At 28.7% G+C, this 72089-nt stretch overlaps 1 protein-coding gene and 1 long non-coding RNA gene across 4 annotated transcripts; both read right to left on the bottom strand.

The window, feature by feature from the left end:
- Positions 1-22467: 22467 nt before the first annotated feature.
- On the bottom strand, positions 22468-23994 carry LOC132926858 (uncharacterized). Of its 2 annotated transcripts, none has more exons than XR_009661544.1 (3): positions 23798-23994; positions 23604-23733; positions 22468-22566 (listed from the first exon to the last, which is right to left on the bottom strand). It is a non-coding gene; the product is annotated as an uncharacterized LOC132926858 (long non-coding RNA). The 2 variants fall into 2 exon arrangements; XR_009661543.1 differs by having other exon boundaries at positions 22535-22566; positions 23513-23733.
- A 12012-nt stretch (positions 23995-36006) lies between these two features.
- Positions 36007-67579, bottom strand: LOC132924361 (la-related protein Larp4B-like). 2 transcript variants are annotated; one of them, XM_060988618.1, is made up of 9 exons: positions 67097-67579; positions 48945-49704; positions 46531-47725; positions 44906-45420; positions 43395-43484; positions 42461-42986; positions 39672-39786; positions 38161-38464; positions 36007-36533 (listed from the first exon to the last, which is right to left on the bottom strand). In XM_060988618.1, exons 2-9 carry the CDS (start codon positions 49650-49652, stop codon positions 36453-36455), a joined length of 3534 nt encoding a protein of 1177 aa, XP_060844601.1. In that variant the 5' UTR covers positions 49653-49704; positions 67097-67579; the 3' UTR covers positions 36007-36452. The 2 variants fall into 2 exon arrangements, with proteins under 2 accessions (XP_060844601.1, XP_060844602.1); XM_060988619.1 differs by having other exon boundaries at positions 46531-47722.
- Positions 67580-72089: the final 4510 nt, after the last annotated feature.

Below are 72089 nucleotides of genomic sequence, written 5' to 3'. Positions count from 1 at the left end.
CTCATCTGCTGTATTGCCATCTAAAAAAATTTAATAAGTTAATATATATAATAATTGGAAAATTTGTCGATAACTCAGTGCTTTAAAAGCAGTTAAAAACATGAAAATTTAATATTTGTCAAAATTATCATATAAAATCATGTTTTATAGAGTATATGAAGTATCTGCTTAAATGAAATGTATGCAAGTTAATAATGGTAAATTAGAATCATTTTCCTAATATAGTGGTACAGGTTTCAAGAGATGAACTTGAGAATTGTGTGTTTTATAAGCAGATAAAAACATAAATATTTAATATTCGTCAAAATTATCATATAAAATCATGTTTTATAGAGTATATGAAGTACCTGGTGAAATGACATGTATGCAATGTAATAATGGTAAATTAGAATCGTTTTCCTAATATAGTGGTCCATATTTCAAGAGATTAACTTGAGAATTGTGGGTTTTATAAGCAGTTAAAAACATAAATATTTAATATTTGTCAAAATTATCATATAAAATCATGTTTTATAGTGTTTACGAATTATCTGTTTAAATGAAATGTATGCAAGTTAATTATAGTAAATTAGAATCATTTTCTTAATCTAATAGTCTGGGTTTCATTAAACTTACCTTAAGAATTCAGTGTTTATAAGCAGTTAAAAACATAAATATTTAATATTTGTCAAATTTATCATATATAATCATGTTTTATAGAGTCTATAAAGTATCTGGTGAAATGACATGTATGCAATGTAATAATGGTAATTTAGAATCGTTTTCCTAATATAGTGGTCCATATTTCAAGAGATTAACTTGAGAATTGTGGGTTTTATAAGCAGTTAAAACATAAATATTTAATATTTGTCAAAATTTTTATAAAATATCATAAAATATCATGTTTTATAGTGTTTATGAAGTATCTGTTTAAATGAAATGTATGCTAGTTAATAATTGTAAATTTAAATAATTTACCTAATTTTATGGTCAATGATTCATTTGAATAACTTTTAGATAGAATGCTATTAATTTTTTATCAATTACAGCCAATAACAACACCACGTACATTGCATAAAATCTTTATAATCAGTATCTTTTAGTTCATTTTCAACATTCGATGTTCATACTTTCCCAAAGTTCTATGAATATGAATAAATCTCTCAGCATTCTTTGCTCATCTGCTGTATTGCCATCTAAAAAAATTTAATAAGTTAATATATATAATAATTGGAAAATTTGTCGATAACTCAGTGCTTTTTAAGCAGCTAAAAACTTGAAAATTTAATATTTGTCAAAATTATCATATAAAATCATGATTTATAGAGTATATGAAGTATCTGCTTTAATGAAATGTATGCAAGTTAATAATGGTAAATTAGAATCATTTTCCTAATATAGTGGTACAGGTTTTCAAGAGATGAACTTGAGAATTGTGTGTTTTATAAGCAGATAAAAACATAAATATTTAATAATCGTCAAAATTATCATATAAAATCATGTTTTATAGAGTATATGAAGTACCTGGTGAAATGACATGTATGCAATGTAATAATGGTAAATTAGAATCATTTTCCTAATATAGTGGTACAGGTTTCAAGAGATGAACTTGAGAATTGTGTGTTTTATAAGCAGATAAAAACATAAATATTTAATAATCGTCAAAATTATCATATAAAATCATGTTTTATAGAGTATATGAAGTACCTGGTGAAATGACATGTATGCAATGTAATAATGGTAAATTAGAATCGTTTTCCTAATATAGTGGTCCATATTTCAAGAGATTAACTTGAGAATTGTGGGTTTTATAAGCAGTTAAAAACATAAATATTTAATATTTGTCAAAATTATCATATAAAATCATGTTTTATAGTGTTTATGAATTATCTGTTTAAATGAAATGTATGCAAGTTAATTATAGTAAATTAGAATCATTTTCTTAATCTAATAGTCTGGGTTTCATTAAACTACCTTAAGAATTCAGTGTTTATAAGCAGTTAAAAACATAAATATTTAATATTTGTCAAATTTATCATATAAAATCATGTTTTATAGAGTCTATGAAGTATCTGGTGAAATGACATGTATGCAATGTAATAATGGTAATTTAGAATCGTTTTCCTAATATAGTGGTCCATATTTCAAGAGATTAACTTGAGAATTGTGGGTTTTATAAGCAGTTAAAAACATAAATATTTAATATTTGTCAAAATTTTTATAAAATATCATAAAATATCATATTTTATAGTGTTTATGAAGTATCTGTTTAAATGAAATGTATGCTAGTTAATAATTGTAAATTTAAATAATTTACCTAATTTTATGGTCAAGGATTCATTTGAATAACGTTTAGATAGAATGCTATTAATTTTTTATCAATTACAGCCAATAACAACACCACGTACATTGCATAAAATCTTTATAATCAGAATCTTTTAGTTCTTTTCAACATTGGATGTTCATACTTTCCCAAAGTTTTATGAATATGAATAAATCTCTCAGCATTCTTTGCTCATCTGCTGTATTGCCATCTAAAAAAATTTAATAAGTTAATATATATAATAATTGGAAAATTTGTCGATAACTCAGTGCTTTTTAAGCAGCTAAAAACTTGAAAATTTAATATTTGTCAAAATTATCATATAAAATCATGTTTTATAGAGTATATGAAGTATCTGCTTTAATGAAATGTATGCAAGTTAATAATGGTAAATTAGAATCATTTTCCTAATATAGTGGTACAGGTTTCAAGAGATGAACTTGAGAATTGTGTGTTTTATAAGCAGATAAAAACATAAATATTTAATAATCGTCAAAATTATCATATAAAATCATGTTTTATAGAGTATATGAAGTACCTGGTGAAATGACATGTATGCAATGTAATAATGGTAAATTAGAATCATTTTCCTAATATAGTGGTACAGGTTTCAAGAGATGAACTTGAGAATTGTGTGTTTTATAAGCAGATAAAAACATAAATATTTAATAATCGTCAAAATTATCATATAAAATCATGTTTTATAGAGTATATGAAGTACCTGGTGAAATGACATGTATGCAATGTAATAATGGTAAATTAGAATCGTTTTCCTAATATAGTGGTCCATATTTCAAGAGATTAACTTGAGAATTGTGGGTTTTATAAGCAGTTAAAAACATAAATATTTAATATTTGTCAAAATTATCATATAAAATCATGTTTTATAGTGTTTATGAATTATCTGTTTAAATGAAATGTATGCAAGTTAATTATAGTAAATTAGAATCATTTTCTGAATCTAATAGTCTGGGTTTCATTAAACTACCTTAAGAATTCAGTGTTTATAAGCAGTTAAAAACATAAATATTTAATATTTGTCAAATTTATCATATAAAATCATGTTTTATAGAGTCTATGAAGTATCTGGTGAAATGACATGTATGCAATGTAATAATGGTAATTTAGAATCGTTTTCCTAATATAGTGGTCCATATTTCAAGAGATTAACTTGAGAATTGTGGGTTTTATAAGCAGTTAAAAACATAAATATTTAATATTTGTCAAAATTTTTATAAAATATCATAAAATATCATATTTTATAGTGTTTATGAAGTATCTGTTTAAATGAAATGTATGCTAGTTAATAATTGTAAATTTAAATAATTTACCTAATTTTATGGTCAAGGATTCATTTGAATAACGTTTAGATAGAATGCTATTAATTTTTTATCAATTACAGCCAATAACAACACCACGTACATTGCATAAAATCTTTATAATCAGTATCTTTTAGTTCTTTTCAACATTGGATGTTCATACTTTCCCAAAGTTTTATGAATATGAATAAATCTCTCAGCATTCTTTGCTCATCTGCTGTATTGCCATCTAAAAAAATTTAATAAGTTAATATATATAATAATTGGAAAATTTGTCGATAACTCAGTGCTTTTTAAGCAGCTAAAAACTTGAAAATTTAATATTTGTCAAAATTATCATATAAAATCATGTTTTATAGAGTATATGAAGTATCTGCTTTAATGAAATGTATGCAAGTTAATAATGGTAAATTAGAATCATTTTCCTAATATAGTGGTACAGGTTTCAAGAGATGAACTTGAGAATTGTGTGTTTTATAAGCAGATAAAAACATAAATATTTAATAATCGTCAAAATTATCATATAAAATCATGTTTTATAGAGTATATGAAGTACCTGGTGAAATGACATGTATGCAATGTAATAATGGTAAATTAGAATCGTTTTCCTAATATAGTGGTCCATATTTCAAGAGATTAACTTGAGAATTGTGGGTTTTATAAGCAGTTAAAAACATAAATATTTAATATTTGTCAAAATTATCATATAAAATCATGTTTTATAGTGTTTATGAATTATCTGTTTAAATGAAATGTATGCAAGTTAATTATAGTAAATTAGAATCATTTTCTTAATCTAATAGTCTGGGTTTCATTAAACTACCTTAAGAATTCAGTGTTTATAAGCAGTTAAAAACATAAATATTTAATATTTGTCAAATTTATCATATAAAATCATGTTTTATAGAGTCTATGAAGTATCTGGTGAAATGACATGTATGCAATGTAATAATGGTAATTTAGAATCGTTTTCCTAATATAGTGGTCCATATTTCAAGAGATTAACTTGAGAATTGTGGGTTTTATAAGCAGTTAAAAACATAAATATTTAATATTTGTCAAAATTTTTATAAAATATCATAAAATATCATATTTTATAGTGTTTATGAAGTATCTGTTTAAATGAAATGTATGCTAGTTAATAATTGTAAATTTAAATAATTTACCTAATTTTATGGTCAAGGATTCATTTGAATAACGTTTAGATAGAATGCTATTAATTTTTTATCAATTACAGCCAATAACAACACCACGTACATTGCATAAAATCTTTATAATCAGAATCTTTTAGTTCTTTTCAACATTGGATGTTCATACTTTCCCAAAGTTTTATGAATATGAATAAATCTCTCAGCATTCTTTGCTCATCTGCTGTATTGCCATCTAAAAAAATTTAATAAGTTAATATATATAATAATTGGAAAATTTGTCGATAACTCAGTGCTTTTTAAGCAGCTAAAAACTTGAAAATTTAATATTTGTCAAAATTATCATATAAAATCATGTTTTATAGAGTATATGAAGTATCTGCTTTAATGAAATGTATGCAAGTTAATAATGGTAAATTAGAATCATTTTCCTAATATAGTGGTACAGGTTTCAAGAGATGAACTTGAGAATTGTGTGTTTTATAAGCAGATAAAAACATAAATATTTAATAATCGTCAAAATTATCATATAAAATCATGTTTTATAGAGTATATGAAGTACCTGGTGAAATGACATGTATGCAATGTAATAATGGTAAATTAGAATCATTTTCCTAATATAGTGGTACAGGTTTCAAGAGATGAACTTGAGAATTGTGTGTTTTATAAGCAGATAAAAACATAAATATTTAATAATCGTCAAAATTATCATATAAAATCATGTTTTATAGAGTATATGAAGTACCTGGTGAAATGACATGTATGCAATGTAATAATGGTAAATTAGAATCGTTTTCCTAATATAGTGGTCCATATTTCAAGAGATTAACTTGAGAATTGTGGGTTTTATAAGCAGTTAAAAACATAAATATTTAATATTTGTCAAAATTATCATATAAAATCATGTTTTATAGTGTTTATGAATTATCTGTTTAAATGAAATGTATGCAAGTTAATTATAGTAAATTAGAATCATTTTCTTAATCTAATAGTCTGGGTTTCATTAAACTACCTTAAGAATTCAGTGTTTATAAGCAGTTAAAAACATAAATATTTAATATTTGTCAAATTTATCATATAAAATCATGTTTTATAGAGTCTATGAAGTATCTGGTGAAATGACATGTATGCAATGTAATAATGGTAATTTAGAATCGTTTTCCTAATATAGTGGTCCATATTTCAAGAGATTAACTTGAGAATTGTGGGTTTTATAAGCAGTTAAAAACATAAATATTTAATATTTGTCAAAATTTTTATAAAATATCATAAAATATCATATTTTATAGTGTTTATGAAGTATCTGTTTAAATGAAATGTATGCTAGTTAATAATTGTAAATTTAAATAATTTACCTAATTTTATGGTCAAGGATTCATTTGAATAACGTTTAGATAGAATGCTATTAATTTTTTATCAATTACAGCCAATAACAACACCACGTACATTGCATAAAATCTTTATAATCAGTATCTTTTAGTTCTTTTCAACATTGGATGTTCATACTTTCCCAAAGTTTTATGAATATGAATAAATCTCTCAGCATTCTTTGCTCATCTGCTGTATTGCCATCTAAAAAAATTTAATAAGTTAATTTATATAATAATTGGAAAATTTGTCGATAACTCAGTGCTTTTTAAGCAGCTAAAAACTTGAAAATTTAATATTTGTCAAAATTATCATATAAAATCATGTTTTATAGAGTATATGAAGTATCTGCTTTAATGAAATGTATGCAAGTTAATAATGGTAAATTAGAATCATTTTCCTAATATAGTGGTACAGGTTTCAAGAGATGAACTTGAGAATTGTGTGTTTTATAAGCAGATAAAAACATAAATATTTAATAATCGTCAAAATTATCATATAAAATCATGTTTTATAGAGTATATGAAGTACCTGGTGAAATGACATGTATGCAATGTAATAATGGTAAATTAGAATCGTTTTCCTAATATAGTGGTCCATATTTCAAGAGATTAACTTGAGAATTGTGGGTTTTATAAGCAGTTAAAAACATAAATATTTAATATTTGTCAAAATTATCATATAAAATCATGTTTTATAGTGTTTATGAATTATCTGTTTAAATGAAATGTATGCAAGTTAATTATAGTAAATTAGAATCATTTTCTTAATCTAATAGTCTGGGTTTCATTAAACTACCTTAAGAATTCAGTGTTTATAAGCAGTTAAAAACATAAATATTTAATATTTGTCAAATTTATCATATAAAATCATGTTTTATAGAGTCTATGAAGTATCTGGTGAAATGACATGTATGCAATGTAATAATGGTAATTTAGAATCGTTTTCCTAATATAGTGGTCCATATTTCAAGAGATTAACTTGAGAATTGTGGGTTTTATAAGCAGTTAAAAACATAAATATTTAATATTTGTCAAAATTTTTATAAAATATCATAAAATATCATGTTTTATAGTGTTTATGAAGTATCTGTTTAAATGAAATGTATGCTAGTTAATAATTGTAAATTTAAATAATTTACCTAATTTTATGGTCAAGGATTCATTTGAATAACGTTTAGATAGAATGCTATTAATTTTTTATCAATTACAGCCAATAACAACACCACGTACATTGCATAAAATCTTTATAATCAGAATCTTTTAGTTCTTTTCAACATTGGATGTTCATACTTTCCCAAAGTTTTATGAATATGAATAAATCTCTCAGCATTCTTTGCTCATCTGCTGTATTGCCATCTAAAAAAATTTAATAAGTTAATATATATAATAATTGGAAAATTTGTCGATAACTCAGTGCTTTTTAAGCAGCTAAAAACTTGAAAATTTAATATTTGTCAAAATTATCATATAAAATCATGTTTTATAGAGTATATGAAGTATCTGCTTTAATGAAATGTATGCAAGTTAATAATGGTAAATTAGAATCATTTTCCTAATATAGTGGTACAGGTTTCAAGAGATGAACTTGAGAATTGTGTGTTTTATAAGCAGATAAAAACATAAATATTTAATAATCGTCAAAATTATCATATAAAATCATGTTTTATAGAGTATATGAAGTACCTGGTGAAATGACATGTATGCAATGTAATAATGGTAAATTAGAATCATTTTCCTAATATAGTGGTACAGGTTTCAAGAGATGAACTTGAGAATTGTGTGTTTTATAAGCAGATAAAAACATAAATATTTAATAATCGTCAAAATTATCATATAAAATCATGTTTTCATAGAGTATATGAAGTACCTGGTGAAATGACATGTATGCAATGTAATAATGGTAAATTAGAATCGTTTTCCTAATATAGTGGTCCATATTTCAAGAGATTAACTTGAGAATTGTGGGTTTTATAAGCAGTTAAAAACATAAATATTTAATATTTGTCAAAATTATCATATAAAAATCATGTTTTATAGTGTTTATGAATTATCTGTTTAAATGAAATGTATGCAAGTTAATTATAGTAAATTAGAATCATTTTCTTAATCTAATAGTCTGGGTTTCATTAAACTACCTTAAGAATTCAGTGTTTATAAGCAGTTTAAAAACATAAATATTTAATATTTGTCAAATTTATCATATAAAATCATGTTTTATAGAGTCTATGAAGTATCTGGTGAAATGACATGTATGCAATGTAATAATGGTAATTTAGAATCGTTTTCCTAATATAGTGGTCCATATTTCAAGAGATTAACTTGAGAATTGTGGGTTTTATAAGCAGTTAAAAACATAAATATTTAATATTTGTCAAAATTTTTATAAAATATCATAAAATATCATATTTTATAGTGTTTATGAAGTATCTGTTTAAATGAAATGTATGCTAGTTAATAATTGTAAATTTAAATAATTTACCTAATTTTATGGTCAAGGATTCATTTGAATAACGTTTAGATAGAATGCTATTAATTTTTTATCAATTACAGCCAATAACAACACCACGTACATTGCATAAAATCTTTATAATCAGTATCTTTTAGTTCTTTTCAACATTGGATGTTCATACTTTCCCAAAGTTTTATGAATATGAATAAATCTCTCAGCATTCTTTGCTCATCTGCTGTATTGCCATCTAAAAAAATTTAATAAGTTAATATATATAATAATTGGAAAATTTGTCGATAACTCAGTGCTTTTTAAGCAGCTAAAAACTTGAAAATTTAATATTTGTCAAAATTATCATATAAAATCATGTTTTATAGAGTATATGAAGTATCTGCTTTAATGAAATGTATGCAAGTTAATAATGGTAAATTAGAATCATTTTCCTAATATAGTGGTACAGGTTTCAAGAGATGAACTTGAGAATTGTGTGTTTTATAAGCAGATAAAAACATAAATATTTAATAATCGTCAAAATTATCATATAAAATCATGTTTTATAGAGTATATGAAGTACCTGGTGAAATGACATGTATGCAATGTAATAATGGTAAATTAGAATCGTTTTCCTAATATAGTGGTCCATATTTCAAGAGATTAACTTGAGAATTGTGGGTTTTATAAGCAGTTAAAAACATAAATATTTAATATTTGTCAAAATTATCATATAAAATCATGTTTTATAGTGTTTATGAATTATCTGTTTAAATGAAATGTATGCAAGTTAATTATAGTAAATTAGAATCATTTTCTTAATCTAATAGTCTGGGTTTCATTAAACTACCTTAAGAATTCAGTGTTTATAAGCAGTTAAAAACATAAATATTTAATATTTGTCAAATTTATCATATAAAATCATGTTTTATAGAGTCTATGAAGTATCTGGTGAAATGACATGTATGCAATGTAATAATGGTAATTTAGAATCGTTTTCCTAATATAGTGGTCCATATTTCAAGAGATTAACTTGAGAATTGTGGGTTTTATAAGCAGTTAAAAACATAAATATTTAATATTTGTCAAAATTTTTATAAAATATCATAAAATATCATGTTTTATAGTGTTTATGAAGTATCTGTTTAAATGAAATGTATGCTAGTTAATAATTGTAAATTTAAATAATTTACCTAATTTTATGGTCAAGGATTCATTTGAATAACGTTTAGATAGAATGCTATTAATTTTTTATCAATTACAGCCAATAACAACACCACGTACATTGCATAAAATCTTTATAATCAGTATCTTTTAGTTCATTTTCAACATTCGATGTTCATACTTTCCCAAAGTTCTATGAATATGAATAAATCTCTCAGCATTCTTTGCTCATCTGCTGTATTGCCATCTAAAAAAATTTAATAAGTTAATATATATAATAATTGGAAAATTTGTCGATAACTCAGTGCTTTTTAAGCAGCTAAAAACTTGAAAATTTAATATTTGTCAAAATTATCATATAAAATCATGTTTTATAGAGTATATGAAGTATCTGCTTAAATGAAATGTATGCAAGTTAATAATGGTAAATTAAAATCATTTTCCTAATATAGTGGTACAGGTTTCAAGAGATGAACTTGAGAATTGTGTGTTTTATAAGCAGTTAAAAACATAAATATTTAATATTCGTCAAAATTATCATATAAAATCATGTTTTATAGAGTATATGAAGTACCTGGTGAAATGACATGTATGCAATGTAATAATGGTAAATTAGAATCGTTTTCCTAATATAGTGGTCCATATTTCAAGAGATTAACTTGAGAATTGTGGGTTTTATAAGCAGTTAAAAACATAAATATTTAATATTTGTCAAAATTATCATATAAAATCATGTTTTATAGTGTTTATGAATTATCTGTTTAAATGAAATGTATGCAAGTTAATTATAGTAAATTAGAATCATTTTCTTAATCTAATAGTCTGGGTTTCATTAAACTACCTTAAGAATTCAGTGTTTATAAGCAGTTAAAAACATAAATATTTAATATTTGTCAAATTTATCATATATAATCATGTTTTATAGAGTCTATAAAGTATCTGGTGAAATGACATGTATGCAATGTAATAATGGTAATTTAGAATCGTTTTCCTAATATAGTGGTCCATATTTCAAGAGATTAACTTGAGAATTGTGGGTTTTATAAGCAGTTAAAAACATAAATATTTAATATTTGTCAAAATTTTTATAAAATATCATAAAATATCATGTTTTATAGTGTTTATGAAGTATCTGTTTAAATGAAATGTATGCTAGTTAATAATTGTAAATTTAAATAATTTACCTAATTTTATGGTCAATGATTCATTTGAATAACTTTTAGATAGAATGCTATTAATTTTTTATCAATTACAGCCAATAACAACACCACGTACATTGCATAAAATCTTTATAATCAGTATCTTTTAGTTCATTTTCAACATTCGATGTTCATACTTTCCCAAAGTTCTATGAATATGAATAAATCTCTCAGCATTCTTTGCTCATCTGCTGTATTGCCATCTAAAAAAATTTAATAAGTTAATATATATAATAATTGGAAAATTTGTCGATAACTCAGTGCTTTTTAAGCAGCTAAAAACTTGAAAATTTAATATTTGTCAAAATTATCATATAAAATCATGATTTATAGAGTATATGAAGTATCTGCTTAAATGAAATGTATGCAAGTTAATAATGGTAAATTAGAATCATTTTCCTAATATAGTGGTACAGGTTTCAAGAGATGAACTTGAGAATTGTGTGTTTTATAAGCAGTTAAAAACATAAATATTTAATATTCATCAAAATTATCATATAAAATCATGTTTTATAGAGTATATGAAGTACCTGGTGAAATGACATGTATGCAATGTAATAATGGTAAATTAGAATCGTTTTCCTAATATAGTGGTCCATATTTCAAGAGATTAACTTGAGAATTGTGGGTTTTATAAGCAGTTAAAAACATAAATATTTAATATTTGTCAAAATTATCATATAAAATCATGTTTTATAGTGTTTATGAATTATCTGTTTAAATGAAATGTATGCAAGTTAATTATAGTAAATTAGAATCATTTTCTTAATCTAATAGTCTGGGTTTCATTAAACTACCTTAAGAATTCAGTGTTTATAAGCAGTTAAAAACATAAATATTTAATATTTGTCAAATTTATCATATAAAATCATGTTTTATAGAGTCTATGAAAATCTGGTGAAATGACATGTATGCAATGTAATAATGGTAATTTAGAATCGTTTTCCTAATATAGTGGTCCATATTTCAAGAGATTAACTTGAGAATTGTGGGTTTTATAAGCAGTTAAAAACATAAATATTTAATATTTGTCAAAATTTTTATAAAATATCATGTTTTATAGTGTTTATGAAGTATCTGTTTAAATGAAATGTATGCTAGTTAATAATTGTAAATTTAAATAATTTACCTAATTTTATGGTCAAGGATTCATTTGAATAACGTTTAGATAGAATGCTATTAATTTTTTATCAATTACAGCCAATAACAACACCACGTACATTGCATAAAATCTTTATAATCAGTATCTTTTAGTTCTTTTCAACATTGGATGTTCATACTTTCCCAAAGTTTTATGAATATGAATAAATCTCTCAGCATTCTTTGCTCATCTGCTGTATTGCCATCTAAAAAAATTTAATAAGTTAATATATATAATAATTGGAAAATTTGTCGATAACTCAGTGCTTTAATAGCAGTTAAAAACATTAATATTTAATATTTGTCAAAATTATCATATAAAATCATGTTTTATAGAGTATATGAAGTATCTGCTTAAATGAAATGTATGCAAGTTAATAATGGTAAATTAAAATCATTTTCCTAATATAGTGGTACAGGTTTCAAGAGATGAACTTGAGAATTGTGTGTTTTATAAGCAGTTAAAAACATAAATATTTAATATTCGTCAAAATTATCATATAAAATCATGTTTTATAGAGTATATGAAGTACCTGGTGAAATGACATGTATGCAATGTAATAATGGTAAATTAGAATCGTTTTCCTAATATAGTGGTCCATATTTCAAGAGATTAACTTGAGAATTGTGGGTTTTATAAGCAGTTAAAAACATAAATATTTAATATTTGTCAAAATTATCATATAAAATCATGTTTTATAGTGTTTATGAATTATCTGTTTAAATGAAATGTATGCAAGTTAATTATAGTAAATTAGAATCATTTTCTTAATCTAATAGTCTGGGTTTCATTAAACTACCTTAAGAATTCACTGTTTATAAGCAGTTAAAAACATAAATATTTAATATTAGTCAAAATTATCATATAAAATCATGTTTTATAGAGTATATGAAGTATCTGGTGAAATGACATGTATGCAATGTAATAATGGTAAATTAGAATCGTTTTCCTAATATAGTGGTCCATATTTCAAGAGATTGACTTGAGAATTGTGGGTTTTATAAGCAGTTAAAATCATAAATATTTAATATTTGTCAAAATTATCATAAAATATCATAAAATATCATGTTTTATAGTGTTTATGAAGTATCTGTTTAAATGAAATGTATGCTAGTTAATAATTGTAAATTTAAATAATTTACCTAATTTTATGGTCAAGGATTCATTTGAGTAACTTTTAGATAGAATGCTATTAATTTTTTATCAATTACAGCCAATAACAACACCACGTACATTGCATAAAATCTTTATAATCAGTATCTTTTAGTTCATTTTCAACATTCGATGTTCATACTTTCCCAAAGTTCTATGAATATGAATAAATCTCTCAGCATTCTTTGCTCATCTGCTGTATTGCCATCTAAAAAAATTTAATAAGTTAATATATATAATAATTGGAAAATTTGTCGATAACTCAGTGCTTTTTAAGCAGCTAAAAACTTGAAAATTTAATATTTGTCAAAATTATCATATAAAATCATGTTTTATAGAGTATATGAAGTATCTGCTTAAAAGAAATGTATGCAAGTTAATTATGGTAAATTAGATTTATTTTCTTAATGTAGTAGTCGAGATTTCAAGAGGTTAACTAGAGATTTGTGGGTTTTATAAGCAGTTAAAAACATAAATATTTAATATTCATCAAAATTATCATATAAAATTATGTTTTATTGTGTTTATGAAGTATCTGTTTAAATCAAATGTATGCTAGTTAATAATTGTAAATTTAAATAATTTACCTAATTTTATGGTCAAGGATTCATTTGAATAACTTTTAGATAGAATGCTATTAATTTTTTATCAATTACAGCCAATAACAACACCACGTACATTGCATAAAATCTTTATAATCAGTATCTTTTAGTTCATTTTCAACATTGGATGTTCATACTTTCCCAAAGTTCTATGAATATGAATAAATCTCTCAGCATTCTTTGCTCATCTGCTGTATTGCCATCGAAAAAAATTTAATAAGTTAATATATATAATAATTGGAAAATTTGTCGATAACTCAGTGCTTTTTAAGCAGCTAAAAACTTTAATATTTAATATTTGTCAAAATTATCATATAAAATCATGTTTTATAGAGTATATGAAGTATCTGCTTAAAAGAAATGTATGCAAGTTAATTATGGTAAATTAGAGTTATTTTCTTAATGTAGTAGTCGAGATTTCAAGAGGTTAACTAGAGATTTGTGGGTTTTATAAGCAGTTAAAAACATAAATATTTAATATTCATCAAAATTATCATATAAAATCATGTTTTATTGTGTTTATGAAGTATCTGTTTAAATCAAATGTATGCTAGTTAATAATTGTAAATTTAAATAATTTACCTAATTTTATGGTCAAGGATTCATTTGAATAACTTTTAGATAGAATGCTATTAATTTTTTATCAATTACAGCCAATAACAACACCACGTACATTGCATAAAATCTTTATAATCAGTATCTTTTAGTTCATTTTCAACATTGGATGTTCATACTTTCCCAAAGTTCTATGAATATGAATAAATCTCTCAGCATTCTTTGCTCATCTGCTGTATTGCCATCTAAAAAAATTTAATAAGTTAATATATATAATAATTGGAAAATTTGTCGATAACTCAGTGCTTTTTAAGCAGCTAAAAACTTGAAAATTTAATATTTGTCAAAATTATCATATAAAATCATGTTTTATAGAGTATATGAAGTATCTGCTTAAATGAAATGTATGCAAGTTAATAATGGTAAATTAGAATCATTTTCCTAATATAGTGGTACAGGTTTCAAGAGATGAACTTGAGAATTGTGTGTTTTATAAGCAGTTAAAAACATAAATATTTAATATTCGTCAAAATTATCATATAAAATCATGTTTTATAGAGTATATGAAGTACCTGGTGAAATGACATGTATGCAATGTAATAATGGTAAATTAGAATCGTTTTCCTAATATAGTGGTCCATATTTCAAGAGATTAACTTGAGAATTGTGGGTTTTATTAGCAGTTTAAAACATAAATATTTAATATTTGTCAAAATTATCATATAAAATCATGTTTTATAGTGTTTATGAATTATCTGTTTAAATGAAATGTATGCAAGTTAATTATGGTAAATTAGAATCATTTTCTTAATCTAATGGTCTGGGTTTCATTAAACTACCTTAAGAATTCAGTGTTTATAAGCAGTTAAAAACATAAATATTTAATATGAGTCAAAATTATCATATAAAATCATGTTTTATAGAGTATATGAAGTATCTGGTGAAATGACATGTATGCAATGTAATAATGGTAAATTAGAATCGTTTTCCTAATATAGTGGTCCATATTTCAAGAGATTGACTTGAGAATTGTGGGTTTTATAAGCAGTTAAAAACATAAATATATAATATTTGTCAAAATTATCATAAAATATCATAAAATATCATGTTTTATAGTGTTTATGAAGTATCTGTTTAAATGAAATGTATGCTAGTTAATAATTGTAAATTTAAATAATTTACCTAATTTTATGGTCAAGGATTCATTTGAGTAACTTTTAGATAGAATGCTATTAATTTTTTATCAATTACAGCCAATAACAACACCACGTACATTGCATAAAATCTTTATAATCAGTATCTTTTAGTTCATTTTCAACATTGGATGTTCATACTTTCCCAAAGTTCTATGAATATGAATAAATCTCTCAGCATTCTTTGCTCATCTGCTGTATTGCCATCTAAAAAAATTTAATAAGTTAATATATATAATAATTGGAAAATTTGTCGATAACTCAGTGCTTTTTAAGCAGCTAAAAACTTTAATATTTAATATTTGTCAAAATTATCATATAAAATCATGTTTTATAGAGTATATGAAGTATCTGCTTAAAAGAAATGTATGCAAGTTAATTATGGTAAATTAGAGTTATTTTCTTAATGTAGTAGTCGAGATTTCAAGAGGTTAACTAGAGATTTGTGGGTTTTATAAGCAGTTAAAAACATAAATATTTAATATTCATCAAAATTATCATATAAAATCATGTTTTATTGTGTTTATGAAGTATCTGTTTAAATCAAATGTATGCTAGTTAATAATTGTAAATTTAAATAATTTACCTAATTTTATGGTCAAGGATTCATTTGAATAACTTTTAGATAGAATGCTATTAATTTTTTATCAATTACAGCCAATAACAACACCACGTACATTGCATAAAATCTTTATAATCAGTATCTTTTAGTTCATTTTCAACATTGGATGTTCATACTTTCCCAAAGTTCTATGAATATGAATAAATCTCTCAGCATTCTTTGCTCATCTGCTGTATTGCCATCTAAAAAAATTTAATAAGTTAATATATATAATAATTGGAAAATTTGTCGATAACTCAGTGCTTTAATAGCAGTTAAAAACATTAATATTTAATATTTGTCAAAATTATCATATAAAATCATGTTTTATAGAGTATATGAAGTATCTGCTTAAATGAAATGTATGCAAGTTAATAATGGTAAATTAGAATCATTTTCCTAATATAGTGGTACAGGTTTCAAGAGATGAACTTGAGAATTGTGTGTTTTATAAGCAGTTAAAAACATAAATATTTAATATTCGTCAAAATTATCATATAAAATCATGTTTTATAGAGTATATGAAGTACCTGGTGAAATGACATGTATGCAATGTAATAATGGTAAATTAGAATCGTTTTCCTAATATAGTGGTCCATATTTCAAGAGATTAACTTGAGAATTGTGGGTTTTATTAGCAGTTAAAAACATAAATATTTAATATTTGTCAAAATTATCATATAAAATCATGTTTTATAGTGTTTATGAATTATCTGTTTAAATGAAATGTATGTAAGTTAATTATGGTAAATTAGAATCATTTTCTTAATCTAATGGTCTGGGTTTCATTAAACTACCTTAAGAATTCAGTGTTTATAAGCAGTTAAAAACATAAATATTTAATATTAGTCAAAATTATCATATAAAATCATGTTTTATAGAGTATATGAAGTATCTGGTGAAATGACATGTATGCAATGTAATAATGGTAAATTAGAATCGTTTTCCTAATATAGTGGTCCATATTTCAAGAGATTGACTTGAGAATTGTGGGTTTTATAAGCAGTTAAAAACATAAATATTTAATATTTGTCAAAATTATCATAAAATATCATAAAATATCATGTTTTATAGTGTTTATGAAGTATCTGTTTAAATCAAATGTATGCTAGTTAATAATTGTAAATTTAAATAATTTACCAAATTTTATGGTCAAGGATTCATTTGAGTAACTTTTAGATAGAATGCTATTAATTTTTTATCAATTACAGCCAATAACAACACCACGTACATTGCATAAAATCTTTATAATCAGTATCTTTTAGTTCATTTTCAACATTCGATGTTCATACTTTCCCAAAGTTCTATGAATATGAATAAATCTCTCAGCATTCTTTGCTCATCTGCTGTATTGCCATCTAAAAAAATTTAATAAGTTAATATATATAATAATTGGAAAATTTGTCGATAACTCAGTGCTTTTTAAGCAGCTAAAAACTTGAAAATTTAATATTTGTCAAAATTATCATATAAAATCATGTTTTATAGAGTATATGAAGTATCTGCTTAAAAGAAATGTATGCAAGTTAATTATGGTAAATTAGAGTTATTTTCTTAATGTAGTAGTCGAGATTTCAAGAGGTTAACTAGAGATTTGTGGGTTTTATAAGCAGTTAAAAACATAAATATTTAATATTCATCAAAATTATCATATAAAATCATGTTTTATTGTGTTTATGAAGTATCTGTTTAAATCAAATGTATGCTAGTTAATAATTGTAAATTTAAATAATTTACCTAATTTTATGGTCAAGGATTCATTTGAATAACTTTTAGATAGAATGCTATTAATTTTTTATCAATTACAGCCAATAACAACACCACGTACATTGCATAAAATCTTTATAATCAGTATCTTTTAGTTCATTTTCAACATTGGATGTTCATACTTTCCCAAAGTTCTATGAATATGAATAAATCTCTCAGCATTCTTTGCTCATCTGCTGTATTGCCATCTAAAAAAATTTAATAAGTTAATATATATAATAATTGGAAAATTTGTCGATAACTCAGTGCTTTTTAAGCAGCTAAAAACTTGAAAATTTAATATTTGTCAAAATTATCATATAAAATCATGTTTTATAGAGTATATGAAGTATCTGCTTAAATGAAATGTATGCAAGTTAATAATGGTAAATTAGAATCATTTTCCTAATATAGTGGTACAGGTTTCAAGAGATGAACTTGAGAATTGTGTGTTTTATAAGCAGTTAAAAACATAAATATTTAATATTCGTCAAAATTATCATATAAAATCATGTTTTATAGAGTATATGAAGTATCTGGTGAAATGACATGTATGCAATGTAATAATGGTAATTTAGAATCGTTTTCCTAATATAGTGGTCCATATTTCAAGAGATTAACTTGAGAATTGTGGGTTTTATAAGCAGTTAAAAACATAAATATTTAATATTTGTCAAAATTATCATAAAATATCATAAAATATCATGTTTTATAGTGTTTATGAAGTATCTGTTTAAATGAAATGTATGCTAGTTAATAATTGTAAATTTAAATAATTTACCTAATTTTATGGTCAAGGATTCATTTGAATAACTTTTAGATAGAATGCTATTAATTTTTTATCAATTACAGCCAATAACAACACCACGTACATTGCATAAAATCTTTATAATCAGTATCTTTTAGTTCTTTTCAACATTGGATGTTCATACTTTCCCAAAGTTCTATGAATATGAATAAATCTCTCAGCATTCTTTGCTCATCTGCTGTATTGCCATCTAAAAAAATTTAATAAGTTAATATATATAATAATTGGAAAATTTGTCGATAACTCAGTGCTTTAAAAGCAGTTAAAAACATTAATATTTAATATTTGTCAAAATTATCATATAAAATCATGTTTTATAGAGTATATGAAGTATCTGGTGAAATGACATGTATGCAATGTAATAATGGTAATTTAGAATCGTTTTCCTAATATAATGGTCCATATTTCAAGAGATTAACTTGAGAATTGTGGGTTTTATAAGCAGTTAAAAACATAAATATTTAATATTTGTCAAAATTATCATAAAATATCATAAAATATCATGTTTTATAGTGTTTATGAAGTATCTGTTTAAATGAAATGTATGCTAGTTAATAATTGTAAATTTAAATAATTTACCTAATTTTATGGTCAAGGATTCATTTGAATAACTTTTAGATAGAATGCTATTAATTTTTTATCAATTACAGCCAATAACAACACCACGTACATTGCATAAAATCTTTATAATCAGTATCTTTTAGTTCTTTTCAACATTGGATGTTCATACTTTCCCAAAGTTCTATGAATATGAATAAATCTCTCAGCATTCTTTGCTCATCTGTTGTATTGCCATCTAAAAAAATTTAATAAGTTAATATATATAATAATTGGAAAATTTGTCTATAACTCAGTGCTTTAAAAGCAGTTAAAAACATTAATATTTAATATTTGTCAAAATTATCATATAAAATCATGTTTTATAGAGTATATGAAGTATCTGCTTAAATGAAATGTATGCAAGTTAATAATGGTAATTTAGAATCGTTTTCCTAATATAGTGGTCCATATTTCAAGAGATTAACTTGAGAATTGTGGGTTTTATAAGTAGTTAAAAACATAAATATTTAATATTTGTCAAAATTTTTATAAAATATCATAAAAAATCATGTTTTATAGTGTTTATGAAGTATCTGTTTAAATGAAATGTATGCTAGTTAATAATTGTAAATTTAAATAATTTACCTAATTTTATGGTCAAGGTTTAATTTGAATAACTTTTAGATAGAATGCTATTAATTTTTTATCAATTACAGCCAATAACAACACCACGTACATTGCATAAAATCTTTATAATCAGTATCTTTTAGTTATTTTCAACATTGGATGTTCATACTTTCCCAAAGTTCTATGAATATGAATAAATCTCTCAGCATTCTTTGCTCATCTGCTGTATTGCCATCTAAAAAAATTTAATAAGTTAATATATATAATAATTGGAAAATTTGTCGATAACTCAGTGCTTTAATAGCAGTTAAAAACATTAATATTTAATATTTGTCAAAATTATCATATAAAATCATGTTTTATAGAGTATATGAAGTATCTGCTTAAATGAAATGTATGCAAGTTAATAATGGTAAATTAGAATCATTTTCCTAATATAGTGGTACAGGTTTCAAGAGATGAACTTGAGAATTGTGTGTTTTATAAGCAGTTAAAAACATAAATATTTAATATTCGTCAAAATTATCATAAAATATCATAAAATATCATGTTTTATAGTGTTTATGAAGTATCTGTTTAAATGAAATGTATGCTAGTTAATAATTGTAAATTTAAATAATTTACCTAATTTTATGGTCAAGGATTCATTTGAATAACTTTTAGATAGAATGCTATTAATTTTTTATCAATTACAGCCAATAACAACACCACGTACATTGCATAAAATCTTTATAATCAGTATCTTTTAGTTCTTTTCAACATTGGATGTTCATACTTTCCCAAAGTTCTATGAATATGAATAAATCTCTCAGCATTCTTTGCTCATCTGCTGTATTGCCATCTAAAAAAATTTAATAAGTTAATATATATAATAATTGGAAAATTTGTCGATAACTCAGTGCTTTAAAAGCAGTTAAAAACATTAATATTTAATATTTGTCAAAATTATCATATAAAATCATGTTTTATAGAGTATATGAAGTATCTGGTGAAATGACATGTATGCAATGTAAAAATGGTAATTTAGAATCGTTTTCCTAATATAATGGTCCATATTTCAAGAGATTAACTTGAGAATTGTGGGTTTTATAAGCAGTTAAAAACATAAATATTTAATATTTGTCAAAATTATCATAAAATATCATAAAATATCATGTTTTATAGTGTTTATGAAGTATCTGTTTAAATGAAATGTATGCTAGTTAATAATTGTAAATTTAAATAATTTACCTAATTTTATGGTCAAGGATTCATTTGAATAACTTTTAGATAGAATGCTATTAATTTTTTATCAATTACAGCCAATAACAACACCACGTACATTGCATAAAATCTTTATAATCAGTATCTTTTAGTTCTTTTCAACATTGGATGTTCATACTTTCCCAAAGTTCTATGAATATGAATAAATCTCTCAGCATTCTTTGCTCATCTGCTGTATTGCCATCTAAAAAAATTTAATAAGTTAATATATATAATAATTGGAAAATTTGTCGATAACTCAGTGCTTTAAAAGCAGTTAAAAACATTAATATTTAATATTTGTCAAAATTATCATATAAAATCATGTTTTATAGAGTATATGAAGTATCTGGTGAAATGACATGTATGCAATGTAATAATGGTAATTTAGAATCGTTTTCCTAATATAATGGTCCATATTTCAAGAGATTAACTTGAGAATTGTGGGTTTTATAAGCAGTTAAAAACATAAATATTTAATATTTGTCAAAATTATCATAAAATATCATAAAATATCATGTTTTATAGTGTTTATGAAGTATCTGTTTAAATGAAATGTATGCTAGTTAATAATTGTAAATTTAAATAATTTACCTAATTTTATGGTCAAGGATTCATTTGAATAACTTTTAGATAGAATGCTATTAATTTTTTATCAATTACAGCCAATAACAACACCACGTACATTGCATAAAATCTTTATAATCAGTATCTTTTAGTTCTTTTCAACATTGGATGTTCATACTTTCCCAAAGTTCTATGAATATGAATAAATCTCTCAGCATTCTTTGCTCATCTGTTGTATTGCCATCTAAAAAAATTTAATAAGTTAATATATATAATAATTGGAAAATTTGTCTATAACTCAGTGCTTTAAAAGCAGTTAAAAACATTAATATTTAATATTTGTCAAAATTATCATATAAAATCATGTTTTATAGAGTATATGAAGTATCTGGTGAAATGACATGTATGCAATGTAATAATGGTAATTTAGAATCGTTTTCCTAATATAATGGTCCATATTTCAAGAGATTAACTTGAGAATTGTGGGTTTTATAAGCAGTTAAAAACATAAATATTTAATATTTGTCAAAATTATCATAAAATATCATAAAATATCATGTTTTATAGTGTTTATGAAGTATCTGTTTAAGTGAAATGTATGCTAGTTAATAATTGTAAATTTAAATAATTTACCTAATTTTATGGTCAAGGATTCATTTGAATAACTTTTAGATAGAATGCTATTAATTTTTTATCAATTACAGCCAATAACAACACCACGTACATTGCATAAAATCTTTATAATCAGTATCTTTTAGTTCTTTTCAACATTGGATGTTCATACTTTCCCAAAGTTCTATGAATATGAATAAATCTCTCAGCATTCTTTGCTCATCTGCTGTATTGCCATCTAAAAAAATTTAATAAGTTAATATATATAATAATTGGAAAATTTGTCTATAACTCAGTGCTTTAAAAGCAGTTAAAAACATTAATATTTAATATTTGTCAAAATTATCATATAAAATCATGTTTTATAGAGTATATGAAGTATCTGCTTAAATGAAATGTATGCAAGTTAATAATGGTAATTTAGAATCGTTTTCCTAATATAGTGGTCCATATTTCAAGAGATTAACTTGAGAATTGTGGGTTTTATAAGCAGTTAAAAACATAAATATTTAATATTTGTCAAAATTATCATATAAAATCATGTTTTATAGTGTTTATGAATTATCTGTTTAAATGAAATGTATGCAAGTTAATTATTGTAAATTAGAATCATTTTCTTAATCTAATGGTCTGGGTTTCATTAAACTACCTTAAGAATTCAGTGTTTATAAGCAGTTAAAAACATAAATATTTAATATTAGTCAAAATTATCATATAAAATCATGTTTTATAGAGTATATGAAGTATCTGGTGAAATGACATGTATGCAATGTAATAATGGTAAATTAGAATCGTTTTCCTAATATAGTGGTCCATATTTCAAGAGATTGACTTGAGAATTGTGGGTTTTATAAGCAGTTAAAAACATAAATATTTAATATTTGTCAAAATTATCATAAAATATCATAAAATATCATGTTTTATAGTGTTTATGAAGTATCTGTTTAAATGAAATGTATGCTAGTTAATAATTGTAAATTTAAATAATTTACCGAATTTTATGGTCAAGGATTCATTTGAGTAACTTTTAGATAGAATGCTATTAATTTTTTATCAATTACAGCCAATAACAACACCACGTACATTGCATAAAATCTTTATAATCAGTATCTTTTAGTTCATTTTCAAGTATCATCTTAATTGAAATATATAAAAGTTGGCAATGGTAAATAAGAATTATTTACTTAATCTTATGGTCTGGATTTCATGACACTAAGTTTTTGTTATACTATAATTATGTTGCTATCAATTATATTCAATATCCAATACTCGTACTTTACATAAAACTTTTATTGTTATCAGTATCGTCTAGTCCATTTTCAACGTAGGATGTTGTCATTTTCCCATGTGTTAGAAATGGTAATTTATATCTCAGCATGTCTTGAATGATCTGCTGTACCGCAATCTTAAAAAATTTAGTCAGTTTAATATGTATAATGGTTGGAGGATAAAATGTCACTTCTACACACCATAAGGAGTACGAAAATCCTTATATGACAACTAGTACGTAGACAACACTGAACAATTTAGAATTGTAAATAATCAAACAAAAACTAACCGACAAACTTCATTCTTGTTATAAAATGTTTGAAAACAATTTAAAGTTGAATTTTAAATACAAATACGAATGTAAAACTACAAAAAGATACGTAATATATACCATACAGTAAATCTAAACGGTTTTATCACTAGAAAAACAATGTTTATATCACTAAATCACTATCATGGAGTATAAACATCATATAAATTCGCCTTGGAGTATACAATATATCACATTTTATCTCAGGCCCCTGAATTCAAAATTGTTTAATATTATAATATTTTTAGATACAAATACAATGTCAAAAAGAAGTATGAATTATAATATAATGAAATAGATTTCCAATAACATTGTGTACATTGTATATTTAGTAGGCAGTGGTATATAGATTATGAATCTTAACCTAGACACATAGTAACTAGTAAGACTGAAGTCAAAAAGTAATAGCACGAAACAATATATTTATGTATGTTTTATGTGTTTAAATAGTTGTAGGTAAGCATAATATTATAAGATTGTTAATTTATTATGCATTATTATTCTCCCAGACTCTACAGTCCACAGGTCAACTTATCGAACTTAAATAAACGATCTTACCTATTATATATCTTATATATAACGATTCATTATTTGAATAATTAACAAAGTAAAAAAATCATCATACTTTATTTTTTATGTTCGATGTCCATAAAATTTAAATATTCATCTCACATAAATATTACTGAAGTTATATTGTGAAATTCAAAAGAAATTACCACCTATCATACTTATATATTGCATATTTAATATACGCAAAAAAATTAACACTAATAAATAATAACTGAAATGTTGTATCCAAGCAGATTTATTTTGTTCTATGTACTTATTATAATAAATATTTATTTGATATATTTGTATAAATAAAATCAGAAATTAAATTTGAAAGTACTAGAAAATTCACAAGGACAAAAGTTTTAATAGAAAATTAGAAAATATACCTAATATTACACTTGTCATTTTGTAATTTACCATAGGTACCTATTGTTTAGCGTTAGGACATTTTGAGACTTGTCATATTAGTATTATACATTCACAATAATATTAATTTTATTATAAGCGTTTTCGAAGCATATAAATCTTTAATTTTGATAATTAAAATTCAAAGTTCATCAGTTATATGAACAATAATTGATATTTAACACTGTTAATGTCCGTTCCAGTCAGATCTTCTGATCTTGTTCGGTTGTTTAATTTTTCGGTAGTTGGTACTTCTTAAGGAATGAAAATCAAATATCAACGCAGCTTTGGTTGATAATTTTAATTGATTGATTGAGCCGAGTACTGAATAGTTCATAAAGCTTTATTTAATTAAGAATCATAAAATATAGTGTTAGAGTAAAACGACTTATTAAAAATTGTATGGCATACGATCAAGCGATCGACTGACTGCGTCTTACATTTTAAAAATGATGGTCATATTTCATATACACAACGAAATAGCTTACATATTTTAATGCTAAACGAAGGGTATAAAAATTAAATAGATATATTATCGATGTGATTTGATGAAAAATTACTTTTAAATAAACTATTTTTTATGTTGATGGTGTAACGTTGAAACGTGGACAAACCTAAGATGAGTAAAAACGAAAAAAAAGTCAAAAAGATAATTTGTTAAATCGTTATACGGGGGTTACCATAAAGAAACGTATACGTATACGAAAAAACAAGCGATTCAATTATAACTATTTTCGCACCCCGATTACGGGGTAAATAATGATCCTACGCATTTTGACCATAGAACCTTTATAACTCGTCATGGAATTTATAAGTCAGCACTCTGAAATTCGAGTGCTGAAAGATTGAACAAAAACTTAATTTCAAAAAATTCGGAAAATACGTAAAATCTAAGTACCAAAAAAGAAAAAGAAAATCATAACTTCCCAACAAATCGTCCTATTCCTTTGGTTTTGATACCGTTCGATTTTTGACAAAAATGTCTAAACGATGCGTAGAAAAAACTGCTCTAATCACCCAAAAACTAAGTGTTCCGTGGCGACTAAGTCCAAAAACTGCAAAATCCTAATTTCCGACGCCAAAAGAAGGGTAAAAAGGCTCCTACAGTGTCGACACAAGACGTCGATTTTGATCACCGACCTACAAAAAATCGAACCTATGAATTTCAGAAACGTGGAACAAAAAATAAACATTTTTCAAAATATCCATGGGGGGGAGGGGGCATAGGACCCTCCGACCACCGAAAGATTTTATGTAAAATAACTTAAAACAAAACTTTTGGTTAAGAAACTTTGTCCCTATATCGAAACCCGGCCGAGTAACACTCGACTAAAAAACCCAAATTACGGAATTCCAAGGCCCCAAAGTGGGGTTAAAATGGCTTTTACGGTCTCGACAAAAGATACCACTTTTGATCAGCATCTTCTAAAATACCAGAATCTTGAGTTTCAGACACATCGAACGACCACTAAGGTTTTTCAAAAATATATTTGAGGGGGGGGGGGGTCGAAGGTACCCAACTACGGGGGAGTTTTTGGAGGGGCCTAACCATTGTCTAGGGACGTAACTTTTATAGCTGTAAAGGCAATAGTTTTTTTTCGTACGAATTTTTCAAAATTATAATATATCATATATTCATATCATTGCCGCATGATGCCAGAATTTTAGACTTGACACGGTTGTTACCATAATCGTTTTCATATCGTAAACCACCTTCAAATTGGGCCTGAAAACGAGGTATTTAGGTTTTTTGTAAATACAATTTTGGAATCTACGTTTCATTTCGTTAATACCACGTTAATATTAAGTGTAGTTAAATTAAATATTTTAACTTCAAATTTTTCTAATTACACAATCTTTATGCAGATTGCAATTTGCAGTATTTGCAGTTAAACTTCCATTTCCATAATGGAAATAATATAATAATGCAGATTATTGGAAGCTTAATTTACTTAATTATTAAATAAGGGACTTTCTCTTAGTTATGTAAAAGTATGGGTTTTATTATGAAAGTATTTTGTATATCTTTTTTATTGCGGATTAGATTAATCACACATAAGTGATTAAAAACTGGTGAATTGTATAGTTTTATCAATAGCGAATTATATGTAGATTACTTTAAAATGGTTGGATTAACGAATACTTAAGTAGTTTGTCCAGATAGTTTCCAAAATCTGAAAATCAATTGAAAATATTATGAGAAATGATATCAATATTATCAATATTCATGCTTTAGTAAATTGTGATAATACATTTTTTGTTACTATTTTTTATGGGTTTGGGTTTTAAAATATTTTAGCTAATATATTATTAAGTATTTTTCATACATCATACATTTTTTTTGTTCAAGTTACTATCAAATGAATAATTAATACACTAAGCAATTATCAAAAACTGAAAGACTAATCAGGATATGTACATACTAATAGTATCAACATGGGCGTAGGTAGGAAAAATTTTCGGAGGGGTTTTTTGTCTAAATCTATATTAATATTATAAAATTAATATGTATTAAAATATTAAATAATACAATTGTTTTATTTAACCCCTTGTTGACCAGACATAGAATTAAAATTATTTTTCATTTTTTTTTTTGCATAAAATCATTATAATTGACTTATTAATAAATAAGTGCACCTTTTAAAAAAATTTTTTAGCCCAAATTTGAGTTAAGTACTTAGTACTTAGAAAAACTGTTGGTCAGTTTAACATTTTGATCCTGGTACATAAATGTACCGTTGGTCATTTAACACATTATTTTTTAAATACAATCTATACAAATCAGAAAACTATTTTTGCTAGAATAATTTTTTAAAATTGTAATATTATGTTTAAGCATCACAAATATTTAAAATCTTATATAAAATAATAATCACATTATAAGTTGCGAAAACAATAATTCATCAACAATATTAGATCACATACATTATTTTGGCTAACATGAAATAGCTAATGGACCGACCGACGGTACTTTTGAATCTATTGCATTTAATCAGACTTAGTCCCTTCTTTTAATATATCGAGATATATAAACAATAACAATATTTATAATCTAGACACAATTAGAAATAATTCCAGCCGATAAGAATGCTAAAAATAGCTTTTCTACGTGATTAAAAACCAGTCTGATGTTGGCATGTTTACTTCTAAGAATGTTCGTGTACATTGTTTACTTTGACATCTATTATACAGTTGTCAGTTATATTTCTAAATTTGGATCAGAATTTTATTTTTTTTTCATGTTACTAAAGAAGTACTTTTTTGTACCGACGGGTCACATTAAAGATAAATGAATCTTATTATTTATTATATATTTATTTGTGCTGAGGAACTCATAAGTACCGTCGGTCGACAAAGGCCCATGATGTATCAGTTTATAACTAACTTATAGTAGGTATTGGATACCCAATTATTGCCGAAGGCGGCCACGTACTAAAGATACTCAGATACTACAAGTTTTCCTTTCCCTGTTTTTGAGTAAAGTATATCTCGACCGAATTTTAACTTAGGGGATCTGTTCGTTCACCAAAAGTTTTGTTTTAGGCCTCTCTAAAAAGTCCCCTAGTAGTCGGGGTACCTTCGACCCACCCCCCACAAAGGGAATTTTGAAAAACCTAAGTGGTCATACGACGTGTCTGAAACTCGAGATCATGGTAGAATGGTAGTCGGTGATCAAATTTGGCGTCTTGTGTCGAGAATCGAGATCGTAGGAGCACTTTTTCCCCCTATATTGTGGCATCCAATGTTCGAAATCGCCCTTTTTTCGTGTTTTTTCGCACTGGGACAACGATTTTACATATTTTGGTTTTTTTGTTATACCAACATATGGAGCTATACATCCCGGTTTAATTGGTACCATTTTGGAACGTATCCGAATTTTGGTTCAGTTGTTATGATTTTTTGCGTCATTTTCACACTTATAAAATTACGTATTTACATGTTTTTCGAACTTTAAGTTTATGTCAGATCTTTTTGAAATTCGAACAACTACTATTTTAATGCTAGACGAATCAAAAAGGGTCTATGAACGAAACGCGTAGAACCATTATTTACACCGTAAACAAGGTGCTAAATAATAGTTTGAAAAACGGATTACATGTTTTAACACATATCCTAACGTTTTCTATGTACGCCACCGTGTTATTTCATTTTACCATACATTTTTTTAAACTTTTTTCGCGTAAAAAACCATATAAAATCAACTTTTTGACTTAAAGCATTGCAAAAGATATGAATATATTGCTCTTGACATTTAATATTTAGAGAGAAAAATATACAATTTTAGTAATTATATATCTAAATTCTAAATTGAATTAATTGGTAGAATAAATACAAACGTGGTCCATATTCTAAACGCTTAACATAATAATATAATATTACGTACTACAAGTTTAATAATTACACCATTTTTATGAAATATAGTACACAGATCATATGTAATTGTAACAATACAAAAAGTAGGAAATATTAAATATTTACAACTTAAGTTTACATGTTACGGCTATCATGTGTGGTTCAAGGATAAAGTATAATTATAAATATGTACAGCTCATAAAATTTAAATAGAAAATATAACTATTATAGGTGTTAAAATTAAAAACCATATATTAATATAATCCATACATTAGCTGTCGAATTTTTCAAATTTTCAAACACCGATTACCATTTAAGAAATGGTCCCAACTTTACCACTTAAAAAGTGGCGACGGAGTTGTAAGTATTTTTAAAAAATTACCAAACTCGGCCGCCGTCGTACCTCGTATTTCAATACGAGTGGCCGGGCTTTCGTAAGCTCCTGACATTTTTCCGGGCCGACTCGCCGCGTTCTGATTGCATATTATTATTCTCCTCGTCAATACCGAAATTTTCATACCACTTAAAAAGTGGCGACGGACTTGTAAGTATTTTTAAAAAATTACCAAACAGGTGTCGGATATTGTTTAAGTTGATTTGTGTTACTAGTGTTTTGCGCTATCTATTGGTTAAATATGATTTTGGTGTATTTCGTAGTTTTTTCATGTGTTTGGGACCCTTGCACTACCTTATCAAATATTGCTAGCGGAACATACGTTTTTTGTATTAAAATTTCAACTAAATTGTTTTCAAGTATTTTGTAATAAAAATGAAGCTTTTTGAAATTTTGAATCATCATTAGAGAGGCTGGAAATTATTCTTACACGGCTAGATGAGGCCGGATTAATATTAAAAACAAATAAATGTGTATTTTTTAGCTCAAAAATAGAATTTTTAGGTCATGAGGTTTCTAATAGTGGAATTATTCCATTAGGGAAAAATGTAGAGGCAATAAAAAAATTTCCAATACCCAATAAGGTAAAAGATGTCAAATCATTTATTGGGCTAAAGTTATTATAGAAAATATATATTACATTTTTCAAAAATCGCAAGTCCTTTAAAATTCTAACAAAAAAAAAAAAAATAAGTTTTGTTCGGACCACAATAACAGTTTTAATATTTAAAAAAAATCAATAATTACTGCGCCCGTTTTAACTCAATTTGAGTACACATACCCTGTTTTTGTTACAACTGACGCATCCTTAGAAGGACTTTTAGGTATTTTAGAACAGGAAAATCCTAATGAAGATAAACATCTAGAAAATTAAAAGTGGGAGAAAAAAATGTTTCTACTACAGAACTGGAAATGTCAGTAGTAGTATTTGCACTTAATTATTTTAAAGAATATCTTATAGGTAGGAAAATAACCGTATTTAGTGACCATTCAAGTTTACAATACTATAAAACAATGAAAAATCCGTCATCTCGCATAACGAAATTTATCTTTAAGTAATTAGAAATTGACTTAGAAATTAAACATAAACCAAGTGCAGAAAATTTAGCTGCAGACTGTTTATCCCGATACCCTGTAGAAAATATTAATACATTAACCACTAGATTAAACAAAATTAAAAGACGATATCCCCACATCTATAATCGAAGTTTACATCGATATATTAAAAGAAAAAGAAAAACTAGATGAATTTTGTAACGGCATAATATTAACGCAATAAAAACTACAATTAATTCCAAATACAAAAAGGAATCTCGGCAATATTGTATTAAAAATGAATTACTATATTTTAAAAATTGGTCACCCCATGAAGCAAATAACCTATTAGTGATGATACCCAAAGATTTAGCCAACACGGTACTTAAATCTTACCACGAATCGGTTTTTAATGGACACTTTGGAATAACTAAAACATTGGCAAAATTAAAACAAAAATACTATTGGCCAACAATAATTCAAAATACTATAAAATTTATAAAAACTTGTGTTTCATGTCAGATGATAAAAGATCCAACAGGTAAAGGCCACGGACTACTACAACCCATACCTCTAATATCTGGAAAACCATTACAAAGATTGACATTTGATTACTTAGGCCCACTACTCATTTCTAGAGGGAAAAAATATCTTATCGTAGCGACTTGTAACGCGACAAAAATGGCATTTGCAAAGGCAGTGGCAAACGCAAACGGAGCAGCCACATTAAAGTTTTTGATGGATTTAACATCGTATGGAGTACATAAATATTTTTGTAGTGATAGAGATATTCATTTTAAAAACAAAGACGTAGAATATGCATGCAAAAGATTAGGTATTACGCAAGTATTCTCAAGTGCATATCACCCACAAACAACCTGTCGTTATGGCAGAACTCACGAATAAAATAATTTGCAATAGTTTATCACATTATATAAATGAAAACCAAAAAGATTGGTCACTATATTGTAAAATGGTAATTTTGCGTACAACACATGTCTCACTTAATTTTTATGAATTATTATTGTAATAATGTTTGCGGTATAAAATGTAAAAATCGACGAATATTTCTTTGTCATTTGGTAAGTCATCATTGCAGACCATTTTTAAATGACACAAAAAATGTTGATGTACAAGTCTATAAAAGTAATTTGATGATATCGTACTTACCAATAAATTATTTATGTTTTTTATTTTTCCGTTACGTTTTAGAGCCCACCGCATCACATAAATTTAGGTAATAATTAGAAATAATCACTATACAGAGTGATTCTTTTATCATAAAACACTCACTATTTCAAAAAGTATTTGTGTTTTTGAAAACATTTTTTACATAGTTTCGAGTTGTTAAAAAAACAACGTTATTATTAAAAAATTAAACTTATAAATATTTTTTATCTTTATATTTTTTTAAGTTTTTACTTTTTTGAATGACAACATAGTTTTAATTTCATATTCTAAAGCAGAATATTTTTCTGAGTATTTTGATACATAAAAATCGAATTGAAGGCGAGTAGTTTATGAGATAACTTATATTTCAAGTTTTGTTGCACGAAGTGGAGTGGTACGGGGTTACCCCGAAAAATGTTTGTCCACTACTCCATTTGTCTAAACTTTAAATACGTATGAATACTTTTTGAAAATAATGAGTGTTTCATGATAAAAAAATCATTTGGTATATATATATTTTTTACTCTAGATATTATGGTGAAATTATGATTTGAAATAAAGGATTCTAACTACAATCAGCAAAGCAGACAACATAAATATTATTTATTTACATTTTTATTAATTGTTTAAATATTAGGCGTCTTACATATTGTTTTTATCCAGAAATTAATAATACTGTTAGAGTTTCTTCTAAAATAAAAAAAAAATTTTCTATTAACATTTTATTGAATACAATTTTAAGTACTTCCAATTTATTTTTATTTTCACTGAGTATAAGTGTTCCAAATATTTAATATTTACCTAGAGATGAAATTTCAATAAATATGTTATGTTCATTCAAAAATAATGATATCTCATCATTCTCATCCCAAAGTTCAGAAAAGCCCTCAGAATTCAGATGTTCTTAAACTTTCAAAAGAAGCAATGATACCTTCGATAAGATTGCTTGCTTTTCCAAAAGCTGCTGCTTTCTATTGTAGTTTATTTGTTAAGATGTTAATTATAATATTCGTAAAATAAATTTCATGTGAAAAGAACCACTTGATCCACAATCTTATTTAAGTAATCAAATAAATACTTAACTTTAAAGACAATAGAATATGCCGTGTTATAGCTTTTTAATTTGGTCTAATAATAGTATAAAATTATTACTTATTTTAGTAGATAAAAAAGTTTATAGTATTCAGGTAATTATTATGTTATGTGTAAAAAGAATTTAGAAATTTGATCTTTTTCCATTACTTATTATATTTTTTTCTATACTCGATAACATTTTTAAAATAATTTTAATCTAAATTTTAACTATTTCTATCAAGTACAATGTACATGTACATTGGTAACATACTAAATGGTAATTTTAATATTAAAGCAGCAGATATTAAGTAATATTTTAAATTTAATTTAAGTTACTTTGCTTGCAGAAGTATTTATTTCCTATAATATACATAATACAATAATTAATACATATTATAGTTATAAAAAGGTGTATAACCTACACCAAGTGTAGTTATTTGATATACTATAATGACATCTGAAAAAATGTATTATATTATTATTATATCTTCAATTTGATAATTTATTTTACAAACCAGTTAAATGCATGACATCAACTTATTAAATAAGTATTTGAAGTATTTTATAAGGTTTCATGGTAATGTTTTTTTTACTACTTTTAACTAGGTACTCCACGCATGCAAAATTTGTTTACACTCTTTACTTGAATTAAAACTTAAATGGGAATCGGAATTTTGGTTGTCATTTACCTAAGTTCTTTATAATAATAGTCAATAGATATTGTCTGTAAGTAACGTGTACTTAATATTGTTGACTATATTATTTTAGTTTTTTAATGCATTTTAAATTACAAGAAGTGTAACATATTTTCTAATTTTCCATTAAACTGAATGAAATATTTCTCTTTCAAATTATCAAATTACAAAATGATATTTCTATACGCCTAGGTACTATATAATATATGTTTTCTGTAGTTTTAGATTTTATGTTGATCAAATTTACAATTTAAAAGATTTTTGAGCAGACACAAATCGTACTTAAATATGATAATTTTTCAAACTCACGTTTTTTTTAAGTACTGTTATGTAATAAATAACATTTACTCATACTTGATCTTACTAATTTAATGAAACACGCCTTGAAAAGTAATTGTTTAAAACCATGGATTCAACTTCATTGTTATAATAATACACATACATACTTGTTTTAATGTAATATAATATTATACTTATACATTTTTTTAGTTATATCAACATTGTCTCGCGTTCAGCAATTATAATGTTGTGTTGTATTTGTTTGCAATAGGTATAAATATATTTTAACGCCGACATAGGTCGGATCTTGGATTAAAGCTATGATTATTAATAAAACATAATATTACATAATAATTATAAGTAATAATTAGTATTTGTTTAGTAATTATAATAATTATTTTACAATATAAATAAAATATAACGGACATTTGTTTTACCTAACATGATTGTAGTTGCTGAGTTTATATAACATTAAAATTATCGACTGATAAAAATAAAAATAATAATTATTGATTATTTTTTTTGCGATCGATCCATATGCTATTCCTCACTATTTTTTTGATTTAGGGTATGCTGTCTACTTATTGTCTACCATACATTTTTTTAATAATTTATCCTCAATAGAATAAAAATGTATAAAACAAAATAACAATTAATTACCTATGCCAGCTTTTATTAACAATATAACAATAATATATATTGTATTTATAACGTCTCTCCAAAAGTTTTAAAAAGTAACAATTTTTTTTTAATACTTCTGAAAGTAACTAGTAAAGTATTTTAAATTCTCCATACCGATATTGTGACTTTTTCGTTTATTAAATAATAGTTATATTGGTCGCACTAATGGTAGGGCTGATTATGAATACAATACATTTTTTAAATAATCAAAACTGATAATTTCAATTTCAAGTTTATCTTACTATAGTGAGTACCAGCTACTGTAATAGTATACACTCATAGCATAGTAATACAAAAATATGAAGCATATGAGGTTATAGTTACCTACAATAAAATGCATTTTATATTCTCAGTAGAATAATATAAAGTTGAATAACAATATTTTTTTAAACAATATTTAATAATAGAATTTTACTTGGTAAAAATTAAGCACGACTTATACTAATCAAAAAATTAAAGCAATTCGCTCAGCTTTTACATCCATCAAATAATGACGCTCAGTATTGTGGTTACGTTACGTTCAAATAATAAGTATAGGTACACTGCAACCAGTAAAAAATAAAATACAGTGGTGTGATAATTTTTTCACTAAATATTTTTCGACGCGATTACATTGGATTGAATAGTAACTTTTTGCTTGACAAACTATAAGGGGTATTTAGGTACACAATACGATCGTATTATATAGATAAGTGCATACCCAGTACAAACTTTTTTTTTTTTAACAGAAAAGCCTCTTTTGATATTATATTTGGGTAAGTTATTTTTTTTTAGTCATTTTAACATTATTGTTCTAATATCAACATTTCTTGAATGAGAACAATTTCCAATTTAATCACGAATACGTTTTTTCGATATATTAAAATATATAAATCGATTTATTTACATTTTTAAGGTAAAACTTTTTTTTTTGTGAATTCTTGTAGTATATAATATTTAACATGTATAGTATAAAATATATTATTTAAGTATATTACACAATTTTAATTATTAAATTAAAAAAATATAAGTTTTACTAGGCATGCACATCCAAGAGAGTGAAATATTTGAAATGTTCCCATATAAAAGTATATTTACCTAGTTTGTCGAAAAAGTTCCAATTCAGTACAACGTAATCCGGTTAAGAAATTTAGTGTTACCTGAAAAACTAATGAAACTATCTGTACCTAAATCATTATCGTCTATCACAATATTATGATACAATATACTACAGTGCTATATTTAACAAGTACCTAAATAATGGCTAGTACAATATATTATATACAACATATAGTATAAACTATGGGAATAAAATATGAAAAAAATACATAATATATATTATATACATATACGAGACAACGAATATAAGTCCTGCTTACACAAATTATATAAATAATTGTCTGCTTAGGCCGCTTAGGGGAAAGAGAGTGGGATGATTTCACGAGAAAAAAACTAGTAGGCAATACAATAAATTCCAAGCGGTACAGAGTAATAATGATATATTATAATATAATATTACACGTGAGAACAAAAATACGAACTCACAGTCACTCCAAAAACATTGTAGACACATAAAAATAAAACGTAATAATATACAAACATTTTAAAACACATAATTTACGACGGCGTTTCTAATTGATTATTATATACACTACACCGCCGTTGTCGCGATACTCGTGTGGTTTATATTATATATTTATAATATAATAATATTACATTATTATTTACACGCAACAATTCAATACTACTAAATAATAAAATAAAAAATACTATATAATATTATTATAACGTCGTCACTGGGTCGAATCTCACACATATTATTATTATATATACACGACGATATCACTGACACTGATGATGCTGCTGCTGACACTGCCGATGTTATCACTGATGATGCTGCTGTTTCCGTTTAGTAGTATCTAGTCAGTTTAGAGAAATCCCATGTCGAGGGCGTTGTACAGAGCCTGAAGGTCACTGTGACCGGACACCCGCCAGAACGGAAAATTCATCTGCAAAGGCAAGCCAGTTAGAAATTGAAATAATATTACTCAAAATCAGAACTTCGAGTAATTATAACATTAATGGCTTGCACTTAACAAGCAATAAATATTCCATTTTTGATTAAAACTTAATTTGTAATATATGTGTATGGATTCTAGTATTATAATACGATTTTGATTTTCTCCTTAGGTATCTATTTTTCGAATGTTTTTCTATACTTCCAAAATGATGTGTTCCAAATGAATAAATGATGCGACCTGGCTGTATGTCGACATTGATACTATAGTTGCAGTTTGCTATCAAAACTAATTTGGATTTAGCCATAAATCTATAATTACTTAAGATAAATTATCCACATTTTCACGTGAAAGTGAATTTTGTAAAATTTAAAATTATAAATTTGCTATATTTAATTTGTTTAAGAAGTTTGATAAGTACGAGTAAAATAACTAAAACAATCGCCCACAGAAGTTTTTTAGAAATAAAACACATCTAAATGTATATATGAAGCGCGTTTTATAACCTGCAAAGACAGCAGTTTAAAATATTCCTTAAATGGTTAACATACTGCAGATTTAAATGACACGTCAAATATAATCATATAGGAATATATATTATTTTACCTAAGGTTTAATACTCGATCCACCAATCAAATGGTAGACAAGAATATGAAATAGGACGAAGAAATAAACGAGGAAAAAACATATCTATCTGATCACGGCCCACAATACCATACGTCCATACCTAAAACGTCAACATGGTGTAGATTACTAGGATATGAGAGGTTCATGAGTTTGGAGGCTAGGAGTATTGACGTTAAACTATAATAAATATAATTTCTTTAAAATTCATATATTTAGGAAAGAAGATCTTAGAAAAAAGGTCAGCAAGGACCACGGAAGGCAGAAAACTGGACCGTCAAAATATCTCAATTAGTTTGCATAATTAATTAATCATAGAGATTTGACATAAACATTTTTTTTTGTCTGGGGCTCATTTATTTATTATTTTAATCTTCCGGGCTCCAATAGAAATTATTTATCATAGTTTGCCTTAGAATAATCTTGTTTAGGAATAATGAATGATAAATGAATTATAAGTAATAAAATATATAGATATTTGATGGTATACTCTATGCAACTATACGATTAGCATTAAGCCACTGTTTATTGTGCTGTAGGTATTTTATTTTTTATACCTAGTTACTAAATTTAAATGTATATTTATGTGTCGTTGACTCCACAAATGATGTCATTACCAATAAAATAATGTCTGAAAACTGATAAGTATATTATATAACTATTATAGGCAACCTGTTAGGCAATTGCTTTAATTGTTTTTAAATAAAAATTGCCCCATCTCTATAATATAGAAATTAATGTATGATAGGACTTATAGACTTTTATTTAAGTTATTGAACAAATTAGCATCAAGTTTTACATACAGTCTTTGAAACTCGGAGAGTGTTAATAGCTTTATTTTTGAAATTACATCGGTTGCTATTAAGGGGTTTTCGCAGAAATTTAGTTTTGGCTCGTGAAAATAGCGCCGTATTTCTATATTTGTTAATTTTTTCCTTGGCGAAGTCGGATTTTACAGCTAGATAAATAATAATTATTTTATGATGGTAAATACCTGTCTGGCGGCCCTTTCCTCTTCAGCTCCATCACCGATAACCACATACGTGCATTTACGGCCGTACCTCTGTACCACCCGGTCAAAACACGACTCTTTTGACGATCCAGTCGATGTTGCAGACCCCGGAGTGCCACCGCCGCCACCACCGGACTTACCACCGCCCGTCGATGGACCTCCACCGCCACCGGAGGCCGAGTACACGTTTTCCACGGCAAAATGTTGTCCGAGACCGTATAGGAGCAGCTTGGCCAGCGCTGGTATCAGGTGCGTGGTGGTAACCAACACGTTGACACAGTTAGGCCTACGGTGATCATAAGTAGAGATTAATATAATATCCATGTATAGCATTATTATTTATCTAAAAACAGATGTGAATCCAAAGCATAGTGTAGTTACAGAATAGCAATAATATGATAATATGATAAAAATTCAAGATTAGGTTAGGATCCTTAAGGGTTGGGAAAAATATTATCTAGATAATTATTCAAATAATTTTCAAATATGATTATTCAAATGATTTTTTTTATAATTATTCGAATAAAAATATAATTGAATAATTTTCAAACATAATAATACTAGTACAAAATATAAATATATTCGAATTCTTTACTCTCTAGTTTCTTCTTTAGATAGTTCTATATTTGTTTCATTTATAGTATTTTTCTATTTATTTCAAATAAAAGAAGATTTACAACCGTGAACTTAAAATACAATGCTAGCTATAGTTTTTTAATACGTAAATATTTTGATTACTAAAATACCAATCATATTATGTTAAATAAGATAAAATTACTGAAAATTATTTATTCGAATAAAATATTATCTAAATAAAATTGTATTCAAATGATGTCCAATTTTGGGATCCTGTATGTGTTTTCTATCAAAATATACTTATATCTTATACCAATAATTGTATAATTGTATTGATTAACCTTGTAATCTTTATAGTAATCAGATAAAATTTCTGAAAAGATTATCGAATTCGCAATTAATCAATTTTGAAAACGACATTTTCAATTTTTTTAAATTGAACTTAATCCAAAATACTTCAACGTCTTCACCATCAGATTTATTAACATTAAATACTTATAATTCAAAAAAGTTTGATAGTAATATAGAAGTGAAAAAATTTTAAATTTATAAGTGTGAAAGAAGAAGATGAGTGTTAATAGATCCAGAATGGAGTTTTTGAGAGTGATGACGATAAGTTAAGGAACAAAGGAACATGCTGAAATCGATTTATATTAAAAGTTTATTTTACAAAGCTAATAAATCTGTGTAGGTCACGTTCAAGTTGTTTGCAAGCGTTCAAAATCTGTGGATTCAAACAATCGAATCATAATACTCAACAAAAGATGAATTTAAGCTACTACCTCCAGACCCCCTTTTAAAGTAATATTATATTATAAGCATAACTAACAATGTATACCAGTGTAACGTAATACAGAAAATAATAATTAGTATATTGCATATTGAATAATATTGTATTAATACTCATATAAGCTCACCTAGAATTGATGACGTTTAAGCACTTGACAGCCATCGTTAGCCAGTCGTCTGTATGCAATTCGATGTCGCTTCTAAGCTGAAGCCAAGCGTCCCGTTTGCCAGGTCCTAACAGACCTATAACACAAGAAAACGAAAATTTTCATAAAACGTAAAAACGCTTTGGTCAAATATCAAAAGCATAAATAGGGTGGCTTAGAGGCTAAGTTCAACAAAATATTGTAATAGGCCCAAATCATATTATATAATTCATTTACTTTTAAAATTATTATAGATTATTACAGTTAACAATGCACGTTATACGACATTTTTTTTTTTTTTTTTTTTTTAATAAAATAATATTACCATTGAATATAAAATTTAATGAAGTAATTTGTCGATCGTTTAAAAATATTATAATAGATTTAATAAAATAAAACTAGTCTAGGAAATCAGACAATATACAAGCGATATAAATTAACCTGTATTTTATGTTCGTATTTGAATATTGCATAATTCGTAATTACTATTGTAATAAATAATAATACGTAATAATTTACGTGTAAATCGTGTTATCGTATACCTACGCATCTAAAAAAAATTCGTTTTCAATGCGGAATGAACACGCCTTTAAAAGTTTAAAATGTTATAGATGCCTCCTTAAAGAAATCATTGAATCTTATATAACCAACTCGTAATTAATTTACTTAAATATTATTATAATTTGTGAAAAGTTTTGCAAAACTACAAGACCAGGAATGTACTTGATAACATTATATAATTTTGATAAAGGTCTTCAGTTTATACTTCTTATCGGCAAAGATGGGCAAATTAATGAAAATAATTAACTCAAGTTAAGTTAAGTTAAGAGGATACAAGATCGATAAGTTAAAAGTTAACAGTTAACAAATTATACATTTAACTCGATAAATTAAAAGTTAATATGGAGAAAATGAGAAAGATATTAACTTAACTCAGTTAAACAAAAAATTTATTATTTTTTTTTAATTATTATGTAAATCACATAAAGATTGAATGTGTCTTTTTAGTTTCTAATTTATAAATGATAAATAAACAAATTTTATTGAACTTTTATAATAATGTACACTGTATATTAAACCCTTTTACTTTTACTTTACTAATATTTATTACATTAAATTATTATTATTACTTATTTGTATTGCAAACATTTTATAATAATATTGTTACTATATTGTGTATATTTTATGGCTTATTGCCTTTCTAATCTGTAGTAATATACTAATATATATTAATATATAAAAAATTATGTTATCAAGTAAAAGAACAGAAATGTTTATGTTATTATAGTATTGAATTATTTTTATTTTATACTAATATAGTAATATTTACGTAAGTATATATAAACGAAAAATTTCAAAATGTTTTTAACTTGGTGAATTTCAACTGTAAATTAAACTAGTTAAGTTCATAAGTTGATTAGAAAATAAACTAACTAGTTGAGTTAAAAAGTTAAAAATAATTACCTTTGCTTATCGGGATAAGTGCACTAAATATACAATTATACTGTATGTTTACTAAGTATTAAATTTAGTGCTTATCATAATGAAATTATATAATGTATTTAAGACTTAAGTGCAAGGAAATAGGTTAAATTTTTTTAAATTATTTTATTTGTTTTTTTTTTTATAATTTTTTCGTGTAATTTCATATGTATTTAATATGCATAGTTTATATAAAAAGTTATTTTGGGCGTAACGATGTACGTTGTACGTATTTAAGTTTAAATAGTGCAATAGTAAAATTAATGTACCTACTATAATGTTGTTATTTAAAGTAATTAAATAAGTAAGTGTTCTGAAACTGAATGCATTGAAGAAAATTATTTTATTATTTAAATTATTACTCCATGAAGTATTGTCAAGACTTCAGTCACCCTTCTACTCTCCGCCACCAATCTCATTTACATTATTTTTTTCAAATTGCAATATACGTTATATACGTAATATGTTTTTACAAAAGAAGAACAACAATAAAAGTTAAGTTGATTTCAAGAACGCACGTTATTGCATTAATTATTAATTGAATTCCACGCTCGATTATTAGATATGATGTTCCACGTGCCGACATCAGTAACTATACATTTCGATCAGGGATTTGCATTATTATTATAAGTTGAGGAACAATCGATTTAGAAAAATAATTAATTAATATTCAATCGTAATTTTTTATTGTTTATGTCAATAACATTTAAGAATGTCAAACGGTTGGCATATTTTTAATTACGCGCGCACTAATTTGATAGGTTTACATTATATTTTACAATAAACAGCACTATTGTACAGACGATATTGTAATTAATACATTTTTGTGCACGAAATAAACTTTTATAATAAAACGTGGTTTTTACCAGCTTTTACTTTTTCTGTAATTATCTGTAATCTACGATTATTATTTAAACACTGAGATAGTTTTACTTTTACTTTAGTGACATAAATTATGTTATTTAAATGTGTTTTGAATAGACAAGTGTTTTATCTGAATAATTTATTGCTGGGTATTACTTATTTTTACTTTTTTTGCTGGAGTATTAGTAGTTATTTATTATATATTATGTATTTACATAAATTATTTTTTCGTATTATACAATTATTTGGTTTTTTTTAAATTTACTATTATTTAAATACTTCAATTTATTTTCAATCAATATAATATCTGATAATAAAATAGTCTACCTATATCATTTTCGATTTTCGACTAATCGGTTATTACACAACCAACGATTAATCGAATAATTTCGCAGTCCTATAAAAGTACTGCCTATATTAATTACCTCCGACCGAGTTCCGGTACTGGTTGTACAACTCCTTGACCCGTCGGTACCGGAACGCCAACTTCCTCATCCAGTCCACGCCACCGCCGCCGCCGGAACCACCTCCAACAGCACCACCCCTCAGGCCACCGCTTCCCCTCAGACCGCCGGCGGACGACGGATTGGCGACGGCCGGGCCCCCGCCACCGGCACCCATCAAGTGGTGGTGTTGGTGCTGCTGGTGTTGCTGGTGCTGGTACGGCTGCGTCTGATACTGCTGGTGTTGGTGCGGGTGATGGTGTTGCTGCTGTTGCTGGTGCTGTTGCTGCTGCTGGTGGTACTGCAGGTGTTGCTGGTGATTATTGCCAGAACTCGCACCAGTGCTGTTGAAGTGGTGCTGGTTGATAAAGTGGTTTTGGTGGTGTTGGGTGGAGGCTGTGGACGCGGAAAACCCGTCGGCACCAAAGTCGTAGCCAGACAGGTCCTGGCCATTGTCGTCGGACGCGGCGTCGTCGATGTGCTGCGCCTGGTCGCCGCCGCCACACTCCTGCGCACAAATCGCAAATTGGTTATAAAATTAAAATCTTGGTGTATTCGCAGATATATAATATAACTAGATGATGTAACCGCAATGTAAAGTTTCGTATGCTGGAAAATGGCCGACTTGATTTATCAAAGAGGCCCATATGTTAACAATTTCGTCATCGATAAGAACCGAATAGCTATAAACTAGTTTATAGGTCTACGATAAAATCCAATTTATTTAATTACTTTAGTTATTTTCATATCACATTTCAACGAACAGACTGTAAAACACGGACCTCTTTGATTAGAAAAGTCAGCTATTTAACCGACATCGACGTTAAAGCCAAGTCGGCTATCTAGTTGTATTATATATTTGTGTATTATCGTTGTTGTTATAATACGCAATGTCTGTCAAACTATTGCCACGCACCTCGATTTCGTTGAAAAAGAAATTCTGATCGGCCAACGTGAATATCATCTCTTCCATCCGGTACCCGAGTTGCTGCATGACCCGCTGGTCCTGTTTAGAAGATAAGGAATGAACATCGTAACGATACTATATTGTAATATTATAGAGGCACAGAGGTATAGAATTTTAACGATATTTAATTTAATTTTTAAGCTGCAAGTTATGTGTAATAATGTAAACCTACCTATATTATTGGTTACAGCTTAAAATGAAAATCGTAAAAAACTGACGTATACTAACCCAATATGTACACACTACACACACAGATAATTTAGTATTTTCAATAATAATAATCACTTTATTGATAATTGTAGAACCTAATACATTATAGTAACGTTATAGTAATTAAAATAAATATTTCAAATATTTATTTTTACCCAAAAGTAATAAACGCCATTTATTTGCACGGTACCGTTTTATAAAATAGTCGTAATATTATAATCTAAAAATCAATATTTAGAATAATGGTGTGCTCTGAATAATATGATACTAAATCGAATTCAGTCTCTAGAATATTATCGAAATCGAAAACTGTCATATATCATGTAAAAATATTCTATACGCATATAATTTTAGTTATTTCTCATAATTTCAGGGTTAAAAATCCTTATACTTTTATGCTCATATTTTATTTTATTTTTGATAATTTGTACGTGTGTGTCTATATATCTTGTTAATTTGTACATCACCGTTTTATTTAATTATGTAATTTATTTACACCAACAATTTAGATAAATTATTTTATTAGAGTTTGGTTTTGGTAATAACTTTGAACTTTTAACCACAATTTGATAGTAAATGTTATTTTAACTATTTTGTATACCCTTCTATGTTAATATGCAAATGATGTACTACAATTTAGCGAAGGTAAACAAATAATACACAAACGATAATCGGCGTTTTTTTACGCCTCACTACAGTATTAATGTTTAATGCCGATTGAAGCGTTTGGGAATTATCTTTTTCCATTCAACGAAAAGCAAATTTTTTCTCTACTGACAGGCGGTTAAGTAGAAATTCCGTTATACAGCGAGTAAAACGTTACTAACTGCAGTAATCACGTTAATATACACGAGTGTATCGATGAATTGTATCGACTATCGATCATATATGAAATACTACCTGGTAAGTCGGTAAGTTAATTACGGTTATTCTATACAAAGGCAGCAGTGGCAAAATGGTCAATGTGAGGCGTGCTGCAGGAAATTTATTTTCAATCTTGGTCTTTGAGCATAATTTAATAGTTATCTGAGACCAGTGTCGTAACATAACCTGTGACTGAAATATCCATACGCTACACTTGCCACACAATATATACTATTTTGTGATTTTATAAGATTCTTGGGAGGATTGAAAGTTTTATAAAGTTTTATTGATGTATTTTAAGTTTTTACGGTAACAAAATCCTAACTGTAGTAATATTAGGGTAGGTATAATAATCATTAATAAATTTAATACAATATTGAACGTACCTTGCCGTGAGCCACCGCGTAGCCACCCGTCAACAACGAGTTAAATACGATGATGGTTTCGTCTAGATCCCACACGAACACCCTGTCAAGCGGCGGGCTCTGTTGCTGTTCCGTGGCCACCGCCGCCGCCGCTGCCGTCGCCGATACGACCGGTGGTCCACCGCTGCCGAATTGCTGCTGTTGCATGTGTGGGTGGTGGTGTGGGTGCGTGTGTTGTGGGTGCAATAGTAACGGTTGCTGCTGTTGCTGCTGCTGTAGCGCCGCCGCGGCCGCAGCCGAAACACCGGCGGCCGGTCTACGACCCCGGCCGCGACCACTGCCGCAACGGCCAGTTGTTCCACCGCCCCCGCTGCCACCGACCGCATCATTTATGGCCGCTGATGATGCTGTCCGTCTAGTCGCCTTGCTGGCGGGTGGTGATGACAACACCGCTCCAGCGGTTGGATCCACCGCTGCGGCCGCGGCAGCGGCTGCAGCTGCCCTCAGTTGCATCAAGGCGGGTGTAGGAGGACTATCTGAAACACGAGGCAATACGATGTGGTTGAAACAGAGGTACAGTGAAAATAGGGAGGAAAAACGTCATATTATTATTAATATATGTCTATAGTGTCTACAGGTGTAATTTCATTAAATTTAAATTATAAAAAATATTTACGCAGTTGACGCGAACTGTGATTTCGACTTCAGTCGTCGGTCGTCGTTTTCCGGAGAAATTAGTGTTGTGTGTGAGGTTACCGACATCAAATGCAAATTCGAGTACAATATTTAGACTTTATTTGAACAGAATACTAATAAAGTTTACACTCAATATGATAGATGACCAGACTTGGTCAGGTTAATGTTGAACACGATTCGTTTACGAGGATTTTCCATCGTAGACAACGACAACGCGTGCACCAAAATATTTTCTGTGATATTATTGTCACATGTATATGTAATAATTATCTTCTAACCATTCGAATAAAGATTGACGCTTTTCTGGTAAATATATATAACGTAATATATTTAACGTATTGAATACTATGTCAATAGTCTCTTTATTTGTTATTCGTTACAAATAAATTATTATCATTTTTACAGGAATAGAAAAAAACCGGATCGTTATTATGTTTTTATATACGAAACACAATTTATTATTATTAATTTTTTGTGTTTTTCTAAATGTTTGGTGAGGCAAAAAACAATTACAATTTGGAAACTATTTTTTCAGTTAATTCAAAGTTTAATGCTATTGAAATAAAACTTTATTTATGACTCACATATTCTGTCAACATTTGAAAAATGTAATGTCATTCTTTCGGTTGTAGTTTTTGTTAATAATGACATACCAAATTGTATTAAAATCATAGATCTTGTAAGATTAACACGAATACGATTTTATTATAGGTACAAATAACATATTATTTGCCATGTTGCCATGTATAGCGTCTACATTTACATGCGATATAATTTAACTTTGATTTTTTTAGACATATAGAGGGCACGTCGGAGCGTTTGTAAATTGTGTGTGGTAGGCTAATAAAACACAGAAAAAATAGGGGTGCCAATGTGTACCCTACAAGTTCCCCCAAAATGGCGCCTTTGCTGTACATATAAGGGGCCAGGGATAAGAGTTTTATACTAACCGGATGCCGGTGGAGCGGTAGTTAACGGAGGAACACTGCCACCGATCACCATCATCTGGTGGTGGTGTTGTTGCTGCATGCCGTGTTGCTGATGCGGTGCTGCCGGCACAACTGGTGGTTGTAGCATGTGCTGTTGTTGTGGCTGCTGGTGGTGGCCTCCATGGTGATGAACACCGTGATGTCCCTGGCCACCGGAGTTACCACCGTATAGTGCCGCCGCTGCTGCATAAGCGGCAGCTGTGGCGGCAGCGGCCGTCGCCGACGACGACGACGGATATCCACCATTATCGGCTGCAGCCGCGGCGGCGGCTGTTACTACGTCCTCATCGTCATCGTCACCTGCGCCACCACCGTCGCTGACGCCATGTTGTTGGTGCTGCAAGTGGTGATGCTGGTGCTGGTGATAGTGCGGGTGAGTAAGGGCGGCTGCGGCGGCGGTGACCGCAGCCGTAGCCGGCGAGAACTGTTGCCGCTGTTGTTGCTGTTGGAGGTACTGTGGGTGGTGTGGATGAGTGGTTGAAAACTGCTGATGCTGTTGCTGCTGGTGTTGTTGCTGCTGCAGATGGTGATGAGCAGCGGCACTAGTGAGTTCGTGATGATGGTGCTGATGATCGACAAGATGCTGTTGCTGCAGTTGCAATTGATGGTGGTGGTGATGAAGGTGGCGAGATAAGTCTTCGTGTTGGTGTTGCTGCTGGTGTTGCTGGTGTTGGTGCTGCTGCAACAGTTGCTGGTGCTGCTGGTGTTGATGTTGTTGCTGCTGGTGCTGATGTTGATGCTGGTGGTGCAACTGGAGTTGTAACTGTAAATCCCCACCGATTTGCTGCTGCTGTTGTTCGTGCAGCAGTAACGGTAGCGGTGGCGGTGGTGGTGGCAGTGGCAGCACCGTCGCCGATGGATGGTGATGTTGGCCGCCGACCGCGTCAGCGCCGTAATATCCGGTGGCCGCAGTACCGCTGGTTTGGTGCTGCGACTGGTGAGAGTGCTGATGGTGTTGTTGCTGCTGTTGTTGCTGCTGCTGCTGCTGCTGGTGATGTAAAAGGAGCAAATGGTGATGGTGGTGTGGGTGAAGGTGATTACCGGCGCTGCCAATCATGTCGGCAAGACCCACTGACGGTACAGAAGTGGGGTAACCGTCGCCAATACCGCTGTAACTGACACTGGGAACCGTTGTCGTCATATCGTAATCATCCTGCTACAACAAGCACATATCGAATTATTTAAATTAATTTTATAGCCATGAAATTTATATTTTCAATATTATGCTATAAACAGTATTCCGATGATTGGGCGGAGAAAATCGAGTATTTGATAACTAAAAGTGAAAAAGAACGAAGACTTTTTGTATTAGAATTGTCAATGGATATTTATATAAATTTGACAAAAATAACGCTATGTATGGAGCGTAATATGAAAAATTGTTATAGTCGTACTTGTTTAATGGATGGTTAAATTAACAGTAAAAATCAAAACTGAGCCGTCGCGGGACGCCTGGCAGATGTGAAACATCAACAATTTTCTTTTTGTAATAATTTTGAAAATTATTATTACCTATTTAATTATTATTATTTTTTTTTTAATTATTATTAATTTTTTGCTGAGCTTCGACGAATTGAGTCGACGAGTCACTGCGTGGCGACGCGACAGCACGCCACAGTCGGTCTCACTACCGTACCGCGCCATTAGATGTTTTACATCAAAAATCTAAGCAAGAAAAGTTTATTTTTTTTTTAAATTATTATTATGTCTACATTTTTAATCTAATATTTTAAATTTTTAAATGTATTACGAGCATTTTTTATATTAAATTATAATTTTACATACTTATAACTCGCTAAAAATTATAATAAGTAGCAGAAAAAACGAAAGAGAACATAAATAATGCTAATACCTATACGTTTTATAATAGGCTATTTCAATCGTATATTAAGCTAAACACACAAAATGTGCTGAACATATATTTTGGTATACCATATACGTTGGTAAGACGGAGACTACATACTTATAACGGTTATGTGTTTACTTGATTTGAATCCTTTAGAACTGAACACTAAGCAAATTACAAACTAATTTTATCGGATGATTTCATCATAATATGACATATTAGTTTTCAATTTATTGATTAAAATGATCAAATCGTGGGTTAATTAAGTATCAATACTATTTCTGGTCTATCAATTTTAATTACGTTTTTAAATGTTTATCTTTGAAAATATCACTTTTGTAACAGTGGTGAAAGTGAAAGTTCACTAAAAAATGTAAGTTCGAGTCTTACAATTGTTGGTTACATAAACAGATTTAATGTCACTAATAGTATAATATGTAATACCCTGCTATATATGATATCCGGAAATCGGGATGCCGCAAACGCAGAATCTATAAGTACTTAATAATATTATTTTTGATAATTATACCTGTTGGCCTGCGGCGGTTGTACTCGCGGTACTGGTGGTGATAGACGGCATCGGCACTGTCGAAGTGGACGGCGGTGGCGGCGACGTCGAAGACGATGACGAGGATGTCGTGGCCGTGTCGACTTTGGTCGAGCCAAGTGTAACGGGCTGCGACGGTGGCGGTGGCGAAGAAGACTCGCCGCCGCCGATGACCGTCGGCTGTCTACCCGAATCTATCATCATCATCATGTCCACGTCGTCGTCGTCGTCGTCGTCGTCGTCCACGTCGGCACCAACACCACCGTCGCCGGTGCTGTTGGCCGTCGCGTTGGCAGTCGCGTCGCTGCACGCGCTCGCACCACCGCCGACGACGACGTCAGCTTCGTCTTCCGTATCGTCCGTGTCGTTCAACAACCGATTGGCGTCCGGTTCACTGACGTCGTTGTTCCGCTGATGACGGTTACCGTCGCGATCGTCACCGCCGACACCGACACCGCTGCCACTGCCGTCACCGTCGTCGGTGGCGTTTTCTCCGCCGTCGTCGTCGTCGTCTCCGTCGTCCCCGTCGTCGTCGTCGTCGTGGTTCTGGTGGTGGTGTTGCTGGTGTTGGTGCATCCGCCGTCTACTCCTCCTCCGCTGATCGTCGTCGTCGGCGACGACTACGTCTTCCTGCTGCAAGTGTTGCTGCTGCTGCTGCCGCACCAGCTGAAGATCAAAGTCGTCGCGCATCCGACCGAACCCTGATGACGTTTCTTATGCGCTAATGTCCGTGCGTCAAAATCTGTAAAAAAAAAAACAGAATATAACTTTTGTACCTGCAACCACGATTGTCCATAAACGGTATTAAAGTAATAACTGATCTGCGATAAAGATTTTAACTAATGCAGTTTATAAATAACTTTTTTTTTTTTTGCTATCAGCATATTTTGAATTTCAACGTGAATTAAGTTTCAAGAGAGATAATTTGTGTTTTTTTGGTTGTTTTTCAGAGTTCAGACTAATATAAATAATAGTAATAATAGTAATGCTTCAAAACTATTAGGTAGCTAATTATTATGTATTTATGTCTACTAAATATTGCGTACCAAATTGTCATTCATTGGAAAAATCAAGATATTTGTGTCTCCGTAAATTTAATTAATATCTAGGAGACGGACATTAATATTTATTTAATTAAGTGCAAAATCTTAAGTTTAAAGGCAGTTTACATATAAAAAGGAGTATATAATAAATGCTCAGAAGTCTGGTACACGAAGTACTATATGGTACGTACATGTTCTCCTCCCAAAAAACAACAAAAAAATAGTGTTCATTTTTATAAAAAGTTTATATAATTTTTTATTTAATTACCTGATAATTGTTTAATGTTTACAGATATGTCTAAAGAGACCTCGTCTAAAAATTGAAGCTATTCCCAAACTATTTAACAAAAATTAGCGTAGCTTAGGGTCAATTGAAGTAATCTGTGACAATAATACGCAATTGTACTAATCAGGTATATATATATATGTATTATGTATTATTTATTCTTATCACATTTACATTTTTTATATCAGAACACTAAGAACATTATCTATGGGTACATATTTTTTGTATTGGAAATAAATAATATAAGCGTCATGATCAATTTTGTGTATCCCAAATTCTATGTTAGGATTTTATTTATTTTAAGTGGAATTTATAATACTTAATTTATTTTATAATAAATTAATAATTAATAAATTATGGCTAAATGAAAAGAAGGTGTTTTGAGTAATTAAATTAGTCAAATAATGAATATTTGTACTATCAATGAATTTATTATTTCAACAAACATTCATTTCTTTCTTTTTATTTCTTTTTAAACCTTTCTATTCTTGAAAAAAAAATACAAGATGTAAGAATAAATAAGAATATTTGGAAGTGCAGGACACTTGTCTTATATTAAATTTGATAAATAAACCATAGATGAACATGAACAGTAAAAGTATGTAATACTGGCAAGTGGTATTGTGGCACAACTGCACAAGTAATATGGAGTAGGATAGGATAAATTCTGTGAGTTATGGCAAAATAGAATTACGCATTAACGTAAGTGGATAATGGATATCATGTTATTAGTATAAAACTCGTCACAGCCACCTTCAAGCGCTACCTGTCAGCGAAAGAGCAATGAAGGTTCTTGTTTGTAACAACTGATAAGTTCTCTGTATCCTGTACCTTTATCTTAATTCGTGATTAAGAGCCTTAAAAGATAAATACAAAGATTCGCGAGCGTCGCGGTGGCCGTACAGGAACCGGAGACGAAAAATTGCACTTCGACCTCGGGCGTAAATCGCCTTAGGCGGCAGTACCGGAAGTCTGCGATAACCACATCAAAAATGTATATAAGCGGATTACATGACGGCGTCGAAGAAAACGAAAGATTATACAACAGGTGTTATATATGTATCGATTATTACTTTATAAGTGCTATAACTGGTATAATAATAATATACTCGTCGGTGGTCGTTTATTGTTTGTGAAATTATATTGCATATTGCTACGAACGACACTTTGACTCGAAGATTACTTCAAATACCCGACAAGGCGAAAACGTCTAGTATAATAATATTACGTGTATAATACGTGTTAGTAATGGGTTGAGATACTTAATAGTACTTTTGAAAAAAATCTAAACTTTTAGCTAAATAATGTAATTTCAATACTATTAATAGGTATCTTTAGAAATTTATTTTTGAATAAATGTTAATTTTATAGAATTTACGAGTACCTATAATAGAAAACATACTTATCTACCTAATATAGCTATGATCAATGATCATTTATCATGTCTTTAAAATAAGACATTGCTATGTGATGTACGCCATACCGTAATTTAGGCCACGCATATCCTCCATAAAACATTTTTTTTTTTACTTGAACCAATTATTAATTCATTACTTATAGAAAATGACTATCAGATTTATTTGTTTAGCACATAATTCAAATTGACAATGTGAAACATTATTACAAATTATTTTAATAAATTGCAATGTTCTTAAATCATATAAGGTGAATAAAAACTGTAATAAGCGTAATATAATCTGATTTTTTATTATTAAATTATTCGCTGTGTTTAAAACCGTTGGTTGATAATACAACAATCACACAATTAAGCATAGTAATATGATAATATTACATTGTGTCAATAATTATTATTGCATAATGTTATTATTATAATAATATTCATCAGCCGTGACTCGTGAGAAACCGATGGTTTTGGATGTTATTACTTATTTTTGATAACTGTTTAAAATGTTCACCATAGGTTTTTAATGTAATATAATTTTTGTTCTTAATCACTTTGATAACAATATCTCTTTATTAGAAAACCAAAATCCTGCATGTAACTATTTTATACGTGTATATAGTTGTAGATACATTATATTTTGTCGTGGAAGGCAGTGGCGTGCCCAGCAGGTAGGCCTGGTAGGCCCGGGCCTACCCTGTTTTCAAATAATAATTATTAATATTTTTCAAGAAACATAATTTTATACAATTTTTTGCTTCATAATACGATATGTAATTGAATCATTTTGGAACAAAGATTATTTATTTATTACCCACTTATAGCAAGCGTTTATACGTTATTAATAATTCTTTCCTTCGTCGCAAACAATAGTAGCCACAGGACTGCTTATCGGCTAAAAATAGTAAATAATAGACAATAATACACCCGAAGTGAGTTATTTATACATTCGTCACTGACCGTTCACTGCCGACAATCGTCATTTGATATAAGATAATGAATATGGTTTACAAAATATATTTTATTAGTTTATTACAGTGTGTACTGTGTAGTGTGTAGACGTATTATAGTGACTTGTGTGTAACCGAGCCGATCGAGGAAATCGTTTTGTCTGTTTTTGTTTATGTACACTATTAGAATAACCTAAGTACTTTTTTTATTTTATATTGATTATAACTTGACTAATAATTAAATAAAAATAAAAATATGATTAGCCAGTTTTTTAAACCTATTCCGAAACCCACAAGGACATTGAACGATGACGATAGTACAATAGATCAACCACAAACAAAAATGTTAAAATTAAATGTTACCTCAACTTCTAACGAGTCTTCTATTTCCTCGTCTAGCTTAAATGTGCTTGATATTAGCTTAAATAGTGATGAACAACCTATTCAGCCGATTATCAATTTTCCACGTCGTAAAATTTGTGAAAAACAACGTAGTTTTCAAAGTTCATGGTACAAAGTTTATCCTTGGATTGAATATTCTGTTCAATTGGATGCAATTTTCTGTTTTTTTTGTCGTCATTTTACTAGTTCTATATCTCGTGAAAAGCATCAAGATATTTTAATAGCCACAGGATATAATAATTGGAAAAATATTTCGGGGATGGCAAAAAAACATAACTCGGCAGATTCGCATAAAACATCGTTAGCCAAATATCAAGGTTATATATCATCAAAAAGTATAGGAGCTGTTACAACTCAAATGAATAGTCATGTCGAAGAGAATATAAATAAAAATCGAGAAGTATTAAAAAGTGTAATTCGTTCAGTTTTGTATTGCGCACGACAGGATATAGGTTTACGTGGTCACAATAATGTAATCGAATATTCAAATGAAATATTTTTATGTACTTATAATTAAAAAAACTATTGTTTCATTTGCATTCATTTAGGTATTATTCAGTTATATAAAAACTTAATTTTATTTTTTAATATGTAACTTTAAGTATTATTAACAAGTCAAATATGAGGAATAAATTGTGTTGTACTATATTATTTTATAATCATTTTTTCTGATTCAATTTAAAAATATTATTAAGTTTCTAAAAAAAAAAAATAATGTGTATTGTGTACATATAAACTAAAATAATTATAACCGGGCCTATCCTACATTTTGATCCTGGGCACGCCTCTGGTGGAAGGTATAATAATATCCCATACCTATAATCTATAATATAGGTATAATACACATGCATACATAGATTCTATATGTATAGGCATGTGCACTTTAATTTCAGTTAGCATTGTGCACGGTACGCCATCACTACCACAAATTGTGTTAAAAATATAAAAATTATAATAATATATCGCTGTAGTTCGGCGTGCTAAAAAGAACATGCTTTTTAATCCCCTTTCGAATTGAATGATTAAAAATATGGATTAAAATTGCACCCATGCATATATACGATAAATTATTATGATAACACGGACGTATTGTAGGTATTAAAAATTATATTTATTATAAATTAATCACAACGGACTCGTTGAATTACAAGGGCTTTTAGGAAATCCAAATTATAGGAATTATAAGTGCACCACTTATATATTATAATGTTACCCTAGGATAATAAATTAAAATAATGGATTAATTTCTTTTTAAATGAATTGAATAAATATTATTGTTCGCATTTACCTTTGGAGCTAAATAATATTATATTGCCTGTTAACCGTCAACTTTTTTCTCAACGTTAACCTCATATATAACCTCGGCTCAATTGTAAATTAATTAGAGTTATTATTTGTCATCAACTCGTCAAACTCTTGACCGAACAAGATCCGAAAACACTAATCAATCAGTAATAATATTATATAGAATATTAAATAGATATAAAAAATTATAGTGATATTATAATACACTCGTATGTCGCAGGTATGAATTTGATGTACATGCAATAATATAATATTATAATGATATGTAATACACGAGTATTAGGTATAAAATAATATGAAATTTCGTCGTCGTAGCCCGCGCCGGTTTTCGGAAACGACGACACTAGAGCCGTGTGAAACGGAGGAATAATGATAATACGAATAATAATAATACTGAACAGAAAAAAAAAGAACAAAATATACGGACGAATGGAAAAAAAAAAGTGTGACACGGCCGCCGCCGCCGCCGAGACGGGCGACGGGGCCCACACACGCCGCCGCGACAACGATGATGATGTTATCGGTGCGCATACATCACCGACCGGGACCTCGGCGGGGCGGGTAGGTGACACGCGTCGTCGAACCGGGTTTTTCGTGGTCGTCGCATTCGGTCGTATTTTTTTTATTTTAATTTAATTTTTTCGTTTTGTCTTTTACGCATTAAACGCGCGTAAAAATAATAATAATAATAATAACGATGATAGAAATAATAATAATAATAATAAATTCCTGACGTTCGACTGCCCAGTCGGTGCGTATTTCGTGTGTGTGTGTGTGTGTGTGTTTTTTGTCCGTTGTTGTATTTTATTCTACGCCGCCGTGCCATCCCGCAGGTCATGCAGCGCGCGTTATGTTGTGATATAGTCGGCGGCGTGTAGGTTAAGACTTCCCCGGTGCGGTGGAAAAAAAACCAGATAAACACACGTCGAACCGTACGGTTTTACATTATTATTATTTTTATTTATTTATCATTTCTGTCGTAGTCATTTGTTTTTTAGTATTTTTCCCCCCTTTCCCCGTGCGTTGCAGATCACGCCGCCGATCATAATATACCTATACGTATCTACGCGACAAAAACAAACTGGAAAAGAATTAGGAAAACGATCAATCTCCAGCGACGTAATTACAATCCCGCAAAACCGCAGCGATTCGCGGTACAAAATAAATGATAAAAAAAAATGCAATACGCCATCACGACGTCCGTCCAAATGATATAATGACACCGCGGCGTCAAAAGCCTGATTCGCATTACATCGCCAAATCGACTTGTTGGTAACGCGTGTTACCAATATTTTGATACCCATAAGTACAGGTATTAGGTACGGAACATGACGGCTCGACACGGTGTATAGTGTGAACCCGACGGTTTTATTTTAATTACCGCCTCGTTTCACCGGTGGCATTACGATATCGTGGCACGACCGGTCATTATAATCACATAAACTATAAAGTGCCACGCCCGGTTTGTCGTTCAACGACTGCATCGTGTATACTATTTTATATTTATTATTTCAATAATGTTGATGTATTTTATACAATGTACATGCTACATACCTACTATAATATTGTAGACATATTAATACATTTATCATTACACCGTTTTTGTGTCTCTATTAGCAAACGACCATTATTTATACATAATATATAAGTTATTAATAATATTATACAGTCTTAACTATATAAATTTTCGTATTTGGCACTAAGTATAAATAATAAAATGACGGTCTATACACATATATTATAATAAGTGTTTGGTTATTTATTTGTGTTTTTATATTCGTCTTGTTTTTATAAATATTTATAAATAAGGATCACGTGTAACGTGTTATTGCATGAGGCAAAAGGTAAACAACATTTTAAAAAGGCTAAAAAATCACAAATTACTTACAATAATATTACTTATTAGTAACGACCATCGCAGACCTTTACCGATTTAAAAAAAAAACATAGGCCACAAATATGAACAAGTGGAATTAGTTCGCTAGATGTTGCACCCATTTCTTTATTCAGTAGAACAAAATAATGGCATGTTTATATTTTAATTATAAGTGAATTATAACATAACATTATAGTGGATTATAATTCTCTTCGATTGAAACATAGAAATCTTATGAATCAAAGTTCACTTTGAAAATTAAAATCCGTCCAACCTATATCCTACAATCTTGTCAAACGATAAGTCTTTTATATCGTTTTGAAGTATCTCGGAAAGTACTGACTACGATATGAATTGAAACATTTGCTGTTACTTACAGATTAGACTCGTATTCATTAGTATAGTAATACACCTAGTCAGTAGGTAATGGCTACCTACTTTAAGTATACTTGTCAGTTGTCACATATTATTTACTTAAAAATATTGTTATATCAATTTTTCTATGTTTTCCTACTTGTAACACGGCTGACTGTAGTACCTTATACCTAACCTTAATACGAATATAATTACATGCAGAATAGGCCCACAAAATTAATGGTACTAACCGAAATTTCGGTATAAGTTTATTATAATAGTAATATGTCGTATGTAGGTTTATGGATTCTATAATAGTAATCAAATGGGGCCACAATATCTGAGTCATAGAAACCTACGATTGTATTAGTATAATTGTTATATTCATTATACAATAATATCCTTGAATGGTAAAATTGAATTATTTTGTTGTCAATATTTTCAGTATATGTAGTTATATTTTAAATGACTGTTATTCTCAATATAAATCTTAATATATTATCTTCAATTATTTGTATCTTAAAATTAAGTATAAATACGAGAAGGTATTAAAATTAAATAATAGTATATTATACATCCATACTAAAGACGATTGGTTTAGAGTAAGCCACATATTCATTTATTACTATCATGATAAATTATTATTGTTTAATATTATGCGGTTCTCAATCTTTTAAGGACCCAAATTTCTTCCTGAAAATCGATCGTGACCCACATGGTTTCACTTTTATAGGATAAATACAAGTAGTTCTAAAATATAAAAGTTTATTTATTACTTTTTTACTTATTACCTTATTAAGTCTTTATGTTTATAATTATTAATCAATATAATTTTACAAATGTATTTTTAATAATGAGTCGTTTGTTTGTTTCCTGCTGTAGTTGATAATGATAATAGCACCTTATAATTTTTATGGTTTATGTGTATATAGTATAAAATAATATATGAGTATCTTAGAATCTTCATAATTAGTAAAAATTCTCATGACTCACCAAAAATTGACTCACCATTGGGTCGAGATCCACAGTTTGAGAAATACTGGTTTATATAGTATACGTGTTTTGCGTGTGTATAAATTGTAATATTTTGGCCAAAAAAAAGATTGTGAGTGCATCATAACTGTATGATTACCTAATATGTTATGACTTGTGAGTAATATATTAGTAAGAAATTTCTAAATATTTAGATACATTTTAAAAGTTATAACATATATTATTGAGATTTAATAATTAATATCATACAATGTGTGTATACAATTTTATACTAATTTACTTATATTTCAAAACTCAAAAAATACTAAGTTATTAAATACCTATCTAAAATTTAACATAATATCACTAACTGTATTATTTAGGTGCGTATCGAATTTATTTATATAACATAACAAATATCATACATTTTACTTTATTCCTATGTATTTATGTATTGATTAAGTATTATATGTTGTGTCTACTATAGCAACTTATATTACATTATGAGCAGCTCGCTTGAATGTCAATAAAAGTTCAAAAAATTGTTTCTCTCAATATACTGCCGTCACATTACATTATAAGCTTATGTTTTCGGCACAAGCTCCTTAAACACATATTGAGGGGTTGATATGGAGAAATCGTTACGGTGGGGGTCAGGGTGGTGGTTTCAACACGCCTACGCCGCCTAAGCCACACCATCATCGATTGATATAGGTACTTGCCGAATTTATTTGTATCAAGCATACATATCCAATAAATTACTATATTTTATTATGTACCTATTGCACCTAATATCTATACAGAGTTGCGTATTAAAGAACACCACGCGTGTTGTTTGCTTAAACATTACAGAGTGCGACTTATTATTAAACTCAAAGGTAAAACTATTACATGTATTCTATCATTGTTTTCTACGATATTTAAATTTTTAATAAGCGAATTATGAGTATGTCAAATATTAAAGTTTAAATAAACTCGCTTTGTCGCTTAAAATTTAAAACATTATACAAAGCCAAAGAGAGAACACATGCAGATCATGTTTTGATAATAAACTAATATTATGCTCTATAATATATTTAATAAGTTTGGCATATTTTTGATTAATTATAAAACGTATAGCTATAAGTTAAGTGAGTGGGTGTGTGACGTTCTCTTAAGTTGTTTTATTTTTAATCTTAAATTTCTTATTACAAAATCTATTACACAAAAATATATTTAATACAGTAAGTGATGATATAATAATATATAAATAAGAAAAAGGACATGATTGTATAAGTATTATGATCACGAACAATCCTCATACTAGAAGATCTTAGAGTTTATAACAATTATTTTTAATTACAAATTTGTGAGATAAAATAAGTTACTTGGATAGTAATTTAAAATTTAAATTATATTTTTATTTAATAATATATAACTATGGGTACTATTAAGTAAGCCGATACCGTCGTCTTTTTAGTTTTTAGTCATCATTTGTTGATGCAAGACTCTTCTTTAATTATAAGATTTGTATAATTTTTGTAATTTTATTTGTATAGTTTTTAATTATTATACGCGTATTGTAGTTACTGCATAATGAACTGGAAATACAATAGGATCATTATATATTAAATGATTTGATAAGCGTATAAAAAGTCGCCCAAATAAAAGATTTAGATTAAAAACATTAAATACAATTGGTGTTTGAAATTTTCGCACATCTCCATAGTAATTTGATAAAGCATTATGTCAAAAATTAGGCGTGCGCAGACTTTTAAAAGTAGAAAGTAGTCATAATATATTATTATTGATCCTCATCTATATTAAAACTATTAAACTTTTTTAAACTTAATGTTCTTTTATAATACACATATAATAGAAAATTAAAAATTATACACACAACACACATCACACATCGTTTTTATCGAGTAGGCGAGTATATTCATGACAGGTTTACATAAAACTTAAAATAAAATAAGAAAAAAATTAATAATGCTATTTCAATAATCACAAGTAAAACATTGAACAATTAGTTTCAATTAACTCGTAAAAATTGTTTTTAATTTACTTAAAAATATAATCTAAAATTGACTTTGGTAATTTAAATATATTTATATTATATAAGCAATTTGAGTGAAGCATTGGGCACTTCGGCCCGTGAAAAATCGCAAGGCGTGTCTGAGCAAACAAAAATTGGTTCGATAAAGAGTTAACACAGATAAGTAGTTTAAATTTCTTAATTTTGTGAAATTGGATATATTATTATAACGGAGAGGCGTGGGGTACGGAAACGATCGTTTAAGCAGGAAAGAAGTTTATTGAACCAGAATGAGAAGACCAGCAGATATTCCTCATATATTAATTATTATAGTCAGTATAGGTAGCTACTAAAACTACACTATAATGCAGGGGTCACCAATTAATATTTTTGAAGGGCCACATTAGGAATCTGAAAATTTTTTGTGGGCCTTCAAAATTCTAAGTACATATTTACATTATTTAAAAATCAATAAATCTAACAAAAATAATAATTTACAATAATAACACATATTATAATGTTGTCGTAATATGACGTGTTATTTGTTCTTTGTCTGCGGTCCTCCATTTGGTGACCTATGCTATAATGTAAGTACACGTATCTATCTATATCTATATATTTTATATATATTATATATACAGTAAATTCCCGTTACAACGAATAATCCCGTTATAACGAAAGTCATAGAAGTCCCCTGCCGAAAATCAGGGCTTATAAAGAGCTTATTCGAATTTTAGTTACAACAAAATTTCCGTTATAACGAAAAAAAAATCGGTCCCCTGGAGTTCGTTGTAACGGGATTTTACTGTATACCTATGTACCTATACAATATACATGTTTAGATAATTATTTTTTTAGAAATCAACGTTGACAATGTTATATACATTTGTCTGAAATTACTCAATACAATTAATAATAAATAATATATATATATATATACGCGTATGTATCGTTGTTTGCAGGAGATCCGCCATCAGTGGCGGCCATTTTGACAATATGTACTTACACGCGCTATTATATCGGTATATTTTTACAGCTTGTCCCTTCTTCGGTCGGCCGGCCCACTGCACGACACGCGATTCGCACCACCGCGTCGCCGTCACGGATCGTCGCCGATCCATATCCGGACGCTCCCTCCACGCCCGACAAAAAAACAAACCTCACGTCAACACCACCGCAGACGCGGCGTGCGCTTTGAAAGTTCTAACCGTCGGGCCCGCGACACGCACATCACCGGCGCGGCGAACCGCACTCTTACCTGCCGCGTCCAGGCGGACCGCCACGCTGGTAACGCGAAACCGGCACGGCGCAATGCGATCACTCTGCAGTGCGTACAACGCTATATAGATATAGCACAGCTCATACGATCGACGATTTTCGTCACAGTAACTCAACCCGTCGGTGCGTCCGCGCGCGCTGCATCGCGTATGTACGCGGAAATCGATATCGCCAACCGCGTATACTATTTCGTACATAGACAACGATGGCTGGTGCTGCACGCGATATAGAAGTGACACTATCGTAACGACCGCAAGACATGTATAATAATATATAAATTATGTAATAATATTATATATTATTATAACGCGTCACGAGTATAGATTTTACCATATTATTATTATTAATATTATTATGTACCTATGACTGGAGAGCAACAACGAAAAAAAAAAAAATTGCACGCTTATTCTTTTATGTTAAAATATAAAGGATATATTATGTACCTTATATACCTATCATACCTATATATCGTGGACGTGCAGCAGTTGTTGACGACCGCGGCTTTTTTGTTGAATCTCGCGATGTCGTGTCACAGAAATCGTGCTGTCCGAACGCCCGCGACGTATTTATTTACAATACATATTATAATATACGTTGCACGGGTATACTATAAAATATACAACGGTAAGGAGATAAAATATAATAATAATCGTAGTGTCTATATATACCTATATACACGATATGTGCAATTCACCGCGATATTGCTGCGAATAATATCGTTTTAATTTATGACGATTTCGCGCGACTACATCATATATAGGTACATATAGGTTTATGACTCGTATATAATACACGTAGACGACAGAACGGGATAAAAAGTAAAAACCGCGACGACTGCGGCGGAATGGACGACGGCGTGTACCTACGTGGAGAGATTTAAACGCGCGCGCGCTACAGACGGCGATATTACCTCCACACACACACACACACACACACAACACGCGCATATACGTTATTGTCGTGATAATATATTGCGACCCGCGTGTCTGCCGTGAGCCGTTGTATATAAATATTATCATACATATTACACACATACACACATAGTAATATATAATATATATATATATATATACTTGTAAGTAAGGATTGTTCGTGTGTAGGTATATGCGAACACATGTATATATATTATACACACATAATATATAATATGTATACTTACGACATATATACACGCGTGTAAACGACTCGATATAAGCCCGCGCGCGTGTACGTTATATATATTATTATAATATATTTATGTGTGCGCGGGGCACGCGCGGTTGCCCCGGCCGACGACGACGGTACAGGCGCACTATATGGTGGTGTCCGGTGGTGGCGAGATGACGCGGCGACGAGATCTCTTGCGCCGATAACGGGCCGCGGCCGACTGTGAGCGTATACCTATATATATACGATAATAATATACATTATATATACGCTGGGCGACTGTCACTGCAGCCATAATACACACGAGCTCGCGAGCTCGAGAAACACAAACGACCGAATAAAATACGCGTATTATATGGTTATTATTATTATTGCTGTTGCTGTTGTTGTACGACGACGACGACGGAAGAACAGTATAATATATTTTAATATATTATACAGGGTGATTCACCAAGCATGCTCGCCCCCATTCTTTCATCAAATAGTTTATTTATTAAAATTCTGATTTTTGGATTTTTAAATAATATATGCGTCGCACTACCACTTGTACTATATACATAAGGAGCGTGTCCTGTAGCGATACAAAGTTTGTTTTTACAATTATAAAACATCCTTTTTTAATTGATCTATTATATTGTTAAACATTTTAATATGTACCTAATTTTAAATTAAAACAAGTAGTTTTTTAATTAATCAGATATTTATACTATATAGTAAAAGTTCAATAGGAAAAATTAAAAAAGAAAATATCTACTAAAATAAAGATGTAATATTAGATCTAGTATTTATACTTTGACCATTTTTATAAATTATATAAATATTGATAGATTATTGTAGAATACTAAAAATTTTAAATCAACATAGAGCCCTCCTTTTTTCCTTGTTCATTATTATAGACTTACCAAAGCTTAGTACCAAAGTTAAATAACACAAAATTACTTGCTCGAATTTTGATTTTGCAAAATCATGATGCGTCAACTTTTTCAGAAAAATGATGTGTTAAATAATTTACTTTAGAAAACTGAGGTTCTTCTTAAAAAGAAATTAGAAAAGTTAGTAAAATGTCCAAAGAATATTTCTTAAGTAGTACAACAAAATTAAAGAATTTAAAAATATGGCCTTAATGTATACTTGAAAATTGCAAAAATCTAATTTTGAAAAACTGCGTTATTAAAGAAATAAAGGGGGTGAACATTTTTGATGAATCACCCTATGTACATAATATAATATATACAGTTTGTGTGTGTGATGACACTATGAAAAAGTCTAGCGCTCAACAAACCTTTCCTAAACGCGTAGTCGTCTGCAGAGACCTATCGTACGAGAGGCCCCATCTGCCATCACACGCGTATAACATATCTAACTCGTGTATAATATATTAAATTTGTTTGCATTTCAAGTGTGTATAATAAAAAATGTTATTTAAATGCACGGATGACTCGATATGTACATCATTATATTATTATAATAATATGTTACACAACCGACGTCGTAAATACCGAGATGCGTCGCGTATGCCGACCATGGCAACACCGCGTTATATGGACGATGAAACACTAAAAATCAGTACGCCGAAGTTAAATGCTAAGGGGTCTACCGTTTGTTGTTTATTATTAAATACATACAATTTGTACAATTATACATTATTTCATACTTTAGACATTTTTTAGCAGTTTTTTCACATTATATCAACCGTAAATATTTTATTCTCACGATTTATTGTTACAGCTAGAAATAAATATTATGTAGATAAATTGTATGCATTTTATAATTTATTTAATTTATACATTATTATAAATTTAATTAACATTAACTATAACAGAAACTCCATTTATGGTACTTTTCATGAAATAGTCTACTAATATGTACTGCATGTATATGTATCACAAATATAGCTGATAATTCCTTTAACAGCCTATAATTTATGTGGGCCCCCAAATATTGGGTATACGTACAGGAATATTTCATAGATATATAATAAAGTAATAAGTAAATGCATGCATTAAACATTTATACATTTTGTTATACCTTTTAAAACAAAAATAAAACCATGTTTTAGAATTGATATCTTTATAATTAAAGTTAAAAACTAAAATAAATAACATAACTTGTATAATATCCATTAGTTGATGGTTTTAATTTTAAGAAAAAAAATCGAGTAGATACCTAGCTAATTGAAAATTAAATATGTATTTGAAGTTTATTGTACTAGATTTAATTTTTCCCCACAAATTTCATTTGCGTTCACAGGATCTTATTATAATCCTTGTAAGGTTTTATGATTAACAATAAAAATTTAAAAAGAATCCATGTTATTATAAAATATAAACAACCAAACTACAGTGAATAATATGTACAGTGTACACGTGCGAACATACTTTTTTTATCTTGTCTACATGTTAAATGTAATTAAACAAATATAGGTAGGCACTAACGAGTATAACATCATGAATGACTCATAAGCTAATAAAAGTCAATAAATTATTAGTTCACGATCCCACGTAACAATGTTGCGACAATTATGTTACAGTAAAAATGTCATAATAAAAATATCGCGATGTTCAAAATATGATAATAAACATATTATTTACATTTATATTATAATTTAATTTAATACTGCTTTTCATATACATTTATAAAATATACAATCATAGTTAATAATTAAAATAATATAATAAATAATTATATTTTTGTATTTTATATTTAAAATAATGCAATAATCTACGCCGGTAGTCATAAATTGATAGATTTTCATTATCAACACATATATTCTAAAGTCTTATCGCAGTATCTTTGTATTATACTCTACGTACTTCCAAATAATTTTATTTTCGTTTCTTCTTTCTTTTTTATGAATAAAATAATTAAACTTAAGTAAAATAATTTTACATTTTTTTGGCTTATTATTTAATATTTATATATAATACATACTCGAATGACATGGTCAATTTGGTTGTAGTCTACACATTGGTATATACACTTAATTTTTTGTAAGTAACTATGATATTCTAATCTAATCTAATCCTACTAAAGGCCAAACGAAAACCAGAACTACGAACTATATCGGTGACTGCAGCGATATCTTACTACTTACGACATTTTTGTTTTGGTGACATCTTTATTGCGACGTTTTTACCACGATATTTTAAGTTTTAACGGGACAATATACGGATACTCACATTTGGAGCAATTTATATATTTTTTAAACGATTATAGACAATAACTACTGTTGGAAAACATCTCGGAGTGTATATCTCTGTTTAGTTTTCAAAGTGATTACCGGAAATGAACAAGATTTTGTTAAATATGTAAAATAAAATGGTATTACTACTCTCTTAAAATTATGTGCTATTTTATTATAAATTAGACTACAATTATTCGTAAAAATAAAATTCTAGAATAATTCATAGGAAATATCGTAAGAAACAAACAGAAACGTTCAGCTTTTTTAATAATAAAAATGCGCTAAGCTGTTAGAAGATTGGAAGTACTAAACTATGGCATATACTATATTATGTTGTACTATCAATGTACTATGTTTATTAAGCATGTATGTATATGAAAGAATATTTTTTTCAATGGTTATAATTAGTTAAGATGAGCTTTTATTTTGATCGCACCTATTTAAAGATTCAAACAATTTTATTGAGCTAAACGCACAAGGAACGCACAAAAATTTTAATAGAAAACAACTTATGGGTAACAAAGACTAGCTTAAGTTTTCTCAGATTAAGGGGAATTAAGATACCGTCACTATATTATACATTTATAATAATACGTTGTAAGTATATAATAAGTTGTAATAAGTAGTATGATGGTCACCTGGTCACGAATTGGTGGCGTATTATTATTTATTAGGAATATAATATAAATTAGGGGTCCAGAATCTTTTCGTGTAAATGAAACATTTTTTCAAATAATTGAGAAATCATGATTTTAAAAGAGCCGCACTAGTTAAAATAAAAAAAAAACATGCCGTAGTACAAAAAAATACTAATATATTTTATTAAACAAATTCAATGGCTATTAGTAAACTAATAGACATTAAAAACATAAAAGTAAGTCTTAAATTTTTTTCATTAATTCATTATAATGCATTAAATTATTATTATTAATACAAATATAACGTAGGTATTATTTAATTATATCCAATAACACACGACAATAAAAAAAACTTAGGTATCTATATTAATTAGTTTTAATTATTTTATATTTTACGGGTTTTGACTTTTGATATTGACGCATATTCTGAAGAGCCGCAGATTGTATGCTAAGGAATTACAGGTTCCAGATCATAATAATAATATCGAACGTATCAAAGTCCAATTCGAAACAAATAAAAAAAAAATCCTAGTGGTGATACCCGGTAACACGTTATTATAAACAGCTCTTGACTTAAATTAAAATTTTAATGAACTTTATATGATAGCTGCTCAATTCGACTGCCATAATATTAAAATACTCGCAATCCATCGATATTTTCCCTAGTTGTATGCGTTAAAAACAACTTTAAACCGCGGTACACAAACAATTATGCAAATCGAACAATGTACGCCACACGAAAAAAAATAACCGCTCGTCCCTATGATATAATATCTCATCGGAGGGACGATGTTGTTGGATAGTCGTGGGTAAAGGGTGTAGGGGTTTGCCGGTTTGCGTATATATTTCATTTTTATCGTATTGTTTCGCCGTACGGCTGCAGCGCCGCGTCGCTCCGAAATAACGTTTAACCATATCATACATAATACACATCGGGTCGCATGTCGTGTAGCCGATGCGTATTTTCTCTCAAACGTTATTCCAGCCCTGTATACTTCACTCTATACTCGATCAAATTCTAACAATTTATTGTACACGTCTTGTGCTTTAAAACTATTATTTCTTATCACAATATTATAATATAATTTCCCATTGGGGTTGCCTGCGACATTTCATTGTTCGTCACCATAATCAATTAATAATTAATTAATCAGGCACATATTAATAACTAAATTAATACAATGATACTACTATAACTAATTATAAGCAAAATAGGTACAGGGTGTATAATATCATATTATATTATCATATGCTTGATGAGGTAGGTAATTATATACGTACCACTCAGTAGCTTTGAATAATTGCAGTGATCGATGGTCTGTGTCGGTGAATATAAGTATAGGTACTGCTACAAGAGCAGTCTTCTCTGCCGGCGCCGTCGCTGTTGGGAGAGACGAACCGCGAGTTCGGATGTTCTCGTCGACGCTTTTGCAGACGATATTATTATCACTTTCTGTCACTATTAAACGATATAATATATATGTGTATATTAACGCATTAAATGAATCACAACGAACGCGATTTATTATTATAAGTACATTTTTTCGGTGGCACAACGGTTTCGACGACACGATTAAAATATGATATATCACAAAGGTCGTCCTTATGTAAAAACAAAAAACTATCGCGCAGTACCGTACCTACCTATTGCGCGTAGCGCGGGCGCGACGAGAAAAATTCGCGCGCAAACGCGAGTGTGTACGTCTCGCGGATGCGGAGCGGTTTACGACGACGTCTCGAATACTACTACCGCGAGTCGCAGTCGTCGGCAACGCACGGCTAGTAACCCATGGGCGGGGGGGACTGGAGTGGCAGGGCAGCCTCGATAGTGGTAGCGGCGTGCGCGAAGTGCGCTTGCGCCCGAGCACTCCCCGCGACCCGCGCGCACAAAGGGTTGCAGGTATCGTCGTCGGCGGTTCCCCCCAAGCGGTAAGGTTTAATAAAAAATTATAAACTATAAGCCCGCGTATATATTATAAATTTATTAGAATAATACTATATTATAATATTAACACTGAAATTGTACCCACGACGAAACTAATATTATTTAAATGTACAATAATATCTAAGCATACTTGAATAAAATTAAATGCCTATTACTAAAATCTAAATAATATAATACGACCGAAGTGCTGCGAATACGGTTCATTAGTTATTACTCGATACCTAATAATATAATATTACCGTCATTGATTGTTATCAATAAATTATCTAAATTATATAGATAGTTTATAGGATGTACAGGGTTTTTCTACATTTTAAGCGATATAGACTTCTAAATATATAACTTTAAATACAATAGCTTTCTATTTTTCAACTTAACTGTATAGTCCGATATAGGTACTATAAATTGCTGAACAATTTTAAAAACACTAATTAACTATACATAAATGTACAATTATATGGTTTCGAAATGTACTGGAATTTTTAAACATACATGAATACAGTATTAACATAAAACAGTAATAGTTAAAAATAAATATACCTACTAACATAATAGCTTAACTTATTTAATAAGTGTGCCTTCTATAACAATCGATCTAAAAATGCGATAACACTTTTGTAACTCATCTGAATTCGTTATGATGTCTATTTGAGAATCCACATTTTATAAGATTTTTGATTTTAATCAGAATATTCAACGTGTGAAACTTCTTAAAATTTAAAATATTCAAATCAAAATGTAAAGGATTTAAGAATTAAAATTTGGAAAAGCGGATTAATTGATCTCATATTCTCATGTAGTATAAAATGTGGATTCTCAAATAGACATCATAACGAACTCAAATCAGTTTTCAAAAGTATTATCGCATTTTTAGATCGATCGGTATGTAACAACTGTTCACACTGGTTGCCACCAATTCTCTTAAATTTGAATATTCTACAATGATAAATTATTACAAACCAAAAAAGTTTCTGATTGGAGAATATTTATAACGTCGAATATATATAAAAGTAAATAAAATATATTCGATATTTTAATCTGGAATATTGTTTTAAATTGTCAAGTTTTTTAACAAGTATAAAATTGTTTATCGACATGTTATATTTTATAGAGAAAAAATAATTCAAACATTTCAAAATTTCATATAAAATTTTTAAAAATAGAATAATAAAGATTTTGAAAATTTCATTGTGTTTAGAAAATGATAAGTTAAATTAAAATGGAATGTTTTTGGGGTTATAATATTTTTAGAAAAATGACAAAAATTAATTTTTTTATTTGGTTACAGCAATTTTATTTTTATTTTTTGTTTATAACATACACATATAGGTTTGAATGTCATCAAAATTTCAATCGGAAAATATTTACGACTCTATGCCAAACTTTTTTTTTAATTTTTAGTCATAAAAATCTTTTATTAAATCGTCGAACTTCAGGTGTGTTAAAATCAAATTGAATTTATTGTTTCACATTCGTCCTTATGCGCAGCGGTTACACATTGTATGTGTTTTTATTATAAAACTATAACCGTCGCATTATCTATCACCACCGCGGGTCATCGCTATCTTCTCTTAATAACAATATTATTATAATACGTCTTCCAGTGCTGCTACCGTTTTCGATCAATCTTGCAGCGTTATTACCATACATATTATGATATACAATAAGCTCCCCGCCGCGGGTGCAGAGACAGCGAACAGATTTCGTTTGCTTTTATAAACCGCAAATATAATAATTATTGTACACGCGACGATATTATTATAATAAAATCCGTACGCAATAATATTATCACACGGTTCGCGGTGAGCGTGGGTTGCCGACCGAACGTGTGTGTTTGTGTGTGCGTAGGTGTTCGCGGCGGCTGGTCGACACTGGACCAAAACACCACGTGTGCGTCGGCAGCGTTTGTCTCGTCGATAATATTATAATGTGTGTGTGTGTGTGTGTGTGTCTGGATTTACATGGTGCACGTGTGTGACATATTATTATTATAATAAATAATAATATAATAATATTGTAATCACCGGACAGCATTGGTACCGGAGCCGGCTGCAATCGCGCCAATGCAGCAAAAGTGCACGCATGTATTTAAAAAAAATATTAATAACATCATATATAATTTTTTTGTAGTGGCGGTGTATCAAAAGCGATTGGCATATAAACACGTTTTCGCGATCGTCTCGAAAAAGCAGTGCAAATGTGCAATATGGGCTCATCTCATTATTCCTACCGCCTGTTATCCCATTAATTGAACGACTATAATACCTACGTGCGTGTAAACTATAAATCGTAAATAATAAATTCGTTTGTTCGCCGTCCGGTTTCGCGTAGCATAATTTTGTTACAATATACATCTTGTTACCGAACAGAATAGTTTAAAATTGTGTACAGGTATAGTCGGTATTGTTATATCAAAAAAAACAATGACAACGATTATTTGGTACCTCGTCAAAATATTTTATAAGGAATATTGTTTTTACTTTTTAGATGGATGTCTTTGGATCTAACTTTAATACTACGTCAACTTGGGTCATACAAACGATGAACGCTTACGTTTAATGGATGTTTGAGATGGAAATGGTTTGAAAATGTTTATCGTCACTTAACTCAATAGTTGACTCTAACCATAATTTGATGTGTATATGGCATGTATATTGCCCCCGTCCCGAATCACAGTTTCGACCATATTTGTGTGAAAACAATTTATATTTTCTAACATTAGATAAATCAAATTTAATTTTTACACATGTTATTATATTTTACCAACAGGAATAACAGCGCATATTATAATGGGTGAATTATACACATCGCGCCAATTTTCTAGCTTTGTAATTTGATTCCCGTCTCGGCGTCTCCGTATGAGCTATCACCATCATAATTGAATAACGACATGTGCATACAAGACGGCGGCACGCGTGCGCGCGACAAGGTCGTCTCATCAGTCATCCGCGGCGTTCCATACAGAAACTCAGCATCGGCGAATCGTTACAGTCTCACTACACGTGTCCCCGACTGTTTCCTCCTCGTCTTCTCGTGATTGCCAGTTCGCACGCGCGTTCGCACACATAATATATTGTAGTGTTAGTAAGTACCGGTTCAATGATATGCTATCTACATTCTACAATATATCGTAATGATGATGAAGTGACGTTTACTGCGCGTCTGATTTGCTAGTTTGGCACAATAATAATATGCAATCTGTACAACGTATAGCGTCCCAAGCCCAACCTATGTTCCTGAGATTTATTAACATAGATTACTAAACAGTGAACTTATTAATTTACTTATTTTGGGACTAATGCAATATCTAATTTATCACTAAATTCGATGCATTCATCTAGCTATCAGCTTTAGCCGTTAAGTATATACCTCCTATACTACTTTAAATATTTAGTTACATTGTTAATTAAAATAGTATAATACCTGTATTGTATTAATCCAATTAAATATTAGCGAGAGGGCCCCTCTGTAAAATGCTTTCTTATTGCGTCTATATACATAATAATAAGTAAACTTCCATAGAATTTCAATTGAATCAGTTTGGTATTTTTACTGAAAGTCGGTTATGAATCACTAATCAGTCACCCAGGACTTATTTTATATAATACATTCAGAAGACGTACCTATACATAGGATAGGGAAAACAATAATATTGAAATTTACGAATTATTTAAAATGGTTTTATTAAAGATAATGGTTAGATATTATACGAGTATACACATAATTATAATGGTTTAATAATTATTGAACTTTAATATTATGTTGTATTATAGTTGAAGCTTGTACGCATATGACATATTATTACTATAAAGATTCATACATTAGAAAGAAATTAATATAAAAACTTAATTTTGCAGTATAAGTGTCAGGTAATAAAATAGCATGGAAAACATTGCCTAAATATAGGTTTACGTGATCACGATTTCAATACGAAACAGTAGACTATCATCTCAATATATGGTAATATTACTAAAGTGAGTATTTAGTTGATTTTCAAAATGCAGCAAATACTCAAACATCCAAACCGTAGAACCTCGATGGTGGTGGCAAACTGGCAAATAAAAATAATATTAATGTTGTCTCAACCCTTAAGACACATTAGTGGTAACTGTACGCCTGTTCGCTGTATAGCGTGACCGCTTCGTTTTCTTTTAGTTGGCTTGTACAGTTGTACAAATACAGCGCGTCAACATAGATAATCTGTATATTAAATTCTCATCAGCGCCACTACCACGCCCGCCCTGTGGCACGCTGAAAACATTTTGAAATTTACTTTGGCCGTCTGGGAGAAAAATAAATCTTTGAATTTCACCGAAAATGAATGCCAGA

The sequence above is a fragment of the Rhopalosiphum padi genome, chromosome 3 (genome assembly GCF_020882245.1).
Source record: "Rhopalosiphum padi isolate XX-2018 chromosome 3, ASM2088224v1, whole genome shotgun sequence".
In the NCBI taxonomy this organism is placed as follows: domain Eukaryota; kingdom Metazoa; phylum Arthropoda; class Insecta; order Hemiptera; family Aphididae; genus Rhopalosiphum; species Rhopalosiphum padi.
Note: the sequence above shows the minus strand (reverse complement) of the source record. Positions and strands in the feature narration are given on the sequence as shown.

Bases quoted from the DNA above. Each gene is read 5' to 3' on its own strand.
- LOC132924361 (XM_060988618.1), bottom strand. From the start codon at position 49,652: ATGCGCGACGACTTTGATCTTCAGCTGGTGCGGCAGCAGCAGCAGCAA. The intron at 43,485-44,905 runs GTACGTTCAATA...TCTTCTAAACAG, and splicing joins ACGCGGTGGCTCACGGCAAG to GACCAGCGGGTCATGCAGCA. The intron at 38,465-39,671 runs GTGAGCTTATAT...TGATCACCGTAG, and splicing joins TTAAACGTCATCAATTCTAG to GCCTAACTGTGTCAACGTGT.